Source organism: Zingiber officinale, chromosome 7A (genome assembly GCF_018446385.1).
Source record: "Zingiber officinale cultivar Zhangliang chromosome 7A, Zo_v1.1, whole genome shotgun sequence".
NCBI classification, from domain to species: domain Eukaryota; kingdom Viridiplantae; phylum Streptophyta; class Magnoliopsida; order Zingiberales; family Zingiberaceae; genus Zingiber; species Zingiber officinale.
Genome location: NC_055998.1, coordinates 58,602,024 through 58,674,112, shown reverse-complemented (window position 1 = coordinate 58,674,112; position 72,089 = coordinate 58,602,024). Strand labels below are relative to the sequence as shown.

General features: G+C 34.1%; 1 protein-coding gene across 4 annotated transcripts; it reads right to left on the bottom strand.

The window, feature by feature from the left end:
• Positions 1-16,288: 16,288 nt before the first annotated feature.
• On the bottom strand, positions 16,289-69,145 carry LOC122001430 (E3 ubiquitin-protein ligase bre-1-like). 4 transcript variants are annotated; one of them, XM_042556160.1, is made up of 6 exons: positions 69,018-69,145; positions 68,365-68,469; positions 68,122-68,295; positions 47,100-47,175; positions 17,861-17,940; positions 16,289-16,742 (listed from the first exon to the last, which is right to left on the bottom strand). In XM_042556160.1, exons 2-6 carry the CDS (start codon positions 68,437-68,439, stop codon positions 16,506-16,508), a joined length of 642 nt encoding a protein of 213 aa, XP_042412094.1. In that variant the 5' UTR covers positions 68,440-68,469; positions 69,018-69,145; the 3' UTR covers positions 16,289-16,505. The 4 variants fall into 4 exon arrangements, with proteins under 4 accessions (XP_042412094.1, XP_042412095.1, XP_042412092.1 ...); XM_042556161.1 differs by having other exon boundaries at positions 69,012-69,139; XM_042556158.1 differs by having other exon boundaries at positions 68,122-68,469.
• Between the last annotated feature and the right edge of the window lie 2,944 nt (positions 69,146-72,089).

The window sequence follows — 72,089 nt, the reverse complement described above, 5'->3', positions numbered from 1 at the left end:
ACTTATTAAACCTTTTTAGTAATGTTGGGAAATGATAACTAACTACACAATTGGATTCTTGGGTACTTCAAAACCCCATAGGACTTGGAATGAGTCAAATCTGAGCTCTCTAAGTCCATCAATAAGAAAAAATCTCTAAGTGTGGAGAAGGTAGAGATGTTGTGAAAACATGGTCTATGTCTCTTGTAAGAAATTATAGTTGTGTTCCAAGTGGCACAAACACTGGTACTGGTCTCGGAATACCAGCACCACTGTAGTGTTAGTATTTTATGATCAACATCATAGTGTTGTGTTCTTCTCAACAAGGCTAGTGTTGGTTTACAAATATCAATACCCACAGTGGTGTTGATCCTTTAAGACCAACACTAAAATGTTCTAAAAATTTTTAATCATTTTGACCACTACTAGAAAGGTCTAAAAATAGTAAAGGAGGTCACCTTTAGACTCCTATGCAACAGATAAACCTATGAAACTTGGAATGGGTAAGATCTAGGCTCTTTAAGTCTATCAATGACTTTTGACCAAAACCTATTGATGAACTTAGGTGACTTGGATTTTTGAAAACTTTCCATGATATGGAACAGATGAGTGTCTAGAAGGTATATATGGCCTGAAATCCTAGGCTTGAGCTCCTTAAAAATAGTTATTAGTCTATGCCAATTGGCACATTGTTGAAACTTCATAAACCTTCTTAGTAACACTAAGAAATGATAATTAAGGGCATACTTGGATTCTCAGGCACTTCAAAAACCCATAGGACTTAGAATGAGTTTGATCTAAGCTCTCTAAGTTCATCATGAGTCTTGACTAAAATCCATTGGTGAACCTAGGGAGATCAAAATTTTGAAAAATTACAATGAGACAGAATCTCTGAGTATGGATAAGGTAAAGATATTGTGAAATCATAGCTCTTAGTCTCCTACAAGATGTTATGGATGCATTCCAAGAGGCACGGACACTAGTGATGGTCTCTGAATACCAACGCCATTATGGTGCTGGTCTTCCAAGATCAGTACCATAGTGTTGTGTTCTTCTTAGAAAGGCTGGTGTTGGTTTACAAAGATCACCACCTAAATGTTGTATAAAATTCATATTTTGATACATAACAATGTTCAATACTCGACTAACAATTAATACAACCATAATACAATTATTCATTACATTTATTAAGATTATTACAAATATAATATAGAAATCACACAAGACTTATGAAATCATAGCTTTGCTATATCTTACAAATACAAATATACAAGTAACATAATTACACAATTTTAGCTTTCAATCCTAACCCAAATGTTCTTGTTGCTACAAGATGGATAATTAACCATAAATCTTTTAGAACCTATTGTTGGGATTTTCGAGCCGCAAAAACCACTTTTTGCGTTGCAGAAACCTCGAAATCCCATGCCACCGGATCCGTGTGAAGTTATAAAAACAAAATTTTCATGTACATGTTTTCTAAACCTAGATCTACTCTAGATCTACATCGTAGATAGATTACCCTTGATGCGAAGCCCTTCGCTTATCCCGCTTATCCAAGTTTGCGGGATCTCGAGAGTGTTCAAGTGGACACTCCTCTATACGTATCCACACGAATAATTTGGTGGAGAAAAACCAAACAAAAGGTGTGCTAGCACCTTTGAAGGTTCGGCCAAGGTGGAGGAGAGGGAGAAGAAGATGAGAGGAGGAAGAAGAAGGAGGTTACAAAACCAAAATAAAACTCACACAAGAGTAAAGTGGCCGACCACTTCTAAAGCTTTTAAACCTCCATGGGATATCAAGAGTCAAGGCTCTTGATCTCCCTCATGAGGTGGCACACACATGTGCTAGCCTTAATGATGTGGCACATCATCATTAGTCCACCTAATGCCAACTCACAAATGAGGTGGCAATGGTCAAGTCAAACTTGACCTTTCATCTTCCTCTCAAGTCAAGTCAAACTTGACCACTTCTCTCCCATGGTTGATCAAATCTAACCATTGGTTCAAGTCAATTTTAATTTAATGAATCTCCATTCATTGAATTAAATTGGCTCAATGAGTCTAAGTCCAAATTAGACTCATTTAACACATGAACCAAATTGAATCCAACTCAATTAGTTTACTTTGGATTACTCTTAATCCAATTTGGTTCATCACATGAACCTAATCCTCTTGGTTCATCAAATGAACCTAATCTCCATCTAATTACCCTTTGTGTGTGACCCTATAGGTTCTTGTAACGTTGGCAATGCTCCTAGACCCATTTAAAAGCATAAGTAATGAGTAGTATCTAGCAACACATCATTACTACCTAAGTTACAAGAATGTTGAGATCCAACATCACCTTGTGACTACTAATTGTGACTCTTCACAATATGTGACAATGTCCTTCTATCTTAGACATCTAGATTGATCAATGTGAGGCATAGACCGTGTCATCCTCTAATCAATCTAAATCTTGAACTCCAAGTATACTCACTCAATAAAATGAGCTCAATATCTCATATTGACTCATTTGGGCATGGTCATGCACTTAGTGGTCTTACTCTATAAAGAATAATGATGTCACACCCGTCGTATAGGAGGGATAGATCTCATCTACATCACTCACATCCCTCCGCATAATTTGTTACATACCCAGTAATCGCCTTTATAGTCCATCCAGTTATGGGTGACGTTTGACGAAGCTAAAGTATGCAACTCATTATGTAGGGAACCATGGTGACTTCAGGTCCAAGGACTAATAGTCATACTAATAGCCACATGAGAAAGTATATGACACTCATATAACGATCCATGATATTTTCTCATGATGGGTCATTCAGTATAATTCTCCAATGCATACCCATGTGTCAACTTGATATCTCTATATCCATGACTTGTGAGATCAAGTCATCGAGTTGACCTACATGCTAGTCTCGTCGCATTAACATTGTCCCTGAATGTTAATACTTGACTAGGAATGATTAAGAGTAGTGTTCCCTATATCATCTCACTATCGATTCAACCAATCGATTGATATAGGTAAGAACCTTCTACTCAAGGACGCTATTATACTTAGTTATTTGGCACCAATACAAGTAAGTATAATAACCATAAACAAATGCCTTTATATACATAAGAAATATGATACAATGAGTTCATACAACAATCATCAAATGATTGACTCTAGGGCTCTAACTAACACCTATCCCTCAAAATTGATACTAATACATCTATTCTAAATTTTTTAATGTTTGCTTGTTTGAAGTCCATCTTTAGATCATATAGTAAACTTCTAATATATTTCATCACAAAGAAGCCATAATCATTGTTGTAAATAACTTAAAAATTTTAGTATTTCAAACTTAAGGTAAAATTAAATATTCATATTGATTCTATTTTACTTACCTGCTTCTTGTTGTGGACAATCGACTATGACAGAGGCCTATTGTCAATGGGGTGTTGATATTCTAAACTAGGATGAATGACAAGCAAGCTTCTCATGATAATATTCTTTTAATTTGGGCACCTACAAGAATGAAATGGAAAAGGTAACATAAATTGTAATTTATACTGAGATAACAACATAAACATGAATATTGTATGCTCACCATTGCTTCAAAATCTAATGTTCCATTATGATTATATACAAGAGAGTTGTAATGATTTAAAGTTATTGCCTTTGTATTGATAGACAACAAGTGAAAATGTACATTATCAATGGTAATAAGTATAACCTAACCCCTCCCTCTTCCATATCAATTTTTATGATATGTGTCATGATAGTCTTCCATAAATATTTTGATGTTGACTACAATTGTGCAAAGAGATATTTTACCATAAGTAACCAATTAATTTAATATATTCAACCATTATATATTATCAAATACTTGAAATTTCTTATAGTAAAGTAGGTTGAACAATATACAGAGTTGTTGTTTGGCCTACCAAATGAGAAGGTGGGGCCCCTAAACATAATCAAATAATAGGTATCAATTAACTCCTCTATTGTAAAAAAAAAAAAAAAAAACATTACCATTTAAACCAAATAATAAGAAAGTCATAATTAAACAAAAATGTGTTTCCTCCCAAATAAGTTATGTAGTAGACCTACAAAGAAAATCAATTACTTTCAAGAAGGTAAATAAATATTAGAACCTGTGAATGATTAAACTTGTGATAGAATTAAATTAACTATCTAATGAGGGGTTGAAACAACCATATTTTAATTTTTCAAAAATATTTAATGAGTAGGTCACATCTTCATCTTATTTTTTCTTCTTGAGAGTCTTAAATTGTTTCTTGACATACTACCATAAACACAAAAGAAATGTAATTAGTGATTGAAATCAAACTACTCAAACTAATTGATGTGTAAGTATTGACTTACTGCAATGGCTTCCAATCTCATTTTGTTTAGTTTAGCAATCCTTTCTTCCTACTTCTTGACCTCTTTTCAGAATTTTCTTCAAGAATTAAGATAATATCTCCCTCTTCATGTGTATCATCCATATCAATTTTTCTTTTTCCCTAGTTAACAACAACTTTTGTTCCTTGTCATGTGAATACTTAGAAGGCTAGCAGATTTGTATCTTTATTTTCTTCTTCTGATATAAAACCTTGAACCACATAGGACTATCAATAGGAAGATCCCTATAATCATAGTGAGTCTGATCACGTCCTCTCCTAGTTCTTGTTTTAGAAGCAACTAGTTCAGGATGATGATCCACTATAGGATCGCTTGATTCATTCAAGGTGCCTTAATTTTCTATTATTTGAAGTAATTCTTTCACCTTTTTATTAAGTTACATGTTGTCCATTATTAGCCTTTTGATTTGGTTTTGATGAATAATGCAATTAGGGTATTCAATATTGTAGAACCAAAAAGTGCAATAGACACAGGGGTGAATATCAATCATTTGAAAACTTTCTTTTCTTTTGAAATTAGAAACAAAGTCATAGTGGAAAGATAAATTATGAAAGACAAGGTTGGTTACTTGATTCACAGTCCAAAGACTATTACTTCAAGGCCCACGATCCCTTGGACTATTTTTGAATGGGAAATCCACTAAAATTTCTCCTTCCGAAAAACTTGTGAATAAGAAGAAGAACATGTTACAAATGTGTAGGATAGTAACAACTTTACTATTCCTCTACTAAATAAAATGCAAGTACAAGATTATTGACAACAAGAGCATACAAAACATTGGTGTAGGTTGTCAGAGAGATCGGTGTGCCAATAGCTTGCTTTCATGAATTCCAAATGGATGAAGGTGTTGCTTGAGAAGAATTAAGGAATTGATTTACCAACTTTGAATCTCAATGCTTCTTTTATAAACTTTCCATCCTATCAATTGGTCATCTTCCTGGTCGACTAGCCTTTAAAAAATATCCTGATTCGCATCTAAATTTATAATCTGCCCAATCGTATCTTCCATGAAATCTACTTTATCGGTCAACTGATACTCCTTATCAATTGACTAGAAATCAAAACTCTCTTTGTTGATCAATCCAATCTTAGCTAATTTGTGATTACAATAGGTATTCATTTGACTGACCCCCCTCCCTATAATAGGTCAACTGAACCCTTGAGTTTTCTTTGTTAACTGATTCGATTATATCCAATCTCCAGTTACCAAATGTGTTCAGTCAACTGATTCTCATGTTCAATCGACTGAACCTTTATTTCCTTCTTCACTGGATATGGATCTGATTTGTGCCTATCCACTCAGATTGATCGACCGAACCCTTCCATCGATTGAACCCTTTGGTTGACCAAAGTCTTTGTTTATCTGCAAAATAAAGTTAGCATAATAGATATTCTAAATATAATAGTAATCCTACAAAATAGAGTTAGAAACCAATAAATGTATGCATTAATTCATCTAATAGTTAATACTACCTAATCTCAACTTAGAAACCTCCGTTGGTTTCTTCAATTAGATCAACCCTTAAGGTTATCCCAACTGAGACATGTCCTCATTGCCTTCCAGAATGAAAGGCCTCTCTAGGACTTACCTTACTTATGTGTCATACATCTAGTCCAGTTATTTGGACTTCTTTTTCTGCTTAATGTTTGATCAATCTAATCCACTAATACTTTCCTGCAAAATTGAATAGCATAGTAGATACAAATAGTAAAGGTAAAACAATGTTAGCAATATTCTAAATACATTGGTTTCGTCGACCGCTTATGGTCGACTAGAAACCTTGTTTCGGCCTCACTTGGTTAGAGTTCACTCCTCCAAGACTTCTCACTACCTAAGGTTCACTACCTTAAGATTTTCCCCTTACCAAGCATTTAGTCATCCTTGATGTGCTTAGGCTTTACCCGTGCCAAACATTTAACAACCTTGACTTGCCTGGTCTTTCTCCTTAACATGCATCCAGTCAAACTTGACCTACCTAGACTTTTTCCTTACCAAGTATTCAGTCAACCTTAACCTGCTTCAACTTTTTCCTTTGTTAGTCATCTAATCAACCTTAACCTAGATGGACTTTTCTCTTACCCTAGGTTAGCCTTAACTTATCAAGACTTCTAATTAACTTGGCCAACCTTGACTTGATCCCATTAAATATATTGTCAAACAAGTATCAAAATCCTAGAGGTTGATTGCACTAACAATCTCTCCCTTTTTGAAATTTGACAATAAGTTTAAGATAGGCTAATTACTTAACCCAACTTATTAGGTCTTATGCAACAATTTAAAGAATTAGGATTTCTAACTTAAATATTTTTTTCTCTCCATTTGCATATATCAAAAGGAATATTAACTACCAAATTGTTTTGATTCCTAAGGAACTCCTTAGGTTTTGCACCAACAATCATTTAACTCCCTAGTTAAAAATACATCTCCCTTACCCTTTTGAAAGATAATTTCGAGTTTTCAAATAATTGTAACTCAATTTCATTTTGAAGAACTCCTTTTTAAACATAATTTAAAATTTATTTTCAATCTTATTTTCCATGATTTTACAAAATCATTTTTAAATATTTTTAAGATATTTTCAAAAGTAATTTTTGAAAATATTTACAAGGCATAAAATATTGTGCAAGACTACTTAAGAATATTTTAAAAGATATTTTTCAAAGTAGAATTGATGCTTCCAAAATAGGGGTGTAAATGAGCCAAGCCGCTCGTGAGCTATTCGAAGCTCGATTCGATAAAAGCTCGTTTGAGCTCGTTTAATGAGGCTCGTTAAGATAAACAAATCAAGCTCAAGCTTCACAATATTCGGCTCGTTAGCTCGTGAACATGTTCGTTAAGCTCATAAATCAACTTTTAAATAAAAAAATAATAGTTTTGATATTGAATTTATAGATTTTACACTCTACTTATGAAAAACATAGACAAATATATTAAATTTATTTATTAGAATAAAATTATAAATTTTAACAAGAATATTATAATTTTTTAAAATATATAATTTAGTTTTTAATGAATATTTAAATTTATAATTTATATTTATTAAGCTCGTTTAGGTTCGATAAAAGCTCGAATAAGCTCGTGAGCCATGAATATATTCGTTAAATAAAGCTCAAGCTTAGCTCGATTATAAACGAGTCAAACTCAAACATCCAAGAGTTCGGCTCAGCTCGGCTCGGCTCGATTACATCCCTATTCCAAAATAAATTTCAAGGAATTTTGCAAAAGAAATTTAAAATATTTTCAAGATATTTTCAAAAGTAATTTTCACAAATATTTTTCAAAGCATGAAAATATTTTGCAAGAGAAAAGATGTTTTTCATAGGAGAAATTTTCAAAGCACTTCCAAAAAAAATATTTTTGAAGGTATTTACAAAAATATATTTCAAAGATTTTTCACCAATATTTTTAAAACATTTTGAAAAATTATTTTTCAAAGGATTTTCAAAACTTTTTTCAAAAATTATTTTCCAATTGTCTTTTCAAAAAGTTTTAAAGATGAAAATTTTCAAAATCTTTTTCAATGTATTTTGAAGATAAATTTTTCAATATATTTTTAAAAATATTTATTTTGAAAATTTCCTTTTTAAAGATATGTCTTTCAATAGATCCTCCCCTTAACTTGACACCTTTTAAGATATTCTTGTTAACCACAATGAGGGCATTCCTATGTGTCTAGGGGTTTTGGAGTTCATGGTTGACCTAAGGATTTATAATCTTAGGTGTTAGTCAACAATTATCTTTTTCAAATTGTATAAGTTTTTGAAAAATAATTTTATACTTACGCATGGACAATAATGAAAATATATGACTCACTATTTTGAAAATATTTTTAAGAAAGTAATCATATCAATTTTGAAAACCTTTTCAAAATATTTTCAATTAACTTAGCATCTCACCAATTATAAATTTTCAAACATGGTAACCTTATGAATTTTGAGAGATGCTCAATTAAATTTATTAACATAATTTGTATAAAGTAGTTTGATCTTGTATTAGATTCAAACTTACCTTTGTGTCCCCCAAGCAAGCATTTTCATAATAAACTTCTAGGTTGTGGTGAATCACAATGGACATCCTTAAAGTAACCATGTGCTTAAGATAAAAAATTTATAAAACATCTCACCCAAGGGACTTAGTACTAATTCTTAGTCTAATTAGTTCAAATTGGATTAAGGTAGCTTCAGCTAGATCCACTAAGTCAATTGTACCAGGTAGAACACATATGATTCAACCTTGACATACATTCGACATAGCTTCCTTAGCCTAATATCATCTCAACCCTCTTTGATACTATTGATCAAGATAAAACTCCTTTTTCTTACATTTGTCATATCTATCCATTCTAAGCATAAAGTAAACATGGCATTTAAAGCATAAATTAAGCATACAAGTCAAACAATAAAAAGAAAAACAACAAACTTGCTCCCCCTAAATCAATGATACAAGTTTATTTTTCCCTCCCCCTGGATCATAGCTTTGGTATCATTTATCTATGAAGTAAACATGATCTTTAAGAATCAAGAATTGGTTGTTTCCTATTTTGTTGATTAGATAAGATTTTGGAACCCATGCTTTAACATTTTTAGTTATATATCTATTCACCAAGGACATGTAGGTTTTATGTTGAATGTTAGACTTAAACCCTAGTCCAGATTCATTGTGCATAGCCCTTTAAGATTCAAGTATTATGCTTAGGTACTTGGAGCCCAAAGAGAACTTTTCCAATGTTACCTTAAGTTTTTCAGCTTGATTTTTCAAAAGGGAATTCTCTTCCTCAAGTTTTTGAACTTGAATTGAGGTTCCTTGTTGAACTTGCTTAGTTGAAGAACTTAGGTTGATCTCCGCCTTAAGGACTCTTACCTCCTTTCGAAGGGATTTAACTAGTTCATTGAATTTATCTAGCTTTCTAATTAAGTAGGTAATTATACTATATAAGTTATAAAATAAGGGAGAGAGGTTACCTCTTCTTCTTTGTCGTCTTAATCGGATATGGATTTGTGGCTTGATTCGAACTCAAACTCAGATTTGGGTTCAGACTCAAATTCGGGTCAAACTCAAGTTCAGCTACTTTTTCATTGCCATTAAATCCATGAAGCTCATTTGGTTTGATTCCTCCATGTCTGACTCCTTTAAAGATAATTCATTGTCCTACATTTTATTGTTAGATAATTTATTTAAATTAAGATTATTTTTTGTTACCTTTGAAGCGTCAATTGACCAACTTATTACAAAGTTCCTTAGTATTGTTGAAGGCTCCAACTCGATCAAGTTCTTCATTTGTTAATTCACACCGAAGGGTGTGTGTGGCCCGAGCGTCGATTGAACCTTCTTCTTGATATTTGGAGTCCACCTTTCCGTTTCTAGTATTTCTCCAAATTTATCAACTAGAATAGTGAATCCCTTCTTGATGATGATCCATGTATCAATTTCTATCTTCAAAAATTGATACATCCACCTCTTTCAAAACTGGAAACCTTTTCATTGAAGAATGGTGGGTGAGAGATACTGAACTCTTCTTTTTGATACATTTTTTATTCTTGTAGAAAAAACTTAAAAGAATTACAAGACATTTTACGGTCTTGGGTAAGTAGTGCAATAGAAAAAATATAATAAGAAAGAGAAGCATGTTTTAAAAGAAAGAAAACATTTTTCAAAAAGTTCAAAAAAATTGATTAAACTGATTCAAAGCAACCTTGTTCTGATACCAATTGTAGAACCGAAAATTGTGATAGAGACTCAGATCTTGAGGTTTCTTTTATAAACTTTTCATCTGATCAATTGATCCTCTTTACAGTTGACTAACCTTAAGAAAATACTCGGGTTCACATCTAAGTTTACGATTAGACCAGATCATATCTTCCACTAAATCTACTTGATCGGTCGACTAATAATCCTTATCAGTCAACCACAAATTAGAACTTCCTTTACTAATCAATCCGATCTTATTTGATTTGAGATTACAATATGCATTTAATCGACCAACCCCCCTCCCATAATTGGTAAACTAAACCATTAGTTTCCTTTGTTTACTGATTCAATAATATCCAATCTTTGGTTACTAAATGTGTTCAGTCGAATACTCCTTATGTTCAGTCGACTGAACCTTTATTTCCTTCTTCACTAGATCTAGATTTGATTTGTGTCTATCTGCTCAGATTAATCAACCAAACCACCATGTTCGATCAATCGAACCCTTTAGTCAACCGAAGTCTTTGTTTATCTATAAAATAAAGTTAGCATAATAAACATTATAAACATAATAGTGATCCTGCAAATATAGTTAAAAACATATAAATGTATGCATGAATTCCTCTAACAATTAAGATTGTCTAATCTCAACCTAAAAACTTCCATTGGTTTCTTTAGTCAGATCAACACCTAAGGTTGTTTCAACTAGGACACGCCCTCATTGCTTCCAGAATGAAAGGCTTCTCTAGGACTTACCTTACTTTCCTACCAAATATCTAGCCCAGTTGACACATTTGGACTTCTTCTACTTAGTGTTCCATCGACCTAATCCACAAAGACTTTCCTACAAAACTGAATGAGCACAATAGATACAAATAGTAAAGATAAAACAATGTTAGCAATATTCTAAATACGTTGGTTTGGTCGATCGGATGTGGTCGACTGGAAACCTTATCTTGGTCTCACTTACTTGCAGTTCACTGCTCTTAAACTTCTCACTACCTAGGATTTACTCCCCTAAGATTTTCCTTTTGCTTGGAGTTCACTCCTCTAAGACTTTTCTCTATCTAAGGTTCACTCCCTTAGGATTTTCCTCTTGCTTGGAGTTCACTACTCTAAAACTTCATACTACCTAAGGTTCACTCCCTTAGGATTTTTCCCTTAACAAGCATCTAGTCACCCTTAACATGCTTAGGCTTTACCCTTGTCAAGCATTTGATTAACCTTGACTTGCCTGGACTTTTCCCTTGCCAAGTATATGGTCAAGCTTGACCTACCTGGAATTTTTTCTTGCCAAGCATCCAGTCAACCTTAACCTTCTTGGACTTTTACCTTTGCTAGTTATCTGGTCAACTTTGACCTAGACTTTTCCCTTGTCTAGGTCAGCCTTGACATGTCAAGACTTTTAATTAACTTGATCAACCATGACCCGATCCCATTAAATATATTATCAAACAAGCATCAAAACCCTAGAGATTAATTGCACTAACAAATATCACTTGGCCATCTGGCTTTTATATCATGTGTTGGTGATGTCTCTAATAGATGTGGAGTATCATTGAGATAAGGGAGGTTCTCAGATCAATAATAACCTATCAAATTAGGAATAATTATTTAGAAACTGCAAATGAAAGGTAGTTGACACTCTTCTATATTTACCTCTTCAGGTGAGACTTTTTCTGACAAGGCTCTCACCTTACTACTATATGAATGAGTAAACCTTCACTTATTTATTCGTGCATATTCAATATTATATGATTTCTATATTTGAACATGCTTCAAAAATCATGTCTACTTCATTATATAGAGTGTTACATACATAATATTGTCCATATAAAAAATTCTCATTTACAATTAAAAAACTTAAAGCCAAAAGATTGGCAAATCCCTTCAGGTAGGAAACATGAATCTTTTTAACTAACAATCAAAGATTCACTATCAATAGTATTCCATCATTGATTCAATCTAGTATACATCCAACAACGTTCCACTAGCCACCAATTTTTGTGTCATTATCAAAACTTCTATCTTAACCTTCATCTTATCTTGGAGTTCCTCATTGATCTCTCCCTTTAGCTTCTCTACGTTCGCATTCTCCTTTTGTACCTTTTCTTTTCAAGGATCTGCATCTGCAACATATTCACCCGTTAGATATAAAGAAAAGTACTATTCAATAAGGCCTAGTGAAGAGAATAAACAAACAAGAAATAGAATGAAAAGAATAGAGGATATTCAACTTAATACTTGATATTTAACTCCTAGTGCAAAGTTTCTTTGCGAGGTACTTTGTTTCATTTAATCTACTGGATTGCAAGTGAAATGTAAAATATTGACAGGAAAGAATCTGAAACAACTAGATTGAAAATTAAAGGGAAGCACTTTGTCTTTCACCCAAACTAGTAATACATCATGTCTTGCAAATGTGAATATTTTACTATATGTATTTACACAACAAAGTTAGAATCTCAAAAAATAATTCTACAAAGATAAGCATAGAAGTTGCCAATTATACAAAGAGAATCAAGACATAATAAAGGAAACAAATCATCAAATATTTTTATTCTAAAAATAATTTATAGTGAAGAGATTGAACAACCCTAAGTCTATGTCTACATATTGTGAGCATTATATAGAAAAAATATTGTGAACATTATATAAAAAGAATCAAGTAACAAATACAAAATAGTAATTTGTCCATAACATAAAATGTTGGTTGATGAGCAAAGTAGATACTACTATGATTAGATGAGAAATAACAGCACAAACGTAACTAAAATTCCAATGTAGCACATTACATTACAAAAAATTTAAAATAGATGCACAAAATTCTATTTAAAATATCTACAAAATTGTGGCAGGATACTATAGTAACACTTGAAAATATCCTCTCTTTTCCCCCCTTTTTGTACATTTTCCATGTATCACTTCTTGAAAATCTCCTCTTTAACCATCTACAAACACTAGAGCATGACAAACAACCTTCAACCACATTGCTAATTGCCTTATTCTTTTTCAACACATTGTATCTCTAGCATCACAAACATCATTGTTCTAGCAATCATCTCAAACATAAAGACATTACAACATAGATATCGATACAATTTGGGCATATCTAAGCTTCTACTTCCTATTCTTTGTGAATTTTCCACATGCATACTTCCATCTTTTTCAACTAAAAGATGCCTATGACTCGAAGACAATCTCACATTCCTTTAACTATAACATTAAGATCATAAGTTTGTCTAAGAGAGCAAACTACCACATAAAAGAATCCAAGGAACAATGAATACCTCATTGTAATTTGATGAATATGTATCAAAGTGGAATTGAATTCATTTTAAAGAAGCAGCTAAACTAGTCGAATTGTAGGAGGCAACATCCCATTGTCCAGTATATACGTTTTTGTACTTGATGTCTCTAGAGGCTAACTTCCAAAGATTGAAAGCGCCATGGACGAGCTTGTGGGAGTTGGCCTTGTCATCTTTGAAGAGAATGGAAGCTGTAGCCTCTGGCCTCATCCAAGAGTAGTGGTCGTTTAGCTTGGATCCTCTTGAAGCTAAGCCTTGCCCAACCTACAAAAACTAAATATTTCAAAGCACCATTTAGGATTAATTTCTATAAAAACTGTCTTTTTTTGCTTTCCTTTACCTCTGCAACGATGTTATTAGTGGTGTCAGCGGAAGAATTGAAAGTTTTTAGTAGGTAATCGACGCCCCATCTTATGATCTCCTTGACGTGGTGGAGCTCTTCGGTGGATTCGTATTTGGCACTGTACTCGATAATGCTCCAATTGAGCAAGGTCATGGAGAAGGAAAGGGGGAAGGTGAACTTGATGGCGTCACGACATCGTAGAATCCACTGAGAGACTTCCCGTATGATTGATTGGAGAGGTCATCCCTCAAGTCGGAGTTCCCCTTCCATGATACATTGTTGTGTTTTGGAATTGGCCATGCTGCAAAAGAAATCAAGGGAACATTTTTTATCCAATCAAAATCCTTTTTAATTTTCTGAAGAGGTTATCGATGAGGACTCACATCACTAGGCATTGAAGAACAGAGTGTGAGGTTGTAGTTATCTTGTGGCGACTCAGGGGCAGCAATGAGACTGAGGAAGGAGGAGTGTCGTAGAGATGAAGGTGGAGTGCAAAGGCAAAGCGCAAAAGATTTTGGCGGAGAGGAAGGTTTCAAGCAAAGAAGAAGGGTTTCGGCGAAGAGGGAGTAAGGTTTGCGGTGGAAAAATTTTGGTGAAGAGGGAGTCGCAGGGTGGCTTTAGGGATTTGGCGGAAAGAATTTGGCTAAGGATTTGTCACAAGGTGGGAGCAAAGTTTTAAGGATTTTAAAATTAAAAAGAATAAATAATAGTAACAGTGTGCAACATTCTGTTAATATTTTTTTTACCGATAATATTTATTGACAGCGTATATTTTTTACACGTCGTCATTTATATAAGTATAATAATATTAATAGCATACTCCACACGCCATTAATATTAAGTTTTAATAGCGCACTCTGCACGCCGTAGAAAAGTTTTTTAATAGCATACTTTTTCTACACGCCGACATTTATATACACATTATATTATCCGCAACGCACATAATTGGGCACTCCATAAAAACTATTATTAACAGCGTGCTCTAACAGTGCGCTGTTGATGATGCACTGCGGAATGTCATATTTATTGTAGTGAAAGGCACATCTCTTCTAGTGAAAGTAACTGAAACACCTAAAAATTTAACATTATTAGTTTTTTCTAACTTTCAAAGTTGGGAAATGTAGTTAAAAATATAAAAGTTTTAGATATTGAATTCCAATTTTGAAATATATTCATCAATAGACCGTCAATTTACTGAATATCTTATATATATATATAAAACAAAAGGGAATTATTTAATGATAGTTTTGTGTCAATTATATAAACGAGCACTCACGATGCTTTCCTTTCATTATTGGAAGGCCAAAAAATTTATTAAAGTGACCTAAAACACTTGTCATTAGAGTTTCTAGCCAACATCAATTGATACTTGTAATTTTAAAATATATACTTCATTAACATGAAAAAAAAAAATAAATGTCGAAATGCACAAACAATGGTTATAAGATTTTGATATTAATATAACAATATGTTCTTTGACTTCTCTATCTTTATCAATATGTTGGTGCTAGTTTTCATATTGTAGAACCATCGTGATATTGATATTTTAGAAATTGAATCATGTTGATCTGACTTCTCTATTTTTTTAAATTGGGTGGTCTTGATTTTTGAAATCCAACACCACATTGGTCTGACTTCTCTTCTCTATTTTTTTTTAAAATTTGGTGGTCCTAGTTTTTGAAATCTAGCACCATAGTGGGGTTTTTGAAATCCAAAACCACCATTTCAGAATACTCGAGACTTGCTTCCAAGGTGGTGTTGTTCTACTACCACACGATAAATTTACATACCCTAAACCTTAAATAGTGTGGTTGTTAGCAACTATAGGACCCTAAAACCAACACAGAATCAAAGAATGCAAGTTTATGTGTAAAAGACAAATCCTAAACATATGCAAGAGATGGGGACTATATACATACCTTGGGAGATGATCAAAATTGAGAGGTTGAAATATTTTCTTGCGCTATTCTAAAATAGTACACAATAAAAGAGGGAGATGACCAATATAGTCTCGACAAAAATCCAACTTCGCTAACCACAAGCTGAGAGTTGAACTAGAGGGCCTATGTTTAGGGTTTAAAGATTAGGCTTCTGCAATTTGTGACGAGAGAGATTGCTTTTGACGCCCAAAGAGAGATCTTTCCCCAATCAAATTTTGCAAATATTTACTTTCCCCGAACATACATACATCCAAACCAACAAAAGTATTTTTTTTTTTTTTTATTGAAATGTGGCTCGGATATTTAGTAAAACAAGAACGAAGTTAACAGAGGACTATCGAAATAAAATACGCCTCTTTTGAAAAATTCCAAAGTTCAGTGTGCCCAAACTTTTATATGTATAGCTAATGTATTGTGTTTTATATTATACAATTACTTTTAAAGTGCATAATTTTGTTTAAGTCTCACTTGCAGCCCAGAATAATATTGAGAATTTTAAGTCATTGGAGGAATATGTCGGTGCATCTGTAGCAAGCCAGTTGTAAAATGTCAGCAGCCACAAGATGTTGTGCCTCAATGTTGAAAAACTAGAATATACCCTGAAAACACGATGAGATGTCAAATAGTTTACTACAGTAACTAGGAAAATTATGCTAATATCCACTTGCAACTGTTACATTTTTGTTTTTGGCACACGGTAAGTTAATTTGACTTACATTTGATATAAAATCTATTCCAAAATAAAGAAAGCCTTGAGTATCTTATATAACATTATAAGTAGATGGGTATAAAACCCTTCAAAATGGACTCAAATAGCAGTCCTGCTCCATTCGTCAGTCAGTCAGCCAGTCACTGTTTGGAAGATACACCCTATGGAAATTGTTCATATTGAGCTTTCTTCGACATGTAGGGCATTTCTTTTGTGCTTGAATGGAGGCCACGATGCAGCTCTTACAGAAAATATGGCCACAAATAGTTGACGATGCCTCAGTCATTGTGTTCATGCAGATGGGGCAAGAGAAAGTTGGTTGCTTTGGTGGATCTTGAATAGATTCAACAACCTTCTTGCCCTACAAAAAAAAATGCTCATTTGGGTCGTGCAATGATGTCTAACATGCAGTAATTAAATATATAGAGATGGCAACTCATTATAAGTACTAGCTTAAAAATCAAATTTCTGCAAAAGTGAACCGAGTCCCAAATTTTACAAACGCAAGGATTAACCAACTCTATGACATTCTTAGTGAAAGAATTCTATCGATAGTTCGAACATTGTTCAGAAAAAGGTTCATGAATGTTTCGCTAAAGGCAGAAGTGTTCACAAACTCATGCAAAGATCAAACAGTTTGCAAATCAAAATCAGTAATACACGGTTTCATATTTATGTTCGACCTTTTAAGAGATTCAATTTTTTCCTATCATATTTTAAATAAGAATAAACATCTCTTATGAGTAACACAACAGATGTTTTTCTCAACTTATCCTCTTTCCTTCATGCCACAAGATCATTCCACAAGATCGAAGTAGAGGAGAACGTCATTTCCAAATGAATGAAATACAGGACACTTTCTTCCTATCCTTACAACTGCAGCAATAGTCTCACAAATCATTTCAACTGTGCAGTGAAGAGTGTGCACCTTTCTCTCAGATCAACCATTTGCTTGAATAACAATCACACCATTTTTCTTACTATCAAGTCCACTATTTCTTTATGAAAGTTCATGTCACAATTTGTTGACAGCCAACATTTGCTGAAATCAGTTGAACAAAGAATGACAAATTATAGGCTGATTAGATCTTTGACCTAACTAGGCTAGTTTCATGTCAATACAGTTCTATTTCATCATTTGTCAAAACCCACAAGTCCTTATCTGGTAGATATTGAATATCCAATAAGTCACATAAATTTGGGAGGTCCAACATTATCAATCCAAAGCTCAGGATAGCCTGCTATACTGGGACCTGCCAATATAGAAGATTATGATTCAACATTTTAAAGCACGAGTATTTGCATTTTGAGTAACTCCTTGTACATTTTTATTAGCAAATATCAAAGTGGTTTAGATACATTGTCATGCCGACACTCATCATGTTTGTGTGTTTGTCTCTATATGTGTGTGCAGAAGGTCAAACAATCAACTACATGAGGAACATCTAAAGCATACACATGATACAAGAAGAATATTACCTTCGAATTTTCATCTTGCAAATCTGGATAAAGATCACAGTTGATGACTATTTTGTTTCCTGAACTTCTGGCTGTAGCTACTGCAAAAATCAAAAAACAAAAAGGAGAACAGTTTAACTAGCCATTATACAGAAGCAGCAAATATTCGACATGGGTCACAGATGGAGCACATGGATGGTTTTCTTTTCCCATCCTCGCCTCAAAAGCGTGGAGGGAGTGGAGGGAAAGGATAGAAGAATGAGTAAAAATATACTTAGTAAATTAACTAATATTTTAGATCTACTCCAATATAAGAAAAGCTGGATAGACACGCTGGCAGGCCTGGCTTTTTTTTTAATTTGAGGGGCACCTAACTAATACATGTATTGAATAGAATAGGGAGGTCCGTCTAATAGGAGTAGAGGTAGAGGCAGTTCTATATAATTCTAACACATTTTTTAAAAAAATAAAATTAATTTTAAAGAATTCAAAAAAAAAAAAGACAGTTTTACTGAAAAATGCAGGAAGTTATTGAAACCCATCAACTCAATAGAGATGTGCAGCTAGGAAAAATTAAAACAATTTTATGACTATCTAGAGAACTATTGGGCGATCAATAATAGTCCCTATAAGGATAGAATGTTTTATACAACTTAATGTAAAAATATCCATGGAAATGACCCAAATACTTGGTTCCTTGCAACTTAATATTGTAATGCTAGAAACACACTGCCACTATCTACCAATGTGGGCAACGCGACCATTTTGTTTCTACAATAAATCATGGAGATTTGATCCAGCAGTTTCTTTAATTTATTTATAAAATCTGAAAAATAAAGAAAAAAAAACATGCTTTTTTAATATTATGATTCAATGGACAAGGAATGGATTCATCATGGTTGCTGACAAAGCTTACCAGTTACATGGGTGCAACCATGGCACCTACAAATGAGGGTATGGCTTAAGTCTCCCCCAGATGCAGTCTAGGAAAGTCAGTGTATATAGTTCACTCACTGATAATGCTATCAACACTTTTCATGCATTAGCTATCATCCAATGATCATAGAATAACAAGAAAAAAAATAAAGTATAATTACATGACCTAGATCAAGTTTAACGATATACCTTAGGATTAAGGATAGCAGACTAAAGTAAGACCAAATCTGGCTGGATTTCCATTCTCACCTATCCAAGTAAAACGAAAAACAGGAGAACAAAACAGAGGAACAGAAAAGATAATGGACAATCAGAACCATATCAATATTTGGATCAATGGGGAAGTACGTGATGTTCCAAAAAAGCATTGATGATGGAAAGATAAAAGCAAGATTCAAAATCTCAAATCGCGCCGGAGTTTTGGACTTTGAGTCTATCAATACCATATAGTACCAACCATATCAATGCTTCAACATATGGTACTAGTGGAGAATTGGATGGAGGAATGAGATGAAAAAAGTAAGAAGAAAACACATCTATATTTCTAACTCTCATATGTACAATTTCATTGGATTGTATGAAAAAAAGCTATAAAAATAACATGTATCATTTCAGTTTGTATCATGTTAAAGGGTGTTATCGTACAATAATGATTGACATGATTGACACAACATGGGATATATTTCAATTGTATCCTATGCCAAGTAATTTCGAATAGTTTCAAACTTCGGTAATTTATCGAAATGAAACATTTTGATTGTGCCGCTCGGCATGATATTAGATTTCAAACCATGGAACAAAACAATTATGCTTCAAAATTCAAGCCAAAGAAATGTTGTAAAGACTATTTACAATGGGTCAGACTCAAAGTAACCTAACTAATAAGATAGAACAAATTGAACAGTTGACAGATAGAAGACAGGTCTCAAGGACATATTCTGCTTGTCAAAACCATTGCCCTGCCTCGAACAGAAATTGAGAAGATAAAGATTCTCCAAGACTAGTAGACAACCAGAGCAGGTACTATGCTGAGGGTGAATTTTTAGTCTCAAAGCTGACCTCTGCCCAGGTAGCATTTTATCCATCCTTCAAATTCACATTCTTACCGCTGCCTTCTCTGTGTTTAGTGGATTAAAGATCAACTATAATAAATTATTTGTTTCCTGGATTGGTTGTTGATTCCTCACAAAGGGAGAATATTTTCAATTGCAATTTCCATGTTGCCAGTATATTACTTGGGTTTACAACATGGAATAAAAACCCAAATTTGCATACTGGGGCAAACTCTTTTATAAGGTTTCAAACATATAGAAAAAGGCATCCTCTATCTCTTGAGGTGGCCCAACTCTCATCAATAGTGTGTTTTCCTCACATGTTGCATCCTTTCTTTCACATAGTGACATAGTTAAAAAAATTAATTTAAAATTTTTGTTATTTTTAAATTTAAAAGAGTTGCTTAGGTTTATTTAGAAGTTTGTTAGAATTTTTCTATATGAATAAGCCCAATCATTTTTTTCACAAAGAACTAATCTTATTGTCAGCCTATAAGGGTTAGCATCTCCTGTATTCAATTACATTTCTATTAGTATTATTTTTCCTTTTCGGTGAGTTGAGTTGTTCCCAGTGTTGGATCAATTTGTATGTGAGCCAAATTACTAATTCAGTCCTAGTACAAATTTTTCTTTCACGTCTAAATCTCCTTCTATCAGTGTTGCCTTGATCCTCACTATGAGTAACCCTTTTGGATCCCCCTTTGCTCGAACCTTGCACATATTGGAATATCCTTCCCCTAATGAATGATGCCTAAATTGAGCCAAACCTCCACTTGAACAACCATCCTCTTAATGGTTAACCCCACATCCAACATCTCTCCACCGCCGATACCTCAATGACACTTGCCATCACATGCTACGATCAAAATCCCGCATAAGTTGGAAGTTGTTGGTGCAACAATTCTTCCAAGTGACTGACTTCGACTGACTTATTTTAATGTCTTGGAAAATTAAAGTTAGGTTCATCTTGTATTTATGATATGTGTATCAACTGTGTAGAGACTTGGCAAAGGCTCAATGGATTTAAGTCTATTTGATACGATCATGAGATATAACGAGGCAAACTTCGAGGCAAGGAAAAGGATGCCAAGAAACAAGCTCAAGGAACTTGATGTATGAACTCTAAGACGAGAAGCACAGAGTGGTAGTTAATTGAATGGATTGAAGGCAAGGTGAATTCAGGGATAAGGAACATAGACCAGTTGACAGTTTGATGGATCGAAGATACCGTGAACTTAGAAGCAAGGTGAAGGATGACATGGAGCAAGCTTTGACAATTTGGTGCATTTGAGGGACCGAAGGCATGGCAAGATAAAACTCTAGGGTGGCCCATTGAGAGTTGAACTAGCAAAACAAAGAATGACAGAGCAGTCTCAAGAAGCTTTACGACATCCAGGGATCTAAGGTCTGATAAGGTGAACACTAGGGCGAGGAGCATCAGCAATATTGAAGACTTGAAGATATGAGAGCTTGAGAGATTATGCGAGTAAAATGAAATCTTAGGACTTGGGCAGCAACAACGAACACGATGTATTTAGCTAGGTAGGATTAGACTATCTAGAGGTTTGAGTGGCACAGGGATTGCTTCTTAAGTTATAATTTGTGGCTAAGCTTAATCTTGTAGTTTTGTGTAAGCTTATAAGGGTGTAAGCTGTTCAAGCAGATTTAGTCAACTACAGGTGAGCTTCAATCTTAGAATGTTTAGTTGCCTTGAGATTCAATTGAATACAAGGGTTTAAAGAATAAAAAATGATTCATATAAGCTCAATTGAGTATTACATCCAACTAACGAGATGTTTTCCAATCGACAGCCAAGTTAGTTGTTGGCAGCCTAATGAATACTTTTGCCAACCCATTCGCTGGAGGTTGGTCTAGTCAACTAGAGGCGGGTAAAATAGAGTCCTTGTAGCCTAGCTTATAAAAGCTCCTACAGACTAATCTTGAATCCAAGGGATTACACAAGGTTGAAATGCTTGGACATGGTTGAAAACATCAATTCAAGCTCCTTGGTAATCTCTTGCTTGCTTAGTTTTACAATTATTATATTAAGAGAGTGACTCTTTGTAAACCTCATGAGCAACGATTGTAAAAAGGTTTATCGCATTACCTCTTATGAAGGGATGATATTAGTGGAATGTTTGTGAAGGTGACACACATCATATGCTGTGAATTAGGAATGGGATCTCTAAAACATAAACAATTTTATTAGCATTATTTGATTGTGTTTTTGTATTTTTGCCGCCCACTTTTGGTACAAACAAAACGCATGAGCACATATGCATTTAATCATTTAATTGTTTATATTTGGGTAAGAAAATTAAATTAGCTAAAAAGATTCACCCTCTCTCGCTCTAGATGAGATCAAGCACACCATCAACAATCCTACAGAAGCATCACCAACCACTAACATTGCCTTCATCTGCATCAATCACAACAATCAGTAAAGAACTAGTCTCAAACTTGAAATCAACTTTATCCCCCATGAGAGATGTATAGCTCATGACAAATCCACTTTCCCATTAGCGCACCTTTTCCCGTCACCATGCATGCTTCCGTCACCAACACATGCCTCTCCACCAAGATTGTATTTGAAAAGCCACGACCTCTTCATCATTGTTCCTTGCTAACATTGGAGCAAAAGGTGATATCGCTCACCACAAGCGGCCAAGTATCGCTTGGGCATTTTGTCTTAACGCAATGGCTCTTTGCATGGAGAAAGTCAAACACCCAATGAGGCATTTTGCACCCGCTGGGAATTAACCCCAAGACATATTGGAGCAAACACTTATGCAGGTACCAACTATGCCAACTAGTGGCTAACATGATAGAAAAGAAGTTGGGTCCCAACTAAGGTCCCAATTAGATTAAATTAATCTATTTTTTTGTTATTAGAAAAAAATATCATTGCTATAGTTAGAGAGAGAGAGAGAGAGAGGTTTTTAATGCATTCAAGTAAGACATCATACACATTGTTGAGACACTTGTGTCAACAAACTTCAACAATAGAATGTGCTTGCATTACCTCAGAGATTCCATTACTTATTTGTAAATTACTTGTTTCTCACAAAAATTAAATTGTTTTCCTTTTTCATAAAAAAAAAGAAAAAAAAATTACAAGGGGCATATAATTTGTCATAAAAAAGGGGGGAAAACATATATATCCTTAATTTTCTTATCATCCCTTCGTACTTTAATTTATACTTAAAGAAAATAGTCCTTTATTTATACCCTTAGTTTACCAGTGTTATAAATTTTATAAATTTCATTGGGTGAACTCTTAGAACGACATACCAACCTTCACTATGAGAGATGTGGAAAATAGGAGTGAAATATTAAAACTATATGTAACAATGTTGCAAACAGACTTAAACTTTTAAGTCTTCAAATCTATTTAAGGGAACACCTAAAAAGTTTAAAGGACATACTTTTAGTAGTTTGAAAAGAATGGATAAGAACCATATAACCTCATAAGGTAGATCAAGCATCTAATTTAACTTCACAAGTTTCACCTAGGGAGAGCATGCATAATGATCACTATCCTACACTGATCAATGAAACTCATAATCAATTTAGACCAAATCTGATCGAGCATGATTTGTAAAGCTTAAATTCATAGGTCCTACAAAATAATATTGGTAAAGTGTCCAAAGTCACTATATCATGATAGGAACGAAACCCATAATACATTAAACTGACAAAAAAAAGCCACATGGATAAATTAAAAATAGTGTAATTGAGTATCAAAGTAAATTTGAAAACCCGCACATGCATTGCAATCCAAACTAGACTCTAGAGATATTCTCATTCATTCCATCAACGAACTTAGGCAAAAAAATTCAAAAACAAGTTAGATTGACTTGAAAGAAGAGGCTTGCCATCAAGCCTTAGAAATCCAACAATTTCTAAAGTCTTCCCTGCTCAAACAATCAGGCTCCTCAATCGATGATGCACCACCATATAGAGTATCACCCCCTTAGGGGAAAGTCTAACTCAAACCTAGAGAAAGCTAGAAAAACCTACCTCTAGCTCTAACCCCAACCATAAAGTACAACGTTATAATTGTCATGATAGAGATCACGTGGCATGAAGATGTTGGCAGAGTCTTGTACATAGAACACATTGTGCATAACACCCGAGTACAACTCTAACATTAACATAGTTTCCATCTCCAAGAAGTGATGAAGAGGTTGAACCCAAGCAAGAAATCCCAGAAATTGAAAGGACAAAATGTAGAACTTCACATAGACCTGATCACGGTTCGGAACCAACAGTTTGATCGTTCAGAACCGCTGGTTCGACGATTCTTGACAGGTCGACTCTTAACCTTAACTGCCCAAGACGATTACAATTCACAGTTCAGAACCGCCAATTCACGATTCGGTTCACGGTTCGTTACGATTCGTCACAGTTCAAGATTATTATATTAAAAATTTTAAAATTTAAAATTTATTAAAAAAAACTTAAAGAATCAAAGCTCACATAGTTCTTTTACATTTTTACCCTTTTACATTAGGAAATAACATTATTATTCACTTCAATTTCCCGTTCCTATTGTATTAGTTCCTTCGATATCAAATTCTTCGACTTCATCATCAGAAAGTTGCATTGCTTGTATTCTTTATTTTCTTGTAAGATACGACAATTAAATAATAAGTGTTATTGGAGAAATAACCTTATATAATTTTCTGAAAATTTTTCAGAATTTAAACGGAGTCCATATGGCACATTTTAAGGGAATAAATCTATTAGGCTTAAGAAAAGCCTCTTTAGATTATCACTTAAGTGGAGTTGATTAATTTGATTAACCTAAAGTTAGATATAGTTAATCTAGATATAAAAACCTAAGTCTTGCCGAGCCCTATTCATTTGCCAATTCCTCTTCTCCCCTCCTAATTCGCCATCGATCCTCTCCTCCTCTTCATCACCGATGCAAATCTACGCCATCGCCCGACGCGGTCGCCTCCTTCACATGAGGCCAGATGGCGATGCCACAGCCATAGCCATCACCGTCGCAAGGGTTGAGCGTCGGTCTCCCCTCGATCTTGATGCACCGCCGCCGCCTCTCGTGCCCTAGTTGCGCTGCTCCGATCGCCATCTTCGTCCGGTCATCGGACGCTGTTGATTGTGGTGTGTGTCGACAACCCCGTAGTAGCCCTCTTCCTCCCGATTCCGAGCCATCACTGTCACGTCACCAGCGCCACCTCACTAACACCGTCGCCCCATCGTCGCCGCCTCCCTCCTCACTAGCTAGACGCGACCACCCTACTAGCCCATAGCCGCGGGCAGCTTTACAGACACCGCAGTCACCACTTCCATCTCACTGTCGCCACCACCATTGAGGTCGGCCACTGTCGAGATCGACCACCACTATAGTTGATCTGACAAATCCAGCTTGTCGTCGTCATTCCCTTCGTGTGTGGCCACTATTTTGACGCTAGAGTAGTAAGGTAAAGCTTAAGTGAGTATTAACCTAATTGAATTATGAAATTTCAATTAAGAGATTGGTTAATTAAGTTAATTGTGGATTGGTTTCATTTTGTGATAGATTTAGAAAGGATAAAATTTGGAGGATGTCTTAAAGGGATTAACTATTTCACGGATGAGTTCGATTGAATTAAAAGATTGATTAAATCTTGTTAGTTTCAATTATTAATGTAAATCCATGATTAGCAGTTGATGATGTTAATTGGAATTTGAAGGGTAAATGAAGGTGGATTCATTCATGTATACATAATCTAATTAGGTTATGAAATAGTTATGATTAATTGAGGATTAAACCTAATCTAATGAAGAGGATGAACTAATTAGGATTAAAGTTGGCTAACTCTAATTTAAGCTACGAATTGTATTCGTGAGACCTAAATATTAATTGGGGATTAATTAATGATCATGTTCGATTAGAATTATCCTAATAAATTTTTGGGATTTTATTTAACTATTTAATTCATATAAAATTAACTAAATAAAATATATTGATACAGGACTTTGATTTGAGAGAAGTATCTTGATATGGGAGTTACTTTTGGCACGCATTATATTTGAGGCGGATACTTCTACCTTGACCTCTATAGTTCATTGAACTTATGCATGGTTTTAATTGATGGATTAGGTCATTTTACTTTAAATCTACTCATATTTATCCATGCTTGATAATTACCTGATTGACCTTGGAGTTGATCTAGTTATTGCTTATATAGTCTTAGTTTTAGTTATCTGTAGTTTAGTGTACACACATGTATGATGTGTTTTATAGGAGTTATGTTGATTATGCATATGTTATAGTATGCACACGTGTATAGTGTGTACTATAGGAGTTATCATTTTGACTGCCTATACTCTGTATGGTTCACGTATGTCGTGCAAGGTTTAAAATCTCGACCCGTGTCGAGGTTTCGGTCCAAAACTGGAACAATATGGTTTCAGTATCATATCATGTCGTGCCGATACCGTTTCAGTATTTTTTTATTTATATATAGTAATTATTAGATAAATATATTTATTGTATATAATTTAAAAATAAGTTATATATTGATTTTATATAAGTTCTTTATTATTAAATAACTTAATATTGTTTGAAAAAATAATTAAATAATTTTCTTTAAAGAAAATTGATCTATCAATAACTCGATTTAAAATTGATACATCATAATATGTTGTCTTACTAATACTAAAAGGAGAGGCATGAATCAGATGGAAGCATTAGTTCTTATAATATTTTACTTAGATAACCTTTATAGTTCTCCAATGTCCAAATTAAATAATGATAATTGTAAAAATTAATACAAAATACTATTTTATATATAACAATTATATAAATTAACTATTTATTTATTTAATAATTTAAATAATATATATTAAAAATTTGTAAAAAAATAGAATATCAATTAAACATTAAAATAGTAAAAAAATATAAAATAATTAAAAAATATATCAGAATATAATTTTGATTTATTAGAATTTTTATAAAAAAATTTAAAAAGTTTTTAGAATTTTTAAATAAAATTTAAAATAGTAAAAATAATTTCAGAATATTATTTAATAAAATTTATTATTTTTAAAAAAAATTAAATATATTTTTTATATTTTATTGGGATAATTTAATTAGGATTTATGAAAGTCTCTTTAAAATATCACACTTGGGAATTGTTTGATTTATTTAAATTGAAATATTAATTTTGCATAGTACCCCGACGCCCCCATGATGCACACCCACGACACCTCAGACACCCCGTGGATGCCTCCGACGGCACCAGATGCTTTCGGCTCTACCAGAAGCATCACAACGCCTCCGGGATCTGTGACACTTCAAGCGTCCCATAACGCCTCCGGCGGCACCGAAAGTGTCTGACAACGAATCTCTGCTATTTGAGACACGCACGCGTGACGTGTCAATTTCGCTTCCTTGGCGGAACAGTAAAAGCTATCCGTGCCGTGTGGCACAAAACGACATTTCAATCGCTAGTATGGTGTGTACAATAGGTGTTACTATTTACTATGCATGATGTTTAGTAGACATCTGTTGGATCTTTTCATACATATAGATATATGTGGCTCATAGATCATGTAATGGATGATCCTCTGTATCATGATTATTTGCATCATGTTCATCATTGCACTATATGCATGCTGACAATTAAGTCTCCCTCTATGGTGGAGAGAGTTGTTAGCCATATTCGCTGCCTACTAGGCTACTCAGGGGTAGTAAGGGTTAGGCGCAACTTGTCCTGTAGTGCTCACTCGGTCGCTCAAGGGTAGCAGTGGCAGAGTTGTGTGCATGTAGTGGACCTCTTTTTATATAGCTAGATAGCTACTCAACATCCTGCTTGACCGATGACTCAGGAGTAACCAACCACTAAGTAGTGGTAGTTGAAGTCGTGAGCAATTGTTACAGTTTTACCTATTCGTCCACACAGATGTCATGGTAGCTTGAGTGAAGTGTAAGAGTGGCACATACATGATCATGTGCATATGATGCGTGATGCATACCTTAGAGATATTATCTACATATGCTTGAGATATGTTGTATTTGATTGAGGTATGATTGTTTCATATGCTTGTCATGATTCATACATGTTCATTTATCATACATGTATATGTTATCATGTATCATACATGTATATGTTATCATGTATTGCTCAGGTGTTACGAGCAGATCTGTTGTTGATCCTTAGTGAGTTTCCTAATCACTATACCGTGTGTGTTAGATCCAGATTGGGTATGTGCATTCATAATATCAGTTATAATTATGTGCATTTATTATGTCATATACGATCATGTTCTCATTTATCTACTGAGATTGTATGCTTTGATCTTCATATTCTATGTTGACCATGCATTATTATGTCTATTACCCGTTGAGTCACCCGAACTCACCACCCCTAGGTATGTTTTATGTTTCTCAAGTGACGTATAGATGTTGCAAAGTAACTTGGAATATCCTATCTGTCGATCCCACGTCATATCTGAGGACGGTCTTTGTTTTGCATTTGCTTTACTTGCATTGCTTTAGACTCTATGGATTTGGCATTGTAATAATTTAACTTGGAATTGGTGTTTAGCCTCGGGGCTCCTTTTGTTGTTTTTGGGTGGATGTTGTGTAAGCCGAGTCAACTCGCAGTCGATTGTTTTTGGTTTATGTGACTTATCTTATTTATTTCAGCCGTGCGGGCTTCTTATCATCTTGCATGGTTATGTATGTTTCTAGCCGTATGGGTTGTAATTATTATACTTGTATAGCTGTGTGTATGTATCAAAGTTTCATATGTTGTCATAGGGGAAGAGATGTCCGTTTGTCAGAAAGGGACTCCTTCAGGGCATGCTAATTTATTAGTATCAGAGCCACAAGTTTACGAGATCTATTTTCCGTGTTTTGGATTTCGTGATTTGCTTCCTCGAAATGACTTTTTGAGTTTTAGAACCAGACAACGGTAGAACATCTCCATGCTATAGGAGGTAAAGTTGTATAATTGTTTTTATATATATGTTGTTAGTACTTATCTAGTTGTCACATAGTGGGTCAGTCACTATTCAAAATCGTGGTCTGGGTTGATCATGGAAACAACATGTTGAGTCGATGAAACTTGAACCTATTGCTAGAAAAGTGATTTTTCTAAAGATTCGACTGATGCTGGGTCGGATAGCAGAGGTTAGGTACATCAAACCCCTATTGGAGAATCGGGGATTACAATCTTTGGGAATGCCACCAACCATACCAACCCCGGCTACTACCATATGGGTGAAAGATAGTCATATACCCTTGCTGGCTTGGTCAGTAGAGGACCAATTTACTCTTGTTGACTTACTTGGTCAGTAAAGGCCTAATTTACTCTTGTTGAGTCGGTCAATAGAGGACCGATTTACTCTTGTTGGTTCGATCAGAAGAAGACCGACTTACTTTATTTCATAGAGATTTTGATCCTTGGATTCCTTGTGCCCGGTTAGATAGCCTGGAAGGCACATCTGAGTACCTGACTTGTACAGACATAGAAAGAAATGAATTAGTTGTATACCAATGCTGGCTTAATCAATAGAGGATTGATGTATTCTTTTAATAGGGACTTTGACTATAGACCGATCGTACTAGGTTATATAACCCAAAAGGTACATTCAGATATATAATCCACGGTGAGGTGGAAAAGGGTAGAGCTAGCTGCATAATATTTACGAGATACAACCGTTACTTGGGTGTATAACTTGGAAAGTACATTTAGATATGACTTGTACATATGTGGAAAAGATAAAGTCAGTTGCTTATCCTTACATAACCAATCACCACGTGGAGGAAGATGCAGAAGACAAATTTTTAAAATAAAGTATCATATGGTGATTATTTTGAAGTGTTTAGAGAGATGGTATTTCCTTGACTCTTGTTTTATAGCTCATTGTCAGATGTCCTGAACCTTAGGTAGAGTAACCCGTAGCATAATTGTTTACAAGACAATGGTTAATTAGCTCGCCTAATGCTATTTTATGGGAGATTTTGACTCATAGATCGATTGTATATGGTTAGATAACCTCGATGGTATATTGGGATATATGACCCGCAATTATACAGAGAAGGTGATGTTAGATACTTAACATCTATGAAATTGAACCATCACTAAGTGAAAATTTCATATGATGATCTTCGAGGGGCAGAGAATCGATGGACAATTATTTCGACAAGCAATTTAGTGATAGTGCACCTCTACCATTGTGTCCATAGTTTGTCAATAGAGGTTTCTTAACTATAAGTAGAGTAACTGCAGTGTGAAAGGTTACAAGACAATGGTTAGTTGACTCAGCTGACATTGTCTCCATCAAATAGCTCAAGACCTTGACCATATGATCATTTACTAAAGGTCTTGAGGTCTATATACATATCAGAATGTTTGACCTTTTGTTGACATTTGTCGGTGGATATTTATGGGCACGATTTTGAGAGTTGTGATGATACCCTCTTAATGTGTAGACTCTCGGTCAAGAGTTCAAGTGGCCCTTTGGACTTTAGATTATCATTCCCTTATGGTGGATATTTGAGTACCTGAAAGGATGAGATTTAGCATACTTCTTGACATGTACTGGTTGGTCATTTATTATGCTATACTCAATGGTCGAGTAAGGATAGTAACCATGCAACCCCCGAACCAGCCAACTCAAGTATTCGTCGAGAGTAATAATGAAAGAATATTCTGTTTCAAAAATATAAGTCAAATAGTTACTATCTCATGATGTCGAAGATATTTACTATTCTTAAAGAGATTTAACAAGGATAATACATAACTTCACTGGGATATCTGTATAGTTCGAGAATATCTAGATATGTTTCTAGATGAACTCCTTAACTTTCCACCTGAAAGTCAAGTGGACTTCGTGATTGAGTTATTTTCAAGTCTAGCTCTGATACTCTTTGTCAAAAAGAAGGATGGATGATTTCCTTTAATTATATTATTACTCATGAAGCTATTAAGGTTGTTTGATGTTAAGGATGATTTGGGATTGGTACATATGATGAAATAAAATTTTATAATATGTACGATCTGATGACCTAGTAGTGGATATCTAATTTGATGATCTATTGTTAAGTAATTGTCATTGATAGCGACATGAGTAGCACGTGTGTGATATTTATAGATGATTTACAGTTGATGATCAGATATAAACCCGTTATTAATAATCTTACGGGTGAGTGTGTCTATTGTATGGATATTATGAGTCCTTGATAATGCTATTTGGGTTTACCAATGCTCCAAATGTTTTCATGAACTTGATGAACCGGGTATTCCTAGAGTATTTGGATCAGTTGTCAATGTCTTCATTGACGATATTGTGTATTCCCGATCCGAGGTGGATCACGAACAACTTAGTATAGTTCTGGAGATGCTTCGACGAGAACATCTCAATATGAAGTTCAGTGCATGCATATTTTGACTATCTTCTATAGGATTTTGACTATCTTTTAGAAATATTTCAGTGGGCCCACACAAAATACAAGTTGTTACAAGCCAAGAGCAGTCGAAGACAGTATAGAAAGTTCATAGTTTTCTATATTAGCTAGATATTACCGGGGACTTGTTGAGGGTTTTTCCATCATCGCTTGTGAGGCCAGTTTTCAGGAGCTTAAGCAAAAGCTGATAACTATACCCGTTTTGAGATCATTAGAATTATCCGGTTCATGATTTGGAATTAGCAGCTATCCATTTCACACTAAAAATTTGGAGATATTATTTGTATGAGATTACTTTTGAGATTTTCACAGATCATAAGAGTCTTAAGTACTTGTTTACTCAAAAGGAGTTGAACCTTAAATAGAGAAGACAATGAAATTCTTGAATCATTATAACTGCACTATTAGCTATCATCTAGAGAAAGTTAATATAGTAGCAGATGCTTTAAGTAGAAAATTTCGAGGAGTTTTGGATTATCACCAAGTTATAGTTATAGAATTGGTACAGAGTTTTTCCAAGCTAGGAATAGTAGAGCAGGGACTGATAGAGTGAGGGATATTGGTATACATAATTACTCAGCCGCTTAGAGTCGATGTTCTAAATGGCGTTGTAGGTGGCCCGCCTAAGCAGTGCCTAGGCGAGAGGCGTTGGTCATCCACCCGCTTTTGTCAGAGGCAGCATTAAAAGGCGGGTAAAATAAGTAGGTTAAAAAAAACCTTAATTGCCTTCCGCCTTCGCCTCCTTCCACCTGCAGCTGCTTCGCAGCTACTGTCGCTAGCCGCCCGCAGCTACTGTCGCTAGCCGCCCGCAGCTATTGCCAACAACCGCCCGCGCTGTTGCCCGCCACTATGGCCTGCCACCGTTGCTGCTGTCATCAGGTAAAGTTTTCAAAAACCTAGATTTCAAAATTTCCTTCGAAGGCTCGCGTAAGAACGCCAAAACACCTCGTCAGACCTGTCACTAGGGCACAGACGCCTCGTCGGACCCGTCGCGAGGGCACAGACGCATCGCCCGGACCCGATAATAGGCCCGGACTTGTCGCCCAAGCCCGACGAGGCTTCTGTGCATGCGCGACCACCCTACTAGCTTGTAGCCGCGGCCAGCTTCACAACCACCACAGTCACCCCTTCCATCTCACTATCGCCACCACCGTTGAAGTCGGCCACTGATGTAGCTGATCTGACCAATCCAGTCTGCCGTCGCCATTCCCTTCGTGTGTGGCCACTGTTTTGACACCAGAGTATTAAGGTAAAGCTTAAGTGAGTATTAGCCTAATTGAATTATGAATTTTCAGTTAAGAGATTGGTTGATTAAGTTAATTGTGGATTGGTTTCATTTTGTGATGGATTTAGGAAGGATAAAATTTGGAGGTGTCTTAAAGGCGAATACGCTCGCCCCTAGCACCCTCGCCAACCCGTTTCAGGACCAACACGGAGGAGGTAAATCACGGGCGGCTACTAGACTTTAGAATTAACTATTTCGTGGATGAGTTCCATTGAATTAAAAGATTGATTAAATCTTATTAGTTTCAATTAACAGTATGAATCCATGACTAGCAGTTGATGATGTTAATTGGAATTTAAAGGGTCAATGAAGGTGAATTAATTCATGTATAAACCTAATATAATTAGGTTGTGGAATGGTTAGGGTTAATTAACAGTTAAACCTAATCTAATGAAGAGGATGAATTAATTAGGATTAAAGTTGGCTAACTTTAATTTAAGCAACGAATTGTATTAGTGAGACCTAAATATTAATTGGGGATTAATTAATGAACGTGTTCGGTTAGAGTTACCCTAATTAGTTTTGGGGATTTTATTTAGATATTTAATTCATATGATATTAGCTAAATAAAATATATCAGGACTCTAATTTGAGACGAGCATCTTGACGTGGGAGTTATTTTTGGCACGCACTATATTTGAGGTGTGTACTTCTATCTTGGCCTCTATAGTTCATTGAACTTGGTGCATAATTTTTAATTGATGAATTAGGTCGGTTTACCTTAAATCTATTCGTATTTATCCATGCTTGATAATTACCTAATTGACCTTGGAGATGATCTAGTTATTGATTATACAATCTTATTTTTGGTTATCTAAACTCTCTATAGTATATACACGTGTATGGTGTGTACTATAGGAGTTAACATGTTGATTATGCATATGTTGTAGTGTGCACACATGTATGATGTGTACTATAGGAGTTATCATTTTGACTGCCTATATTATGTAGGGTACACATGTGTGGTATGTACTATAAGTGTTATTATCTACTATGCATGATGTTTAGTAGACACCTATTGGATCTTTTCATATATATATAGATATATATAATTGATAGATCATGTACTGGATGATCATTGTATCCGTATCTATATCATGATTATTTGCATTATATTCACCATTGCATTATATACATACTGACAATTAAGTCTCTCTTTGTAGTTGAGAGAGTTGTCAGTCACATTCGCTGCCCACTAAGCCACTTAGGGGTAGTTGTAGCTAGGGTTATGCGCAACTTGTAGTAGCTCAAGGGTAGCGGTAGCAGAGTTATGTGTATGTAGTGGACCTCTTATCATATAGCTAGATAGTTACTCAACATCCTACTAGACTGGCCATTTAGGAGTAATGGTAGCTGGAGACGTGAGCAGTTGTCACAGTCTACCCATTCGGTCACACAGATGTCGTGGTAGCTTGAGTGAAGTGTAGGAGTGACACATACATGATCATGTGCATATGATGTGTGATGCATACTTGGAGATACTATCTACATATGCTTGTGATATGTTGCATTTGATTGAGCTATAATTGTTGCATATGGTTGTCATGATTCATATATGTTCATTTATCATACATGTATATGTTATCATGTATTGCTCAGGTATTACAAGTAGATATGTTATTGATCCCTAGTGAATTTACTAATCACTATATCGTGTGTTAAATCCAGATTGGGTATATGCATTTATTATATCAGTTATAATTATATGCACTTATTATGTCATATATGACCATATTCTTATTTCCCTACTGAGTAATCATGTCCTATCATGTCTATTACCCGCTGAGTCACCTGAACTCACCACCCCTACGTATGTTTTATGTTTCTCAGGTGACGTGTAAATGTTGCAAAGTCGCTTGGAGTATTCTGTCTATCGGTCCCACGTCACATCTGAAGACGATATTTGTTTTACCTTTGATTTACTTGCATTTCTCTAGACTTTAAGGATTTGGCATTGTGATAATTTGATTTGGACTTGGTATTTAGCCTCGAGGCACCTTTTGTTGGTTTTTGGGTGGATGTTGAGTAAATCGAGCCAGCTCGTAATCAGTTGTTTTTGGTTTATGTGGCTTATCTTATGTCTTCCGCTGTGTTTTTGTTTCAGTCGTGTGGATTGTTTATTATTCTACGTGATTATGTATGTTTCTAGTCGTGTGATCTCTAGTTATTATACTTGTATAGCTGTGTGGCGTATCCAAGTTTCATATGTTGTCATAAGTGGAGAGATATTGTCCGTTTATCGGGCAGGGACTCCTTTAGGGCATGGTATTTTGCTAGGCTCTGGTCCAATCGTCGAGTAATGCTTGAGCTTCCAATAAGTCGTGAGACAAAATCGATCGTCGTTCATCTAATATGTTACCGTCGGCACTAAACATCTGCTCCACAGCAATAGTTGATACTGGACAAGCTAAAATTTCTTTGTCGATTACGAAGATGACGAGAAAGCTTTGAATTTTCTATTACCGTCACTTTAAGATATCAAAATTTTTACTATTTACTTTACTAAAATCAAAAGAAATCATAAATAATTCTCAAGTTCCTGTGTAGAACTTAAGAATCCTCGTGAACGTTTTGTTCGTTCTTTTAATAATAGTTGAACTTTTGTATGTTTTAAATTACTACTACAATTTGTTATGTTTCAAAAATTTTAGATTGTACTCCATATTTTACATAATATTGATTATAAATATCATATAACTAAAATCTAATATTATATATAATATTAACTGAATCGGGTGAAGAATCTTTAATTAGAATTAAAACGTCATAATACAAAGTTAACATTTCTTATAAACTTCTAATTTAAACTTAGCAATAGGATCTAAAACAAATACAAATAAATAAATATCAAGAATAGTATAAAAATATTTTTCTCATTTAATTTTCATTGCTAATATACAATAAGATTCATTATTAATATGCTCATTTACAATTAATACTATACTAGAAAATTTTTTAAAAATTAAATGAGGAATGGGAAATAAACACCGAAAAATTGTTCGATTGTATCGCTAAGTACTTTTAAATTTTCACAAATATTACTACAAATATTCCATTGTTGTAAAAATAAATATATATTAATATTAGCATTTTGTGCAAAAAAATAAACATAATAATTTTTTATATTGAAATGAATCTTGTAATAATTGATATGTTGAATTCCAACGCGTTGATACATTACGTGAAAATTTTTAAGTTTCATTTTATTAGTTATACAAAACTTACCAAATTGTTCCATTATAGATGGATGTGACCATAAATAAAAATTACAATACTAATTGGTTTAATATGATTTTATAAAATTTTTAATCCATCTTTGAATAGATAAATTTAAAATATGACATTAGTTCTTCTATACAAACGGTATTGGATTTAGCATTATCTAATGATATTGAAAAAATTTTATGAGTTAATCCATATTCTTATAAAATTAAACATAATAATTATGCAATGTTATGAGCAGTATGTGATTTATTAAAAACTCTATAAGCTAACAATCCTTTTGGAGATTCCAAGAATTATCAATCCAATGACAAGTTATATCCATATACGAATGTATTTGCCAATGATCACTACAAATATCATAACATAAAGAAACTTTATTATTTAATTTATTAAATTTATCAATTAAATTCTTTTTTCTTTATTTTACTAATTTTTTAATTGTACGAGTAAATGAAATCTTAGAAACACATTTAGCACATGGAATAAGAGATTCTTTATAAAAAATCTTCAAATGTACATTTAGATCCAAAACTAAAATGTATATTAGGTGGGGTCGGCTGTATGAATCCTTTATACCATTGAGCTCTATCTCCTATTATATCATCATTTATATTTAAATAAATTTTATCTTGTTTTATTGTTTCTAACCAAGTCTTTTTCGGTCTTACTCTTCCTCATTTGATATGCATATTTATCATAGTTTCACATCGTCTAACTGGAGCATTTATTAGTCGTCTAAGTACATGTTCATACCATCTTAAACGTCTCTCGGAGTTTTTTCTCAATAGATGCAACTCCGACTTTCTCTCTAATGCGCTCATTTCTTATTTTGTCCATCATCGTATGTCCACACATCCACCTTAACATCCTCATCTCTGCAACTCTCATCTTCTGATCATGTGCTCGAGTCAGAGCCCAACATTCAGCTCCATATAACATAGCAGGTCTAACTGCGATTTTATAGAACTTACCTTTAAGTTTAAGAGGTACTTTACGGTCACATAAAACACTCGACGCTCCCCTCCATTTCACGCATCCTGCTTGTATTCTATATAAGACATCTCTCTCAATCCCTCCATCGTTTTGTAAAAATGATCCTAAATATTTAAATTTCTCGATATTGGGCAACTCGTCCTCTCCTATCTTAACAATTGTTTCATTATTTATAATATTGCTAAACTTAAATTCTATATATTCCGTCTTTAATCTACTAAGCTTAAAACATTTCCCTTATAGTGTTTCCCTCCAAGATTCTAGTTTAGCATTTACTCTTTCGCGTGTTTCATCTACCAAAATAAATCATCTGCAAACAACATGCACCACGGTACTATGTCTTGAATGTGCGAGTTCGTCCATAATTAGTGTAAAAAGATAAGGACTTAGAGCTAATCATTGATGTAACCCTATATTTATTGGAAATGCTTCAGTTATTTCGCCTGAAGTCTTTACTCTGGTCGTTACATCCTCATACATATCCTTAATTAGTTCAATATATGTTAGGCTAACACCTCTCTTTTCTAAAATTCTACGTATAATTTCTCTTGGGACTCTATCATAAACTTTTTCTAAGTCAATGAATGTCATGTGTTGATCTTGTTTTTGCTCCCGATATTTTTCAATTAATTGTCTAAGAAGATATATAGTTTCTATTGTCGATCTTTCAGGCATGAACGCAAATTGATTTGTTGTCATTATGATCTCCTTCCTTAATCTTTTTTCTATTACTTTTTCCCAAAGTTTCATAGTATGACTCATTAATTTAATACCTCTATAGTTTGCACAATTTTGTACATCTCCCTTGTTATTATATAATGGAACTAGAGTACTTATCCTCCATTGATCAGGCATTTTTTCGTTTTCAATATTATATTAAATAATTTTGTAAGTCATTCAATATCTTGTTTGCCTAAGCACTTCCATACCTCTATCGGAATATCATCTGGTCCAACAGCTTTTTCATTGTGCATCTCATTTAAAGTTTGTTTTACGTCTGAAGTTTGAATTCTACGATAAAAATTAAAATTTCTATGCTCATTTGACCTACTTAAATTACCTAATTTAAATTGGTCACCAAAACCTTCAATAAAAAGTTGATGAAAATACCTCTTCCACCGCTCTTTTATTTCTCCATCGTTTACTAATACCCTATTACATTCATCTTTAATATATTTTATTTGGCTAAGATCTCTTGTTTTCCTTTCTCTCTCACTTTAGCTATTATAAATGTCTCTTTACACTTCTTTTGTATCCAATTTTTTATATAATCGTTCAAAAGTTTCATTTTTTTGCTTTACTCACTACTTTCTTTGCTTTTTTATTGCCCATTGTATATTTTTTTAAGTTTTCCTCGTTCTTACAAATATATAATCTCTTATAAGCTATTCGTTTTTCCTTCAATTTCTCTTGTACTTTCTCATTCCACCACCAAGATTCTTTACTTAGTGGTGCATGTCCCTTTGACTCATCGAGTACACTCTTAGCTACTATTTTCAACTTTGATATCATCTTATCCCATGTTGTATTAGAATCATCGTATATTTCAACTAATGCTTATACTTCTACCTTCTCCTTAAATATATTTTGCTTCCCATCCTTTAACTTCCACCACTTAATTCGAGGAATCGTATATATTTTCTTTCTATTAATACTATATTTGAGGCGTATATCCAACACTACTAACCTATGTTGGGTAGTTAAGTTTTCTACAAGGATGACTTTGCAATCTTTACAAATTTTTCTATCCTTTTTCCTAATCATAAGAAAGTTAATTTACGATTTATTATTCCCACTTTTGAATGTGACTAAGTGTTCTTCTCTTTTCTTAAAAAGCGTATTAGATAATATAAGGTCATATGCTATCACAAAATCTAATATAGTTTTCCCTTCCTCATTCCTCGTTCCAAACTTATAACTCCCATGTACTCTCTCATATTCCTCATTGTTCACTCCGACATGTCCATTTAGATCACCTCCTATTAAAATCATTTCATTTGGTGGAATATTTTGTAATATTTCATCTAAGTCCTCCTAAAATCTTGATTTGGTAACTTCATCTAATCCTACCTGTGATGCATATACGCTAATTATGTTCATAGTTTCTTTCGCCACTATTATTTTAAGGGTTATAATTCTATCTTCTTTTCTAACTACTCCTATAACTTCATCTTTTAACAAACTATCTACAATAATACTCACTCTATTTCTTACTTTACTTTCTCTAGTGTACCATAACTTAAAACCCAAGTTCTCTATCATATCTGCCTTATCGCCTGTCCACTTTGTCTCTTGTACATACAAAATACTAATTTTTTTCCTAATCATCAAATCTACTACCTCCATTGATTTACCAGTGAGAATTCCTATATTCCGTGTTCTAAATTTTAGATTACTAGTTTTCCTATCATATTTGTTCTTATCCAACCTATTGTGTGAGAACTGTTACCTATTTAACACTATACCCAAGTTCTCATGGAGATGTAGTGGCTCATGCTGAGACATTACAGTCGGACCCTGTAACGCGAACTCTTGCATATTTAACAGTACACCTGAGTTATGGAGATGTAGCAGTCCTTACCGAGACGTTACAATCGAACCCTGCAACGCGTTCCTTCCGGAAAACATCCTAGCATTAGCACAATAATTTAATGGATCCATTCATTGAATATTTATCATAGTTTTGACGCTGGCTAGCAACCTAACACGACCCTCCTCCTTTATCCGAGTTTGGGACCAGCCATGACCGATCGTGGGCGGAGTTAAAAGAAAGATATTTTACAGAACCAAATTTAGCTAATGGTTATCTTAATTTATTATCAGAATATAAAAATAAATTAGAATTAGTACTACCGTTAGTCGAAGAAATACTAGATAATTGTGTTTAAGAACGGTCGAGTCCATATTCAATCGAGTGCTTCGTTTTAACGACCCATAGCCGCCGTCGACTTGGAATTTGTAGGAAATGCTTACATTTTGCACGCAATTCTCCCGACGGAAGAGTGACTTTCTCAAAATGTTTAGTGAAAATAGAAGATTTTAGAGGAATTACCCGAAACTTAGAAGTAATTGCATCGGTACTTCCTTATGTTTCGGGTGTTGGAATCAGAAGGTGCTCGGTCTCATAATCTGTAGATTGAATGTTGAGGTCCTCGTACGGATTCATTATTTCTTTTCCCCTCTAAGATCGAGATAATGAACCTCCATGGCATCCTTCCATTATAGTTTAAAATTAGAAACGAAAGTGCGTAGAAATGGAAACTTGGAGTTAAAAACATGTAGAGAATGCGAAATTGAAAATGAGTAAAGAAGATGTGTATGAAAATAATAAAATAAACTCCATATTTATAGAGTTTGGATAATAATGGACACTAAATTATAGTCATTGATAAAAAAAATGGTCAAATGATCTTAACCGTTGAAAAGAATACCCAAAAAACACCCCCACCCCCAACGAAAGCCTACTAAAACAAAAAAAAAAAAAAAAAAACTCAACAAGCCAAAGCGTATGGTGCAACTCCTACCGAGGTCAGTTGACCTAAGCGACCCAGGTCAAAGGACAACCGGGTCGTTGACCCAATTACGGGCCCGGGCCGGGTCCGGGCCAAACCTAGGCCGGGGTTAGGTATAACTTCATAGTATCTCAGTCCCGGGCCTGGTCGGGCCCGAACCCTACCCAGGATCAAGTCTAACTTCACACTATGTCTCATCTTATCTATATCACAATTGTTGAAACGCATTAACCTTTTTCATACAAGAGTCTTTAGACAGTGAAATGAATATAGTTTTCATACAGGCTCTTTTCAAAATCTAACTCATACTAGAATCTAAAATAAAAAGTTCTTGCTCAATCACATAGAGGTATTTAGTTACTATTGCGATGAGCCCTGGTCAGGTCTAACTTCACATAGTGTCTCATCTTATCCATATCACGATTGTTGAAACACATTAACATTTTTCATACTTATGCAAAATATAAGATATAACATACAAGAGTCTTTAGACAGTAAAATGAATATAGTTTTCATACAGGCTCTTTCAAAATCTAACTCACACTAGCCTCAAATAAAAAGTTCTCTTAGTCACATAGAGATATTTAGTCGCTATTACGATGAGCTCTCACGCTAACAAAAACTAGTGTAATGTCCTCCCCATAATGTTGTGCATATCTTCCTTAAAAGGTCTTGTCTTTACAATCTCTGTATATATAACTCACTAAATAACGTCGGGCAGACAACGATTATCGTGTGTGCTAATGAGAAGGGGAAACAGAGGAGAAGACAAGAAGAGAATATGAAGAAAATAAGGAGAAATGTCGTTTGCTAAAAAAAAGAAACTTTATTAATAATTGAGGGATGATTCCTCGTACAACTAAATAGGTATTTATATAAACTCTAGACCCTAAGACAAAGAAAGAAAAGAAATTATAATATATGGACCTCAATTCCAATCTTATAATAAAAGAAATATTTCCAGAAAGGAAAATCTCTTAACATAAATTAAGATTAATAAAACAGGATATTATTATAAACTATGACTTATAATTACTAGGAATACCAAAAATATCCTAAACACCATAAAAATAGAAATTACTAAAAAATAGTAATAAAATCTTTGAAGGCTCGAATGAGGGCTTAAACGTTGGAATGTGGGCCCAAAAATTGACAGTTATAGTGTCAGTAACAAATGTAGATTTTGAAATTCTGCGCGCGTAACTACCGACAAAGTCTGATACCAAATTCCGAGTCAAAAAGTTATGACCATTTGAAATTCAAATGGTCATGTTGGATTGATCCTGCATCACTAAAGGAGAGAAAACACCTATGACTTTAAACACAATAGGCAATATGTCATGTTGTTATCGCACAAGCCTAACCTAGTCAAACCATGATCTAGCGAGCCCAGTCTTTGAGATAGTCCCTTCAGCTTCTTACACAATCTCAATTTGAAAAAGAAAAAACTCAGAAGTGATAGTAGCCTTAGTAGCACAAAACCTTAATGTTTTCCCTAGTACCTTACCAAAAGATCATCTCCCTAAGATTAAAAAGCTCTTAGACAAGTATTAGGTTAACTCCTACCAGAGAATTACCTAACAAACTATCACCTCTACAGACAGTTCAACATGCAATATACCTTATTCATGGACCACAGTTGCCAAACTTTCCACACTACTGCAACAATCAAAGGAATCCTAAAGAAAAGCTTTATTAGAGAAAACATTAGTATATGATGTGCTTGCATTAACACTGTTCAAAGCTTTCATGGCTTTGTAACTTTAAGAATCATCATTAGGAATTTTAATAGCATCGTAGCTCCCATAATAAATTTCCTTAAAAAGGAAATAGGAGTTTCATTGGGCTAAATAGACCTCTTTATTCCTTCAAAAATTAAAAAGGATAAGGATCATTCTCAGCTATCGCTTTCTAAACCATTTGACATAACTTGCAATGTATCTAGACTAAGAATTTGAGATACCATAATCTACGAAAGACACCATGTTGCCTTCTTTAGCGAGAAACTAAATGGAACCCAAATGTTCTATACATATATGATATTTTCACACAATAGCCCAAGTTCTAAGGCAATGACCATACTACTTGTTACTAAACGAATTCATATTACACTCTGACCATAAGGCACACTTAGCCACATCTAGTCACAAATGAAGTTGATTGCCAAACACACTAGATGGGTTGAATTCATAATACTTTTAGGGTGTTTATATATATATATATATATATATATATATATATATATATATCCCAAAATATTGTTTCTTTACAAATCTATTTTTAATTAATATTTCGATATGCTTCAAACAAATAAATTTTTAAAGTTGTTGCAACGGTAAAGTTGTTGCTTTGTGATCTAAAGGTCACGGATTTGAATCCTAGAAACAGTCTCTTACAAAAAATAGTATAAGGCTGCATATAATGGATCCTTCTTCGAAACCCTGCATGGCGGGAGTTTCATGTACCGGGCTACTCTTTTTATTTCGTTATGCTTCTAACAAATAAATTTTTAAATTCAATATTTTTTCCTCCTCTCCAAAGAAATAATTGAATAGAAAGTATTTTATAATTCTTTTTTGATATATTTTTCCCCTACCTTATATTCCTCCTCTTTTCTTCTTTTACAGGAAATAGGACCCTTATGTTAAAGCACTGACGTGTAAAAGATAACAAACCTATTGACGCATTAAGTCGACTCATAGCCACCTTATATACCAATGTAATAAGATGGAATAATTTTTCAAGACATTCTTTCAAAACCTTCATAATTCTATCAAACTTGCGAATAATATAGGTTGCACATTTAAGGGCTCACACATTTGTGTATCCTCCAAATGTCAAATAGGGACCTTTCAATATGTGAATCATGCAAGAGGTCTTGCAAGACATTTCGATAAAATGAAAATCATAGCTCTTGTTTTAGACAAGTTTTAAAGGCCAAAGTAGACAAGACATAGCTAGGACTATATAAGAATGTCGCACATGTCAAGTAACTAAGCTAAAAAATTTAGCCACTAACACCATAATCCCTCGTAAGCAATGGGTAAAACTTAGTATGGGATTTATTTTAAGATTCCCTCCAACCAATCATAGTCATGATTTTATTTTAGCGATTGTAGATTGGTTTTCTAAAATAGCTCATTTTATTCCTTATAATAAGAGTAATTTACCAATCTTATATAGCTAGATCATCTTTCAACGAGTTTGTCAGATTGCACAGCTTACTACAACAACAGTATTAAATCTAGATATTTTGTCACTACTTTAAATGCCCTTATGAAGTTGTCTAGAATACAAATTTTCACATTTCATCAATAAACGAACTAAGGTTGTAAATCATAGTTTAGGAAATTAACTTAGATGTTTGATAAGGGAAAAACTAGATTTAAGATTCTCTTGCCCACTGTTAAATTTACTTAACAAAATTAGATACATGGGTAAGTCCATTCAAAGGTTGTTTATGGGTTTAAAACTTGTCACGAGATCGATTTGACTTCATTGCGAACCATTTCTTAACCTACCACCTTCTACTCTTTTGAGTCAATTGAGAGTTTTCTAAGAGTATTTGAGAATACATCACAATGTTAAGAGAAACCTTATATTGAATAATAAATTTTATGTAGATACACATCATAGACAGATAAATATAACATAGGATAATTTATTCTTAACTGCATCTGCCTTGAACAATTTCTTTGAAACTCCTATAAGAAATTTTATACTTGCTCCACTAGTCTTAAAAAATAATTTAATGCTTACATTTTTCATCACCTGAATTACTCTTATCGAGAGTCATTTGAGCCCTTTATTTACCAGTTAATTTGCCCACAGGCCGTACTCCTATATATGAGACACTCTTCTGCCCTTGTCACAATTGACATATGATACATGGACAATGTTAGCTCCTCATGAAAGCACTAAAAGATATCGAGTCCATTAGAAACACCTACCATAGATTCTAAACGAACTACTACAGATGGCACAAGATTTATTTGTCAAGATTTAGCAAGTGGCACCCAAACTATCTTCCACAAAGGTAGTCCGAATCGTCTGCTTCATACTTATAGGAGGCATCCCAAGACTTGATTGATAAATCATCGTGATTCCTTATTAGACAGAGTTAAGTTCTTAGTCGGAGAGCCTAATGTAGAGTTTTTAATTTAGAAAGAATATGATGCACATAGAAGATGAATGAAGTCACGAACCTCATCCAAAGAAAAGCTAGTGACTCTCATCTAGAGAAAAGGAAATTGAAGTTGTATTAACTCAACTTGTTCATTACATGGAATCCCAACTTTTATTTATTCTTTATAAAATAAAAGACTTTTTCTAATAAAACCCTAATTATCCTAATAAAACTTGACTCACTCTTTAAAAAAAAGAAAAGAACTTTTTGAAAGTTCTAACAAATTATAAAAATTAATGACTTTGATAACTTTTAATAAAATTAAATTATTATCTATGTTATTCTCCCCCAACCAAAGAATTCTTGACTCCGTCAAGTGCAAAAGATGAATGGACAAATCAAGTCTGTCAACAGAATATATTGGTGCGCGTCTTCAGCTGAAGCATGTAGTCTTTGCTCCATTTTTTCTAGAATCTTGGGAGAGAAGCTTCAAAGTTCATCTTCGGTGATCCACGTGTTATCAATCTTTCAAAGTTCTTCCCCAACGAACTTGGTATCGATGAGTGCTTCCATCTGGGAAGATCACTATTTGATGGTCTAATATGGCCTCAATATGATGAGAAGGTTGTGTACGGATGGGAGTGTCAGAAGTGACACAATAGGTACACGTCCTTCAGGCAAATCAACAGAAAAAAAAGGCTCGAATATTCCCCAATATGGTATTAAGGTTCTGTAGTTACCTAATGTTAAAATTATCAAGTCAACAACATACACATTAGTGTCAATTTTTCAAAATTTGAAATAGACCAGAGGAGTGGGCATGAAGCTTTTTGAAGGATTTTAATGCGGATAAGCATATAATCTCCTACATTTTTACTCCTTAAACTTACAATGTGCATCGGCTTTAAACTTACAATGTGCATCAGCTTGAATTTTATAAGGCTCATTATTACTCAGCGCAATTTTCGTCCTAACATCAACATTAATCTCCCTAATGCTCTCAATAAAACTTTCAGCTGGCTCAGAAGAATGAGAAACAGGTCAATACATTGATGAGCTTTCGACCCATACATAATTTCGAATGAACTATGACTGTTAGATCTATTAGTTGAATTATTGTAAGAAAATTCGGCAAGTGGCAAATTGAATCTCAAATACCTGATTTTTCACCCACTAAAGACCTTAATAAATTTCCTTTACTGCAATGAACAACCTCAATTTGACCATCAATTTATGGATGAGAGGCATAAAAGGATTTAAGTTGGGTCCCAAATAACTTCAATAGGGTTTTCCAAAAATAGCTACCAATCTGACACTATAGTTGTTGGTAACCCATGCAATCGGATGACTTCTCTAAAGAATAATTTATCTATTTGTGATGTATCATTTGTTTTATTGTATGGAATAAAATGTTCCATTTTTAAAAATTAGTCTACTACTACTAAAATTAAGTCATGGCTCTGGTGGTTACGAGAAAATCCTAAGACAAAGTCAATGCTAATATTTTTTTAGGTTCATGGGGGTATAGACCGTGCTGTGTACAATTCATGCTCCATCGGAAACTGAATATAATAGATGCTCTTATCTAAAAGCATGCTGGCATTTCCATACACCTTATATGCACTATGAGCCAATAGCCAACCAAGCTATGTTGAATCACAGCATATATTCTTCTTTTGCAAAGCTGCTTAATTATGATGGTAGACCTTGAGTTCTTTCTTTCAATTAAATTACTATTACTCACCACAGGAGTGATTAGATCGGTATGCAAGCTTACCAAGTAATTGTTCAAAGATTTCCACCACATTAATCCAAGCTTGTTCTATGCAATTTGATTGACTCGGTGCGGGTGTGGTTTCTATAATGAGCAAGACATTTGGTTGGACTCATTGGCCAGCTGGAGCAGGAGTGTTCCCTCAGTTCAACAATGATGTTACCTGCTGCTCTGTAGGCTGCAGCATTATCGAGGTAGCAATAGGCTGCTTAACCCTAAAGCAAATTCCATTTTGTACTGATATGTTTTCATGTTTACAAACCATCACAGATGACGGTTTTTCAGGATTGTAACCTGTATGAATTCTGGTTTTCTGGCAATAAGCAAGTGAACAACTTTGTCCACTTGTTTTTCTTGAAAATTAAAAAAAAAAAGGAACATTATTGAAAATGCTATTGTACTTGTATACTTAATGTTGCACCATAATACCTGACGGCCACACTGGCAATCTGAGATTGATTAAACTATTAATTTTAACAACCATGTTGTGACGAATAGACTTGTCAAGCATCACAAACAACTCCAGATTGCCATCTCTTCACGATTTACAAACACATGTAAAATCAAGTTCCACTTACAAGCTAGCCCTTGAACTGTATCAGAAACTGCATTGACCGCATAGCATTCCTAATCATTATTCTACTTCTCTATATTGAAACAAAAATAATCAACTATCAGGAGAACCTTCTCTGTGCTAACTAATGAAATTGCAGTCAAAAGCAAACTAATTATTAACAAAATAAAAGTCATTAAGAAAAATAATAATTTTATGACATTTTAAGAAGCAGTTGATTAACTGTGAACATTTAACAATCTTAAGTCGTAACAAAGTGTTGGATATTATGATGGGTTTTACAGAAAAATTATCAGAATGTTTTAAAGTTGATGCCATGGGATAACAATGACATGATGGCAGAACAAAGAAGACAAACCTGATCTTGGGTCAGTGTCAAGTTCTTCATCCAGGAATACTGTTGAAGGTTGATTTCTCCTAGAAAGGTTCCTTGCCTAAAACAATGTAACTATAAATGTTGAACCAGTAATATCACAAGCAATTGAAAGAGTTGATAGAGTACAATACATCCAGCAAGAGAAGACTATAGGTATTCAAACTTCACAGTCATCAGTCATAGTAGCAGCATTTTTAGTCTAGTAAATGTTCCACATTACGAGTTGGATTTTCAAAATTTGTTCTCTAATTCACCCATTTCCTTTATTATACTTAGGGTTGGTTAACATGAAGCTTATTCCTTCATTGAATTTATACAATGATACATAAAAAATAATATTCAAATCAATTAAATTATTTTTTATTGCATTCACTATTTTTTTATCATATAGCTTCAGTCCAATAGATTCAACTTTTCTTTGGTCTCCCACCCATCAACATCATCAATTATAATTGATTCAACATCTCTAGAAATAGAATATATCGATAATCTTTGATCATGTATAGACCATATTAACCTCTCTCATTTATTCATGTATTGAAGCTATGCCTAATTGCTCCCGGATAGTAATACTTTTAACTTTGTATCTTCTAGCAATCCTATGCTTACATTTTAATATCCCTATCTTTCTACATTTTCCTTTTAGATAGATAGTTTTTCAAACTACACAATAAATTGGTTACATCACAATCTTAAAATATTTTTTTTTATCCTAAGAGGCACATCACTATTACACGACTACAAAAGCACCTCTCCATTTCAACCACTTATCTTTATCTTGATTATGATATAGATATTTGGTATATGCTAAACAGATAACTCAATCGAGTTGATACATAGAAGAGATCTAAGTTATAGTCGTAAACAAGAGCACAAATTAATCATGTTGTTAAAAATTCAAACTCTCAACTCATTAACAGCAAAAAAAAATATTATTAACTACAAAATTATTTAATAGAATCCTAATCACTTTTTAAAACTCAAAATAAGACCAAGTCAACTAAAAAAGTTTATATCATCTCTTAAAATTATAATGAACCTTAAAAAGCCTAACTTCCCTCTAAAAACTATATAACAAACATTTAAAATTTTAAAACATAGAGTATTTAAAACTATAAAATTTTAGAAGGAACTTTTTAAAATTTATCTCCAATCCTTGGAGTGTGCCATTCTCCACAATTGATGCAACACAAACTAATCATGTATATCTACAAATCAAATTGTTGACCTATGAAGAGGAAAAATATTATGAATCTCAAACTTATTTAACATATAGGATCCTAATCCCCTTTATACACTCAAGATGAGACTAAAACGTCTAAGAAAAAGTTAAACTTATTAAGCCTTTAAAAGATCTAATTTCCCTCTAAAAATTATTAAAAAAAACTTTTTGAAATTTAAATACTTACAGTTTTGCAACTATAAATTAAAAAGAATAATTTTGAATTGATCCCCAATTCTTTAAGTGCATCATTCTGCTTGATTGATCTAGAATAAACTAATTATGTCGCCAAAAGCACTAAGTCTCTACTCACGAAGAGGAAAAATGTATTAAACTCAATATTATTTAATACATACTATCCCCTTTTATAGACTCAAAATAAGGACAAGTCATCTAAGAAAATCTATTTTATCTCTAAAAATACAATGAACCTTTTAAAACCTGATTTCTCTCTAAAACTATATAAAATAAAATTTAAAAACTTACATGAATTTATAAACTATAAAATTTTCAAATTTTTTAATTGATTTCTAATTCTAGTATTATGTTATTATCCTAGATTAATGCAACAAATACTAATAATGCAGCCAAAACTACAACCTCTCAACAACAACAAAGACTTACCCCACTAGGTGGGGTCTCAACTCACAAAGAAGAAAAATATTATTAACTTAGGATGATTCAATAAATAGAATTCTAGCCCCTTCCATATAAACTTGAAATAAGATCCAAGCATCCAAAAAAGACCATTTTTGTTAAATACTTTCATAAAAAAATTAATTAAAAGTGATAACAAAATAATAATAAATAATAATATTTTGAACTGCTAAAGTATCAAACTTGAGTTTTTGTAACATCGACAAAATAAAATGAACCAGATAGTTCAACACGGAATGTGGGTGTCAAGTTGAAGTCGGATTGCGCTTGGATCAAATCCATCGGGTAGCAGTTGAAATAAGGGTTACGTGAGTTCAAACCAGGGTTAATTTAGAATTGATTTAGCTAAATTATGGTCAAACCAAATTTTTAATGGGTTAAAGTAGTTCAATCAATTTAAAACAAAGTAGAGAAAATTTGAGAAGACTTTTCTCTTTTTCTTTTCTCTTCCACCACTGAACCGCCACCTCCTTCTCCTCCTATCCTTGCGTTGAACTCCCCTTCCCTTTTCTTCTTCTTCTTTCTCCTCTCTATTTCTCCCCTACTCCTTTTTCTTCCCAGCAGCAACAGCACCTTCTCTGGATTTCCAGCAGCCATCTTCTCCCTCTTCTCCTCCTTCCTCACTTCCAGCACAAGATCCTGCAGCAGCCCTAACTCTTTTGTTTTATCAAGTCATTGAGACTAGCAACCTGCCCTCTTTCCAGCAACACAGCAGCAGGTTTCCTTTTCTCTTCTCCAACAACTTAGTCTACAACAATTTCAGTACCAATGTCTACAGAAGCACTCTCTTTTTCCAGTTTCTTTAGCAAACAAGCAGCAGCTTTCTTTCCTCCTTTCTGGTTTTTCCAGCAACAGGGCATCTCCTTCACAGATACTCATTTCTTTCCATAAACCCAAGCAGCTTCTTTTTCTTCTTCGGCCAACAGCTACTTGTTTTCTTTGATTTCCAGGAACAGCACCAGATTCCAGCAATTCTTCTCTTCACAGAGACATCTTCAATATTTCCAGCCAACAGCAGCACGTGAGTAGCAGGTATTGTTGCTGCTGTTTATCGCAACAAGCGCAGCCATCCACTGTCCCTGGCTGCTAAAGCCAAGGGCGAGAACCACCAGCCCTCCCTTGTCTCCTTGTTCATCGCTGTTGCCAAAAGGAAAGGTCATGCCGGCTATCTGACTTTACTCATTTTCAAACCTTCACTCAACGAGGTTATCATTCCCACGACAGCAGTAAAGGTAAAATTGTATGAATGATGTTAGAGAAGTAATTGATTCATATCACTATATTTAATTTGGTTTAACTGGCTCAAGCATTTCATATCAATGAAATCTCTCCCTCATTTCATTGGTTGAGAGAGATAAGTATTCTATTATATTTCCAATTTAAGTTGGTAGACCTAATTTAGAATGGGAAGTTGAAAATTAAATTATTGTTTGATTGTGATATATGTCTTGTGTAGGAATGGGATTATATCAAGTTAACAAGGTCAAAATTTATGTATTGACTATGTATCTCTATTAATGTTAAGAATTTTGTGTTATCATCAAAATATTATTTCAAATTTTCTAAGTTATTTTCATATTGTACTTATAGATAAGTTCGAGTGGAACATAGTGACTTACCACACTACTTTTTACACTATATAGATAGGTAGGTAAATTTATCTTTGACTTCCACTTATGTCTTTGTGCATGATTAGATAAATAAAATAGATTATATATGCTTGTACAATTATTTTTGAAAAAGGGATTAAAGAAATATTTAAAATAGTGAAATGGGTTATAAAAAAAAAAAAGGGTTGCCTGATGTGTGAAGCTTCCGCCACTGCAGGATCCTGAGGAATAGAGTCATCAATTTGGGTAAGCGCGTTGGGTTGACTTGCCCAGCCAAACAATTTAAACGAATTAGGTTAAAATTTTATCAACTCATTTTAAGACGGGTATAAGCGGCCCCTCTTCGTAGACCCGCAACAAGCACGGCCCATGGTGAGCTCGAGTTGGCTCACGGCTTGGGAAAAAACATCTTCTAATATTTAAAACTAAAGTGGAAAATTCAATGAGTTGCTTGACTTGCTTAATCCAAAATCCAAACTTTAAAATTTTTGCCTTTTCTATTTTTATTTTTTTTTTAGCGGGCTCATGGGCTGACCCGCCTTGGGTTGGGAATTCACAACCTGCCATATGACAAATTTTAAGAAGATTGGCTCACCCCGCATTGGCCCGTTTGATAGCACTATCGAGGAAGGATGGGACCATATTGGGTCTAATGTAAGCAGCCTTATGACAACAACTCTATCATTGCACAAATGCTTCCCTTCAAAATAGATTATAAAACAATTAAATCATTAAAGGATAAAAAATTAATGTTATTTTATGTTCACATGTGGATTTCATATGGAAATTAAAATTAAAAAAATTGTTTCAAAATTAAAAAATGAATATTTTTAATTTCCCTTCAGTAGTCAACCCCATCTAGTGTGACAAGGCTTAATTATTGTTAGTTGTTGTATTCTAAATTTCTCTTCGATGATAACTTTCATTAAATTGCTTGATCTTACATGTTACTTAATGTTCTAGATGTAGATACTTATATTTTTTTCATGTTGGATAATTCTCATCTAATGACCCTATAAAGATACCTAATTAAGTTAACATAATTTAAGTTAAAAATTTGATTTAGGTTGGTAGGATAGACTAACGGATAATATATGAAATTAAAACAAAGTCTGCTAAAAAAACAAAAATAAAATAATAAAGATGTTAAATAAAGGAAAATAATACTAAAAAGTGAAAATTCTTAACATAGTCTTATACTAAAGAAGTTGATCACCCACGGATTGGTGTGGTAGTGAGTGATCACTCACAGATAGTATTTACTTTTCAGTTTTATCAATAAAATAAATCTTCAGGGCTTCCATAGTATTTTGAACAGCATGAATTTCTGCATCAATAGTTGATTTGGGGGGGTTAAATTTTCCACTTGCATATGCACAGATTTTTTCTGAGGATACTGAGTCAAATTTACTCTTCTTCCATTTGCATATGCCTCCCCATCCATCCATGCACCCATCAACTTCCAGAATAATATAGCATTCTGATGGAGGTATCTCCAGATCTGGAAGCTGCTTAACCTTTTCTTTTATCTGGTGTATCAGATCCCAATCTTGTTGATTTAGCTTCTTCTCACCATTAGGTGAAGTTTTGGCATATAATGGTCCAGAAGCTTTCCTAAATTAGGAATATAGTTTCTGGCATAATTTAGAAGACCAAGCCAAGACCGCATACCTTTGGTAGTTTTGAGTTCATTGTCCTTGAAGTCAGCAATTTTTGAGATCACATGTAGTTGAAGTTTAATTCGGCAGTTTCAATAATTGCTCCCAGAAATTCTATTTATGATACTGCAATTTTCATTTTTGTAGGGCTTAAGACAAGCTCATTTAGCTGACAAATGTTAAGCATACGCCAAAGGTGTTGTTCATGACTCTTTTCATCAGGGGAGAAGACTAAAATATCATCAATATAAACAGCAATAAAGTCTTCTGTTCCTTTAAAACAGAGATCCATCTTCCTTTGAAATATTGCGGGGGCATTTTTGAGACCGAATGACATAACAAGTCATTCGTATAATCCATCGGGTACCCAGAAAGCGGTCCATTCTATTGAGTCAGGGTGCATAGCAACCTGATGAAATCCGCTTTTAAGATCAAATTTTGAAAATATGCAACTGTTACTAACCTTTTTCAAAATAGTATTGATACCCGGGAGGACTGGTAGGTAGGCTTTCAAACACACCTAATGTTGGTTTTGTTTATGAAATTCAAGGTGTTGTAGATTATTTAACATCTCATGGAGTTAAAGCCCTACCCGGAAGAAGCTTTTCGACAAGCAGACTGCAAGGTTTAAATTGGACCATAAATCCAACTCAAATAGCAATTCCTATGCAACCAGCTGAAGTAAATAGTTGCATATTTTCAATACTATTTTGAAAAAGGTTAGTAACAGTTGCATATTTTCAAAATTTGATCTTAAAAGCGGATTTCATCAGGTTGCTATGCACCCTGACTCAATAGAATGGACCGCTTTCTGGGTACCCGATGGATTATACGAATGGCTTGTTATGCCATTCGGTCTCAAAAATGCCCCCGCAATATTTCAAAGGAAGATGGATCTCTGTTTTAAAGGAACAGAAGACTTTATTGCTGTTTATATTGATGATATTTTAGTCTTCTCCCCTGATGAAAAGAGTCATGAACAACACCTTAGGCGTATGCTTAACATTTGTCAGCTAAATGGGCTTGTCTTAAGCCCTACAAAAATGAAAATTGCAGTATCAGAAATAGAATTTCTGGGAGCAATTATTGAAACTGCCGAATTAAACTTCAACCACATGTGATCTCAAAAATTGCTGACTTCAAGGACAATGAACTCAAAACTACCAAAGGTATGCGATCTTGGCTTGGTCTTCTAAATTATGCCAGAAACTATATTCCTAATTTAGGAAAACTTCTGGGACCATTATATGCCAAAACTTCACCTAATGGTGAGAAGAAGCTAAATCAACAAGATTGGGATCTGATACACCAGATAAAAGAAAAGGTTAAGCAGCTTCCAGATCTGGAGATACCTCCATTAGAATGTTACATTATTCTGGAAGTTGATGGGTGCATGGATGGATGGGGAGGCATATGCAAATGGAAGAAGAGTAAATTTGACTCAGTATCCTCAGAAAAAATCTGTGCATATGCAAGTGGAAAATTTAACCCCCCCAAATCAACTATTGATGCAGAAATTCATGCTGTTCAAAATACTATGGAAGCCCTGAAGATTTATAAGAACGGACTGTCAAGCTATTATAAGTTTTTTTGGGAAAACTGTCAATCACAAACCCTCCAGAGTTCGATGGCTCTCATTTACTGATTATATCACTGGAGCTGGACCCCTAGTCAAATTTGAACATATTGATGGCAAAAATAACCAGGTAGCTGACTCTCTCTCTCGCCTAATTTCAGTGTTAATTTTTACAGAATGGCCGGAGCAAGACCTAAGCAGATTAGCCTTGGTACCACTAGCACTCAAGGAGCTAGAGAAGAAGCCCAACCAGGAGGCTCAGGAGATGTTGATCAAGGCCCTGAAAGCCCTCTCAGCCTCGCTGAACAGTACCAACGCGAATCTAATAAACGCCATTGTCGTCCAGTCCCACTCAATGAGTTCCATCAAATCTCCGAAGATATGCATCAACTGGAGCAACGAGCAGGAATGCAAGCCATTAATGCATTACAACAATTACGACTCATCCACTCATTAAAGCGTCAGGAATGTAATAGGTGTAGAGGAAAAGACAACGGGTGGAATGACTGGTATCCAACTGTCAAACAGTGTGATGATCAATTTTCACAAGCAGCGTACCTATTGCAAGATTGCGTATCTAGGATGAGAAACTTTAAATTTTGATCCAGCAACATGGTGGACCCAATGAATGACATAAAGAAGAATCATTACAAGCTGTCAGCTTTACTTTAAGTAAAGTGACTTTTATGAAAGTAGCTTTAGTAGACATGTAACAATAATTGTCTAGATTCCTTCTTATCTTCTTACTGATGAACGTGATGATGGGGCCCAATGAGCACCCAGCGTCATCTATAAGAAGAACTCTTGCAAGGAATTCAGGCATAATCTGAACCTTACTTGAGTGTTCTGCTTGCTTAGTATTGTAAGTTCCCTACTTTTATGAAAGTGTGTTTTCTTGAATCCCTGCTCAACTCTCCTCTGGTATCAGAGCTATACATATTCTTGATTGTTCGGGCCCGTTGGTATTAAGCAATTTTGAGAAGCAAAAGGATAGATCTTAACTTAGTTAAGAAAGGCAAGGAGGCCTGAAAGAAAACCAAGGTCACATCTATATGAGATTCTCAGGAAAGGAACTGCCCTCGCCCGAGCTTCAGGAATCCCTGTAAGTACTGATCCTTTTATGAATAATTACATTATTTCGAGGAACACTTCCTCTTATAGAGAAGTCATTTCTGCAACTGATCCTATAGAATCCCCTTCTACTGGATTTGCCAAACCAAGTGATTACCAGGGAACTACACCTAGTATTGTAACAATCATTAAGCAAAATAACACTCAAATTCAACTTCTCATCCAAATAGCTGAAACCTTGAAAGAAATTCAGTCCACTTTACAAAAACAAAACCCTACCCCTTTCCCACAAGATCTAATTGCCAAACTCCAAAACCTATCTATTTCACCTTCCAAACCTAAGGAAAAACCTGGCAAACTTCGTGTTTTCAAAGATCCCTATAAAATTCTGAAGGAAGAACAGGAGAAATTGAAGGGATCATGGCCACCACAAGAACAGAACAACAGCAAGTAACCACAACACCTTTATTTGAGGATCAAATAAGAGGTTACAGAAGAAATCAACGAAGACTATATAATGCACAGCAGGCGGCAAGACGCGTTAGGCAAGCACTTACTGGTGGTACTTCCACAAGACATACTCTTGAGCAACAAATAGAACCAGAGGCACAATTGCAATTATCAATGCAAGAGCGAGCCTCCATAGTACCTGCTGAGGTACTTTACCACTCACGAAGAGATGATGCTCACCATAGAGTAGATATGCATAGATCAGAAGAAGCTATGCTTGTTACTGACAACCACCAAGCAGACAGAAGCTTTATTCAAGAAGAAAGCTTTAATCAATTACGACGAAGCGGAATGCAATATATCCACCTGGGAGTTCTTCAGGTACGAATACAAATATTGCATCGACAGCGAGAAGGAACAATGGCGCTTATTGTCTTCCGAGACAATAGATGGCAAGGCGACCAAGCAATCCTGGCAACAATGGAGGTAGATCTAACTCATGGAAGTCAGATGATTTATGTCATTCCAGAAATCATGATGACAATTGGTGATTTCTATCGAAATATCCAAATCTCCATTCTCACAAGAGGATATGAAGCCTGGCAGAATAGTGAAGCTAATCTGCTAATCACCAGAGGACTGGTAGGTAGGCTTTCAAACACACCTAATGTTGGTTTTGTTTATGAAATTCAAGGTATTGTAGATTATTTAACATCTCATGGAGTTAAAGCCCTACCCGGAAGAAGCTTTTCGACAAGCAGACTGCAAGGTTTAAATTGGACCATCAATCCAACTCAAATAGCAATTCCTATGCAGCCAGCTGAAGTAAATAGCCAGACTATGATGGATGGACGAATATCACTGAGCTTTAGTAACTATGCAGCAGCACAGCCAACAGAGCAGCCAATTTTTAATAAAAAGGATGAAGAAGTTTATAAAACCTTGGCGGTTCTTATAGAAACTCAGCCAGGAGTCTTTACAAACTGTGATGATGAAGCAGCAGAAGAATGTAACCATAAAGAAAGGCGAAAATCAAAATATAAAATGGGAAGATGGGATACGCTTGGGCAGCCAAGCGGAAGGTTTGATTACTATGTTAATTATGACATCCCAGCAAGTTCTTTTAATATTGAACTGCCTCCTCCAACTGGTTGGGGTGATAATGAGGGGAATGAAGCTACAAAGATAAGTAATCCGCAAGAGGAAAACCCTCAACTAGATCCTCAACAAATGGAAGAAACATCCAATGAAAGGTATTCCTCAACAACTGAACCCCATATCCTTATTAACAAAATCTCTCAATATGCAGTTACACCAACAAGGCAAACAGAGGGATCTGCTAGACTTGATATAGCAGCAAGCCATGCCTCTATTATTGAACCATACGGGAGGGATCTTATACATACTGGACTTCGGATAGAGATTCCATATGGATATTATGGCCGGATAGCATCACGATCTAGATTAGCATGGAAAAGCGGAATTGAGGTCGGAGCTGGAGTAATAGATTCAGATTTCCGAGGGGAGGTACAAGTTCTTTTATTCAATAGAACTAACCTTCCAATATTTATATCATCACAGCAATATATTGCTCAGCTAATCATCGAAAAAATAGCTATGCCAGAAGTCTATGAGGTTCCCCACCTCAGCTATACTGAACGAGATAATAAGGGCTTTGGATCTACTGATCACCATGTTTTCTAACCAATAGATGAAGCCTCACCCTCACATGAACCACGGAAACTCACAACAGAAGACATCTTTTCTCTCCTTTTACCCCAAGAAAAGATAGCAGCCTTAGTAGAAGAAGGTCTCCAAAATAGTTCTGAGCAAGACCATGCAGCGACTACAAGCCCAGGGGCCTCTGTACCGCATTCCATGGACACTACTCCTAGCTATGAGGAAGATACTGACTCCTACTTAGACTATATTCAATACTTGGCATCCCTTTCAAATACCAAACCAAAATGGGATACATCTTCAACATCTGATACTGAATGGACTAATCCATTTGCAAGTGAAGGTGGTGGGAGACAAGAGAATTTTATCGAAATAATTCCAGCACACTGTGAAAAATTTGTTCAAGTTATCGCAGCAAATTGCGAAATGGAGTAAGGGCGCTAATCCTTGTATTTCATTGATGAGGAGGTTTTTCACCCATACATCAAATGATCTTATTACACTAAGACACTAGCTCCACTGCTCTCGTGATTCATTTCTTAATTGATTTTGTGTTGTTCGTGACATTTATAGATATTTATACTTATATCATTTGTGACATTTATACATTGATATTTATACCATTGTCTATTCATGTCGATTGAAGAGTAATAATAGAAAATGATCTTAATATGTAATAACAGATGATAATTTTGGGTGATAATATTAACTCTAATATTGATAAACAATTAAAATAAAATAGTAAATAATAAAAAGCATGCACAAAGCTCCCACTAATGTGAAGTTACGGGGAAGGATTTATTGTACGCAGTCTTACCTTACTTTGCAAGAGGCTATATTCGAGACTTGAAACTATGACTATTATATCAAGGCTCCCCTTCAAAATAAAAGTAATAGATAATTATATATATAAAAATAAGTTATACATCTCGTATAACTAATTGAAAAATATCAGAAACAGAAGCAAGACATAAACATGAAATTTGTCAAGTTAAAAAAAAGATTATAATAAAGTCTCAAGGTAAATTATATGAAGACTTCTAGAAAAGAAAGGTGTTAGCTGATAGATTTAAAATCTCAACCTGTGCTAAGATTTTGGTTCCGATCCAAAACAATATGGTTTCGGTATCGTATCATGTGATAGTTTCGATATTTTTTAAAAATTTTAAATATAAACATATATTAATTTTATTAATATTTGATTATTAAATATGGTTTATATTTTGAGATGTTGAATTTATATTTCAATATTTTCTTATAAAATAATGCTCATTAAATTTTTATAAAAAAATATGTTTAAAAATAAGTAATTCTCAAAATTCAAAAGTAAATTTACAACAACAACCAAGACTTATTCCACTAGGTAGGATCGATTATATGGATTTTTTTTATACCATTGAGTTCTATCTCCTACTATATCATTGTATATAATTAAATAAATTTTATCTTATTTTATTATTGCTAACTAAGTCTTTTTTAGTCTTTCTTTTCCTCGTTTGATATGTGTGTTTGTCGCAATTTCACATCACCTAACTAAAGCATTTATTAATCATCAAAGTACATATACCATCTTAAACGTGTCTCTCGAAGTTTACCCTCAATAGATGCAACTCTGATTCTCTCAAATGCTCTCATTTCTTATTATGTCCATCCTCATATGTCCACACATCCACCTTAACATCCTCATCTCTACAACTCTCATCTTCTGCTCATGTGCTCGAATCATAACCCAACTTCAGCTCTATATAACATAGCAGGTGAGATTTTGTAGAACTTTTCTTTAAATTTTAGAAGTATTTTACGGTCACATAAAACGTCCGACGCTCTCCTCTATTTCAATCATATTGCTTGTATTATATGTAAGACATCTCTCTCAATTCCTCCATCGTTTTACAAAAATGATCTAAATATTTAAAGCTCTTGATTCTGGACAACTCATCATCTTCTATCTTAACAATTATCTCATTACATCTAATATTGTTAAACTTAAATTCCATATATTCTGTCTTTATTCTACTAAGTTTAAAACATTTCCTTTCTAGTATTTCCCGCTAAGATTCTAGTTTCAAAATAATATTATCTGCAAACAACATGCACCACGGTATTATTTCTTAAATGTGTGTAGTAAGTTCGTCCATAATCCGTGAGTTGATCTTTAATATAACCCTATCTTTATTGAAAATAATTTAGTTACTCCGCCTGAAGTTTTTACTTTAGTCGTTACATCCTCGCATATATCCTTAATTAGTTCAATATATGTTACGCTAACATCTCTCTTTTCTAGAATTCTCCATATAATTTTTTTTAAACTCTATCATAAACTTTTTATAAATTATGAATACTATTTGTAAATCTTGTTTTTTCTCCTGATATTTTTCAATTAGTTGTCTAATAAAATATATATCTTCTATTATCGACCTTCCAAACATGAATACAAATTGATTTTTGGTCACCATGGTCTCCTTAATCTTTTTTCTATTACTTGTTTTCAAAAGTTATGGTATGACTCATTAGTTTAATACTCCTATAGTTTACATAATTTTGTACGTCTCATTTATTCTTATATAAAGGAACTACTTGCCCTCCATTGAGTAGATATTTTTTTTCATTTTCAATATCATGTTAAATAATTTTATAAATCATTCAATACCTTGTTTCCCTAAACACTTTTATACCTCTATCAGAATATTATCGGGTCGAACAGTTTTTCCAATGTGCATCTCATTTAAAGTTTGTTATACTTCTGAAGTTTGAATTTTACGATAAAATTTTAAATTTTTATACTCATTTGACCTACTTAAATTAACTAAGTTAAAAATCATCATTAAAAGTTGATAAAAATACCTCTTCCACCGCTCTCTTATTTCTTCATCATTTACTAGTACTCTATTATATTCATCTTTAATACATTTTATTTGGATAAGATCTTTTATCTTCCTTTCTCTCACTTTAGTTATTCTATAAATGTCTCTTTATCTTTCTTTTGTATTTAATTTTTTATATAATCGTTCAAAAGTTTCATTCTTTGCTTCATTCACTGCTTTCTTAGTCTCTTTCTTGGCTATTATATATTTTTTTAAATTTTCCTCGTTCTTATCAAAACAACAACAACCAAACCTTATCCTACTAGGTGGGGTTCGGTATATGAATCTTTTTACGTTATTGAGCTCTCTATCTCCTACTATATCATCATATATATTTAAATAAATTTTATTTTGTTTTATTGTTGCTAACAAAGTTTTTTTTTATCTTCTTCTTCCTCATTTAATATGAGTGTTTGTTATATTTTCGCATCGCCTAACTAGAGCATTTATTGGTCGTCTAAGTACATGCGCATACCATCTTAAACATGTCTTTCGAAATTTAGCTCAATAGATGCAATTCCGACTTTCTCTCTAACGCTGTTATTTTTATTTTGTCTATTCTCGTATGTTCACACATTTACGTTAATATTCTCATCTTGCAACTCTCATCTTCTACTCATTTGCTCGAGTCATAATCCAACATTCAGCTCCATATAACATAACAGATCGAACTGCGATTTTGTAAAATTTTCTTTTAAGTTTTAAAAGTATTTTACAATCACATAAAACACCCAACGCTCTCCTCCATTTCAATTATGCTACTTATATTCTATGTAAGACATCTTTCTCAATCCCTCCATTTTGCAAAAATAATTCTAAATATCTAAAGTTCTTGATTTCGAGCAACTTATCATCTCTTATCTTAACAATTATCTCATTATGTCTAATATTTCTAAACTTAAATTTTATATATTTTGTCTTTATTCTACCAAGCCTAAAATATTTCCCTTCTAGTATTTCACGCCAAGATTCTAGTTTAGCATTTACTCTTTCACGTATTTCACCTACCAAAATAATATCATCTGCAAACAACATGCACCACAGTACTGTGTCTTGAATGTGAGTTCGTCCATAATTAGTATAAAAAGATAGGGGCTTGGAGCAGATCATTGATGTAACCCTATCTTTATTGGAAATGATTCAATTACTCCGCCTGAAGTCTTACTTTAGTCGTTACATTCTTATACATATTTTTAATTAGTTCAATATATGATACGCTAACACTTTTCTTTTTTAGAATTCTCCATATAATTTCTCTTGGAATTCTATATGAATACTATGTATAGATCTTGTTTTTACTCACGATATTTTTCAATTAATTATCTAAGATGTATAACTTCTATTGTCGACCTTCCAGATATGAACCCAAATTGATTTTCATTTACTGTGGTCTCCTTCCTTAATATTTTTTCTATTATTTTTTTCCAAAGTTTCATGTTATAACTCATTAGCTTAATACCCCTATAGTTTGTATAATTTTGTGTGTCTCCCTTGTTCTTATATAAGGAAACTAAAGTATTTATTCTCCATTGATCAGGTATTTTTTTCATTTTCAATATCATATTAAATAATTTTATAAGTCATTTAATACCTTGTTTCCCTAGGCACTTCCATACCTCTATTGGAATATCATCTGATCTAACGGCATTTCCATTGTGCATCCCATTTAAAACTTGTTCTACTTCTGAAGTTTAAATTCTACAATAAAAATTTAAATTTTTATGCTCATTTAACCTACTTAAATTAACTAAGTTAAGTTGATCACCTAAACCTTCATTAAAAAGTTGATGAAAATACTTTTTCTACCGCTCTTTTATTTCTCTAAATTTTTCTCGTTCTTACAAATATATAATTCCTTATAAGCGGTTCGTTTTTCTTTCACTTTCTCCTTTACTTTTTCATCCCATCACGAAGATTCCATATTAATTAGTCCATGTCCTTTTGACTCACAGAGTACACTCTTAGATACTATATCCAACTTTGATACCATCTTATCCTATGTCGTATTAGAGGCACTATATATTTCACCTAATACTTACTCCTACCTTCTTCTTAAATATATTTTTCTTTTCATCATTTAACTTCCATTACTTTATTCTATGAGTCGTATATATTTTCTTTCTATTGATATTTTGCTTGAGGCATATATCCAACACTACTAACCAATATTAGGTAAAGCTTTTTTTATGTATGACCATGCAATCTTTACAAATATTTCTATTTTTCTTTCTATGTCAATTTATGATTTATTATTCCTACTTTTAAACGTGACTAAGTGTTCTTCTCTTTTCTTTAAAAATGAATTAGTTAATATAAAGTCTATTAGCTAATATAAGGTCATATGCTATCGCAAAATCTAATATAATTTTCCCTTCATCATTTCTCGTTCCAAACCCATAACTGTCATGTACTCACTCATATTCCTCATTTTTCACTCCAACATGCTCATTTAGATCACCTCCTATTAAAAACATTTCATTTGGCGGAATGTTTAAAATTCAAACTAAATTTAAATTTATAAAATTATTTTAAAGGACAAAAATAAATATAAAAATATTTGAAAAGCTTAAATTATTTTTTATGTATTTGTAAATTTTTAATAAAAAAATTATTTGAAATGTCCAAGAATTATTTGTTTTAATTTTTAGATTATTTTAAATTTATATTTAATTTTAAATTTAAATTATTTTGTAAACTATTTATTTAAATTTTAAATTATTTAAAATTTTTGATATAATTTTTAATATTTTATAACTATTATTAATAATAATTTATTTATAAAAAATACATAATTATAATATTAAAAATTAACTAAACAAAAAAAGCTAAAAAAAATCGAAGCTGCAGTGAATAGCGGATACGGAGACCCATAGAGGCCAGCACAGCACCAAGGTCCCTCGGAGGGTTTTAGGAATATATAAAATTTTATTAAAAATTTTATATACTTTAATGGGATAATTCAATTAAGATTTTAAGAAATATGTTTGGCTATTTATTTAAGTAAAGGATTGATTGGATCAATTAAAAAATAATAACATAGCTAGGAGATAAATAAATAAATAATAAATTATTATATATTTGTAGAATTAAAATAAATAAAATATATAATTAATTAGATAATTTTATTAGGGTTTAATTAACCCTTCTTGGATTATCCCTAGCTAAGAGTTGATTGAGATAATAAAACTAAGTTCAATTTTAATTAAAACCCAACAACGCGACCTCGGCATAGCCGTGGGGGTCGCGCGGCCGCGGTGGTCACGCTAGGGTGTCAATTTAGGTGGATTGAATAGGTTCAGGTCGGGTTGAAAAAAAAAAATTAATTCCAACCCGTACCCGACCCGAATCTAAATACAACCCAACCCAAACCCCTACACTCGACCAACCCGACCCGAATACGATTAAAAACGACCCTTTTTGGATTATTTTCCATATAATTTTTTACTTTTATCTCAATACTACATTATCATACTAACATTGAAATTAATATATATAAAAACATCTTAATTTTCAAAATAAAATTTGATTTAACCCAAAAAAAAAAGCCCGCTAAACTCTAAATTCAGGTCAACCCGAGTCCAACCCAAACTCGACCTAAAAATTTTCAACTCGAAAACCCTCCAACCTGAACCCGACTTGAATCCAAAAATCCCCAACCCAAGCTGATTTTTTTCGGGTCAATTCAGGTCAAATTGTCGAGTCGGGTTCATTTTTGACACCCCCTAGGTCACGCAATCGCAAGGGTTGTGCTACAACAGGGTCGTGCGGCCATGGGGTAGCACAACCCAGCCAGTATGACCACTTGGGTCAACAGCGAGCTCGGGGGTCACGCTACTCCACAACCATCATTAGGCCTAGTGCTTGGTCATGCCGATTGACGAGCGGAACGAATGTTTCATTCGCTTCAACTGGCTCGACACGAGATTTCAATCTTTGGTTAGCATAGCGTATATTGAGCTAATTAAGGATATGTATAAGAATATAATGATAAAAGTAAAGACTCCAATAAGATTAACCAAAGTATTTCCCATAATGATAGGATTACATCAAAGATCAACTATAAATCTCTATCTTTTTTCACTAATCATGGATGAACTCACCACATCCAAGATACGGTACCGTGTTACATGTTTGCAGATAATACTATTTTGGTAGATGAGACACATAGAGTAAATATTAAACTTGAATTTTGGCAAGAAACACTAGAAGTGAAAGATTTTAAGCCTAGTAGAATAGAGATAGAATATTAAATGTAATGAGATAATTATTAAGATATGAGATGATGAGTTGTTTGTAAGTGAGAGTTTAATGTATTTAAAATTATTTTTTAAAAGAATAGAAGGATTAAGAGATATCTTACATAGAATACAAGTGCGATGGTTGAAATTGAGGAGAGTGTAAAGTGTTCTTTGTGATCGTAAGGTACCTCTAAAACCTAAAGTAAAATTTTACAAAACGGTTAGATCTGCTATGTTAAAGTGTAAAGATGCACTTTAAAAGTGGATGTGAGAGTTACAAAGATGCAGTTGTTAAAGTGGATGTGTGAACATACAAGAATGAACAAAATAAAAATATTAGAGAAAATCAGGATTACACTAAATTCCAAGAGATACTCATTTAAAATAGTGCAGACATGTACTTAGACAATAAATGGTATATAAGGATTCATATACCTGACTCCACCTATTGAAATAAACTTAATTGTTGTTGTATAAGGTAAAGAACTTAAGGAAGTAATTAAAATTGTAATATGAAATTATGACCTACTTTAGTTCCTTGAATTCATGAACAAGAATAAACACATGCACATTTTATCTAATTACCCATTTATCAATTTGTGTTTACTGTCTCCTTTTTTTACCTCTAATCTTGCAGAAACCCTTTTGATATTACTCAATTTTAGCTAGACTATAGAGTTGCTAAAAGATCTCGACTTACTTATTCCTAGTTTTATTTTTGGCTGATTATATTTTCATTTTTATTCATCTATTGATTTATCTATCCCGTTTTCATTGTTTTAGTAGAAAATAATATATATATATATATATAATTTGTTGAATTTCTTATTTGGTTATCATGTTTATGTGTGGCTCTTCATTCTCTATTATTTTACTATCATAGTACCTCCTGGTGAGTAGAATTATACCCCGGGATATAAGAATTTTATCATTAAAATTATAAAGAACCTTTAAAAGATTGAATTTGTTTTTAAAAACTTTAAAATTTAAAATCTTATTAAAGGACAGCCTAGTGCACAAAATTCCACCAATGCAGGGTCCCGAGGAGGGTTTATGTGCACAGCCTTATAAAACTTTGCAAGAGGTTATTTCCAAGACTTAAACTTGACCTTAAGTCACATGACAGTAACTTTACCATTGTGCTAAGGTTTCCCTTTAAAATTTAAAAGCTTATTGAATTTTAAAAAACATTTAAAATTTTTAAATTGATCTTAATTACAGTACTTCATCATTCTTCGCAACTAATGAGAATTCGACTCCAAATGAGTTGCTAGCCCCTTCTTAAATCATTATTTTCAAGTATAGGTAACATTTGACTCACAAAATTGGGTAAACATGATTTCATTATTATCCTTTCTTAGACGATGCCTCCGAGGAACTCAAGTAGTTTCTTTCTCATTTTGATTTTTGTAAAATTAAGCATTCACCTTATTTTGATCCTTTTAGTTGTTCCTTTTAATAAGACAAACAACACTACCTTAGATTTAGAGGTAAAAGTGGAATTACAATCTATAGCTCACTTGTGATAAAGTTAACATACAAACACATCAGCATGATAAATTAAATAATTTAGGATACCCTCATTTGTTTAAATAAGTTGATAAATTAAATAAATAGGCATAACTTTCAATCTTTTTTATACTATGAATAAAGCCTTGAGTAGGACAATTTATGGGATATTTATGGCTAATAAACATATTAAGTATATTTCAAATTGTTGTCATTGAGTCCACGAGGTGCATTAGTATATCTTTTAGCATGTGTCTCATACACACAATAGAACTCTTGGTTTCATGAATATAAGTAAACTAAGAAACCAAATCAATATGTTAACAAACTTAAAGTTTAAATATTACTATAAATGACCACATACTAAAGGACGTTATAAAGGAACACATTTGTTTAATATTCTTCTAATCTACTTAAATTTTCTTAAACTAAGTTGGTTGTCTATCCCTTTATTAAAAAGTTGATAAAAGTTTAAATACCTCTTTCATCACTCCTTTATTTTCTTATTCTTCACTAGTACCGTATTAAATTCATCTTTAATACATCTTATTTGGGTAAGCTCTCTTACTTTCCTCTCCCTCATTTTATCTATTTTATAAATTCTTTTTTTCCTTCTTTTATATCAAGCTATCGATACAAGTATTCAAAAATTTTATCCTTAACCTTACTGCTTTCTTGGCCTCTTTCTTGAATGCATACTTTTAAAGGTTTTTCTTCATTCTTATAAGTGTGCAATAATTTATAGTGCACGAGCATCGGGTTTATAGTTACAAGGCATTCGGGAAAGCAGAGCCGAAGTCGCACGGTGTTCAATAGTTGGGTTCAAAATGTTGCGATGCTCTTAAGCCCGAACAAAAGGAGATTGGGTCTAGTATTGGGGTTTTGTAAGCCAACATGCTTGCAGGGTCAGAGTCATATAAATGTTCGGTAAGTAGAGTCGGGCTCTTACCGTGCTTGAGCATTGAGTTCAAAGTTGAAAGGTGCACGAGCATCGGGTTTATAGTTACAAGGCATTCGGGAAAGCAGAGCCGAAGTCGCACGGTGTTCAATAGTTGGGTTCAAAATGTTGCGATGCTCAGGAGTCGGGTTCAGAGTTATAAGGAGCTCGAGAAGTGAAGTCGTTGTCGCACAGTGTTTGAGGGTCAGGTTCGAAATCTTACAATGCTTGGGAGTCAAATCGAAGTTATAAAGAGCTCGAGAAGTCGAAGTCGCACAGTGCTCGAAGTCCATTTCGAAATCTTCCAAAGCTTGGGAATCGGAATCGGAATCGAACTCAATGTGTGTTCAGAAATTGAAGACAAAGTCAGAGTAAGGTGATTGGGAATTAGGTCCAGGACCCAATGGCACTCGACTTTAGAAGCCAACACCCAGGAAATCAGCTCAAAGACCAACGATTCAGTGTATTGTAAGTTAGGAAAGGGAGTGAAGTTATGTGAGAATATCAGGAATCCATAATGACAAGTGTTAATGTTCATTATCAATGGAGCGTTACCAAGAGAGGAGATGGCGAGGCTATTGCGGAAGGAAAAAACAATGAGCGGCGACCATTGCGACAAAGGAATTTAAGTGTCATAAAACACGTTATACCAAAAACTATAAAAGATGGTGATAATGAGAAGGCATATGCTAACTCACACACTCATCTCTCTCATTCCTACTATTCTATGCTCTTGCTATCTCACTTAAGCATCGGAGGGGCCTTACTGGGACTAGACCGGCACCCTCTGATTCGTGTTGACTTTGAGCAGAAACTCTTCTACTCAGTATAGAGAAGATGAGGTGCACTTCACCACCAACATGCAAGAAGTACTTGAGAGCTTCTGAATTGTTACATATCAATTGTGTACCTATATTCTACTTGTGATGATAGCAATTTTATTTAACTTTGATATTTATTGTAGTCGATCTATATGTGCTAAGCCTACATAAAGGCCTTCAGGGTGTCTGATAAAGGTAAGTTGCTTAGAAAACTACAGTACTTCCCTCTCCCCTCACCTATTCCATTCTGTACATAATTGTCAGTCTTGTCATGCTTATGGGAACATCTAATAAGGATAAAATTAAAAACAAGGAACTTCAAAAGTAATCAAACAAGAAAAACAAACAACAATATACAAACTACCCTTTAGAATATCAAAGAAGAATAGCAAATAGTAATATGATAAATTGTCAAACACATCTGGCACAGCCACAAAATAGAAAAAATAAGCAAATAAAGATAAAGTAACTAGCTAGATTTTGACCATCTAGCAACAACGAATAAACAAGATACAAGAATTGCACCATATGATTGTAAAAGAATGATTCTAGCCAAACTCAATAAGGGATACTGTATGTGCATCTTATTCAGCTAGGACCAAGGGAAAACAAATAAGAACAAAATTGAAGGGACAAAAAACTAGGTAAATTAGTCAACTAAGTTTCATCTATATGCAATAATGACAAAAGAAAACAGAAATAGTAATGAACCTCACGAAACCTTCCAGAGGCCAGGAGCGGGAGCAGCTGGACCTCATCCTCAATTTCCTCTACATCAATGATAAAACTATTTGGAGCATCATTGGACGGTGCTGCAGAACTACGATGCTGTCCAGTGGGATGAATGCGATGTGAATTCATAGAAACAGATGTCCCTTGTGATACCTGCAAGAATGCAGAACCAGAAGACATTTCCAGTTCGTGGCTCACAATGGAAGGAGAATTGAGGTCTACCACATCTATTTTAGCCCGACTTTTGACTTGGGAACGCCTCTTTGCAACCCGCCTGGGAGGTCCCAGAGTGGTCATGCTGTGCGTAATATTAGTCTCAACTCTCAACTGCGCCTCACAAAAAAACAATAAAAATACTCACCAAAAGATGTACGATCAAAAAGATTCAGCAGTAAACTGTTAATCCGGTAAACCCTAATTTTTCGCACAAAAGAACCCAAAAGCTGAAAAGAACAAACAAAACGAAACAAAATTCATGATATTTTACTTCTTTCACGCCCAAACCCTCTAAAAAGATGAAAGGGTGGTATTTCATACCAAAATCATTGAATTCGCCGTAAAAAATAGACCAAGAAACAAAAGGGGAAAACTAATATTTTCCTTTAAAATTCTAGAAATTGGGAATTTTGCACAAATTAAGACTATAGATGGTGGACAAAAAAATACAGCAGAATCCCCTTAGAAGATGACGACCAAAAAGAAAAAACAAATTTGCAGCCCGTCATGTCTTTCATCGAGCACATCAACGTTAAAGAAAAACCCACTAGCAATCGAAGAAAAGAAATCTCAAAATTTCAAATCATGCGACCGAGATAAGCATCATCGAGAAATTCGAGAAAGAGGAAATCAAAAAACAAGAGGAAGCGTACTCCGACCAAGATTAGGGCTTCAGATCAGGAGGATGGATGATGGTGAAGAAGCGTAGAGACTGTCATAAATGTGGGTTAATAAATACTCTTTAAACTTTTTTATTTAAATAATTGACAATAAAATTGACCGACCCTCGAGATCGATAATATGAATTAACTGATAAATTAACAGTGGCAAAAGCCAAAAGTTAAATATCTTCATCAATATCTCCAATATCTTCATCAATTCGTATTAGGATTAACACGGAAGAGAAATTAACTGATAAGTGATAAGTTAATGAATATATCTATGGTTGCATAATGGAGACAGAAAGGCTATGGTGTAAGCTCAAATAATTTCTCGAGGTATTAATGATTTGAATCTTACCAAAATTAATTGAATGGTAAACTCAAATTATCAAAAGTAATAATATTATTATAATAATAATAACATGGAGACGGAAAGGTTGCTTTATTTGTTAAGTTTTAGAAAAAAAAAAGAAAGAAATATTTTTTTCTTAATATATAATATCTATCCAAATCCAAATGTTTACACATTTTTGAAAAAGAGTTCTAAATTTATTCTCTCATTTTTAAAGTCCAGTAAAAACAACTTTGCTGTATCATGCTAGCAAAGTCCACATCTGAATGCCAATAAGGAATTATCACATTTTCTCCCATTTTATTTCTCTTTACCCCCTTTTTTACTTAAAAATTATAGGGGTGTCAAAAATGAACTCGACCTGACGACTCAATCCGAATCGATCTGAAAAAAATCAAGTTTGGATTGGATATTTTCGGGTTCAGGTCGGGTTTGGATTGACCCTGATTGACTTAAATATAGGGTTTTGTGGACTTTTTTGATTAAATCAAATTTTATTTTAAAAATTTAGATGTTTTTATATATATTAATATCATGTTTGTATGATAATGATGGAGTATTGAGATAAAAGTGAAGAATTATAGGGAAAATAGCTCAAAAAAAGTCGTTTTGAATCGAATTTTCGGATTATATGGGTCGGGTTCGGGTTCGGGTTCGGATTCGGGTTTAGGTATTTTGGGTTGAACTCAGGTTCGGGTCGGATTCAGGTTGGGTTAAAAAAAGAATTCAACTCCACCCAATCCGATCTGATTCATCCGAATTGACACCCCTAAAAAGTCACTGTAATTATCACTCTCTCTCCATCGTGGTGGATGGTTGGAGAGGCTAAAAGGGTGGATAGTATTTATTTGAGCTTATTTTTGTTTTTCTAGTGTTAGTTTATCAAAAATATGAAAAATGCAGCCTGTGAATGAACAAATAAACCAATACAAACCCACATGAGTAATACGGTTCAGCATGCCTCTAGCTCCCGTTATTATTCTAAATGATTTGACCATGAGTTTTAATATTTGAAAAAAGGATTTAAATCAGATCTTATACATATAGTGATCGGTGTAAATGTATACGAACTTAAAAATACATGCAAGTATACTCGTTGAATTAAGATTATTGAAAGTGAAGAGAAGAGTAGTATGGAGCACCCCAAAAGATCAAATGATAAAGAGTATTGGAGGTAAATACACTTGAAGCAAAAGACACAAGCAAAAGAGAAATATGGTAAGAGTGAGTTGATCAGCTTGGACACATTCTGTTGATATAATTTATACGAAATGAAAAAAACGAAAACTTACCGTCCGAGGAAAACTAGTTGTTGTTTATTAGAATATCACCATGAGGGACCGCTACAACCAAGAACTTGTTGTCGACGAGAAGATCACACAAGGAATCTTCTCGATGTCTCCATAAACCAAATCCCTTTATGCTATTCTCTCTTGCTCACCTCTTCAATAAACTGATCCTCTTTTATTGATTGGCTTGGACGCCTTTTACACAGCAGGCAAACAATATTAACGTTGCTCATTAAAGAGGAAGAGGAAGAGGCAGAGGAAGGAATATCCTTTCTTCTTATGTACAATGGGTTGGTATGGAAAGTATCCGACGATCGAATCGATGTTTTGATTATGTCAAAGGATTCAAGTTAAGTTAGTTTGTTATCTAATGTGTGTGAATGAGATTGTAGAAAAGTCCTAACTGCGGTTAGGTAGGTGGAAAACCCTAGGGGATGGTAACCCTAGGTTCTAGGGGGTGGTAACCCTAGGTCCTAAGAGGTGGTAACCCTAGGTGGTGGAAAACCCTAAGGGGTGGTAACCTTAGGTCCTAAGGGGTGGTAACCTTAGGTCCTAAGGGGTGGTAACTTTAGGTCCTAAGGAGTGGTAACCCTAGGTAGTGGAAAACCCTAAGAGGTGGTAACCTTAGGTCCTAAGGGGGTGGTAACCCTAGGTGGTGGAAAATCCTAAGGAACGGTAACCTTATGTCCTAGGGGATGGTAACCCTAGGTGGTGGAAATCCTAAGGGGGGTAACCTTAGGTCCTAGGGGGAGGTAACCTTAGGTGACGGAAAACCCTAGGGGGTGGTAACCCTAGGTCCTAGGAGGTGGTAACCCTAGGCAGAAAGTCCAGTCGGTCTGGATGATCAGATTGGCAACAAGTATGCTCTCCTGAATAGAGTAGGTGAGGACGCGTTCCCCGCAGAGGGAACAGTAGGTGTCGGTTCGACTTAGGGTTTCCGGGAGGAAATCCGAAGTCAGAACCGAACAGCTCGAAAGCTTCAAACTTAATATTTCTGTTGTCGGTATAACTTATTTATTGCATTACTTGTACTTCATCGTTGTATATTTGCGAATTTATAGTGATTGCCTAAAGTAAACGCTCAACGAGCGTGAGCCTTGGAGTATGAGTCGCCCAAGGCTCCTAACCAAGTAAAAATACTTGGGTCTTCTTGTGTGTGTTTTATTTGTTATTCCGCTGCGTTACTCGAACATTTTCAAAAACGCTAAGTGAAAGTCATGAGCGCTATTCACCCCCCCCCCCCTTCTAGCGTGTCTCGATCCAACAATTGGTATCAGAGTGGAGTCGCTTCGATTTGATGCAACCACCAGTCAAGCATTCTTTTCGTGGTGATTTTCAATTTTTTGGAGTTGATATTTTTGCCGCCTTCCGATCCTATTTTTCGTAATTGAATTTTTCTCGAAGTTGGTGCAACACCATTCAAAAACG

Coding starts and splice junctions, on each gene's coding strand:
- LOC122001430 (XM_042556158.1), bottom strand. CDS start 68,439: ATGACCACTCTGGGACCTCCCAGGCGGGTTGCAAAGAGGCGTTCCCAA. Junction 47,176..68,121: donor CCTCTGGAAGGTTTCGTGAG/GTTCATTACTAT, acceptor ACATTGTTTTAG/GCAAGGAACCTTTCTAGGAG. Junction 16,743..17,860: donor TGCAAGATGAAAATTCGAAG/GTAATATTCTTC, acceptor TTTTTTTTGTAG/GGCAAGAAGGTTGTTGAATC.